The 69,285-nt window shown below is 50.9% G+C and overlaps 2 protein-coding genes and 1 pseudogene across 12 annotated transcripts; 1 reads left to right on the forward strand and 2 right to left on the reverse strand.

Annotated features, from left to right (window-relative positions):
* Positions 1-4,795: 4,795 nt before the first annotated feature.
* PCIF1 (phosphorylated CTD interacting factor 1) lies at positions 4,796-18,807 on the forward strand. Of its 2 annotated transcripts, none has more exons than XM_004062291.5 (17): positions 4,796-5,576; positions 8,193-8,360; positions 9,754-9,896; positions 9,988-10,112; positions 11,246-11,383; positions 11,580-11,710; positions 11,824-11,978; positions 13,880-14,027; positions 14,123-14,206; positions 14,449-14,548; positions 15,651-15,813; positions 16,498-16,670; positions 16,816-16,902; positions 16,987-17,171; positions 17,860-17,953; positions 18,050-18,225; positions 18,311-18,807. In XM_004062291.5, exons 3-17 carry the CDS (start codon positions 9,773-9,775, stop codon positions 18,540-18,542), a joined length of 2,115 nt encoding a protein of 704 aa, XP_004062339.1. In that variant the 5' UTR covers positions 4,796-5,576; positions 8,193-8,360; positions 9,754-9,772; the 3' UTR covers positions 18,543-18,807. The 2 variants fall into 2 exon arrangements, with proteins under 2 accessions (XP_004062339.1, XP_055229069.1); XM_055373094.2 differs by lacking the exon at positions 4,796-5,576 and adding an exon at positions 6,073-6,196.
* Positions 18,808-19,433: 626 nt separating this feature from the next.
* ZNF335 (zinc finger protein 335) lies at positions 19,434-43,160 on the reverse strand. 10 transcript variants are annotated; one of them, XM_004062289.4, is made up of 28 exons: positions 42,883-43,160; positions 41,970-42,220; positions 40,206-40,446; positions 39,040-39,117; positions 38,489-38,782; positions 38,249-38,389; positions 36,380-36,526; positions 34,486-34,738; positions 34,221-34,398; positions 32,827-32,939; positions 31,622-31,640; positions 31,374-31,490; positions 31,206-31,282; positions 30,965-31,125; positions 29,958-30,190; positions 28,593-28,686; positions 28,344-28,438; positions 24,500-24,759; positions 23,408-23,519; positions 22,957-23,331; positions 21,247-21,389; positions 21,015-21,169; positions 20,762-20,865; positions 20,596-20,673; positions 20,266-20,349; positions 20,114-20,179; positions 19,951-20,032; positions 19,434-19,861 (listed from the first exon to the last, which is right to left on the reverse strand). In XM_004062289.4, the coding sequence occupies exons 2-28, from the start codon at positions 42,168-42,170 to the stop codon at positions 19,734-19,736; spliced, it is 4,029 nt and encodes a 1,342-aa protein (XP_004062337.1). In that variant the 5' UTR covers positions 42,171-42,220; positions 42,883-43,160; the 3' UTR covers positions 19,434-19,733. The 10 variants fall into 10 exon arrangements, 9 of the variants coding, with proteins under 9 accessions (XP_004062337.1, XP_018872481.1, XP_055229067.1 ...); XM_019016936.3 differs by lacking the exon at positions 42,883-43,160 and having other exon boundaries at positions 41,970-42,728; XM_055373092.2 differs by lacking the exon at positions 42,883-43,160 and having other exon boundaries at positions 20,266-20,328; positions 38,249-38,386; positions 41,970-42,701.
* LOC101137979 (ferritin light chain-like) lies at positions 42,435-46,840 on the reverse strand (annotated as a pseudogene).
* Positions 46,841-69,285: the final 22,445 nt, after the last annotated feature.

Below are 69,285 nucleotides of genomic sequence, written 5' to 3' on the forward strand. Positions count from 1 at the left end.
TATGGCAGGTGGGAGGCTTCACTTATATCCCTTAACAATAGAGTAGATAAACATACAGTGGAAAACAAAAAAACAGCAATGAAAATGAACTCAACACAGCTATATGAAACAACATAAAGGAGTTTTGCAAGTGTATTCTTGTGCAAAAGAAGGCAGGCACAAAATAATACTGTATAATTCAATTTACATAAAGTTCAAGGAACAGACAAAATGAAACTATAGTGTTTAGGGACACATTCTCAGGTGGTACAACTCCAAAAGCAAGGAAGCGATTATCACAAAAGTAGTTGGAACACCAATTACCCTGCAGGGGTCTTCTGCTTGACTGTTCAGCACCATGGCATGGGTGATGCTAACCCAGGCTCACTTTTTGATAAATCATTAGGTTTTACATTTATGTTTTGTGCACTTTTCCATGTGTGCTATTCTTTTTTTTTTTTTTCTTGAGACAGAGTCTCGCTCTGTTGCCCAGGCTGGAGTGCAGTGGTCTGATCTCGGCTCATCGAACCTCCGCCTCCCAGGTTCAAGCGATTCTCCTGCCTCAGCCTTCTGAGTAGCTGGGACTATAGGCATGCACCACCACACCCAGCTAATTTTTTGTATTTTTAGTAGAGACGACGTTTCACTATGTTGGCCAGGCTGGTCTCAAACTCCTGACCTTGTGATCTACCCGCCTCGGCCTCCCAAAGTACTGGGATTACAGGCGTGAGCCACCATGCCCAGCCTATTTTGTATACATTTTTTTGAGACAGGGTCTTGCTCTGTTGCCCAGGCTGGAGTGCAGTGGCATGATCATGGCTCTCTGCAGTTTTGACCGCCTGGGCTCAAGTGATCCTCCCACCTCAGCTCCCTAAGTAGCTGGGACTACAGGTGTGTGCTTCCACACCTGGCTAATTTTTGTATTTTTTGTAGAGACGCAGGTTTCACCATGTTGCCCAGGCTGGTCTTAAACTCCTGGACTCAAGCAATCCACCCACCTCCACCTCCCAAAGTGCTAGAATTACAGGAAGGAGCCACTGCGTCCAGCTATTTTTAACACATGGTCTCTGTCGCCCAGGCTGGAGTGCAGCTCACTGCAGCTTCGACGTCCAGGGCTCAAGAGATCCTCCCACCTCAGACTCCCAAGTGGCTGGAATTACAGGCCCATGCCACCATGCCCGGCTAATTTTATTTAAAACATTTTTCAGAGACAGGGTCTTGCTACATTGCCCAGGCTGGTCTCTAACTCCTGACCTCAAGGTATCCTCCCATTTTGGCCTCCCAAAGTGTTGGTGATTACAGGCATGAGCTACTATGCCAGTCTATCATACACTATTTTTTTTTTTTTTTTTTTTTTGAGATGGAGTCTTGCTGTCACCAGGCTAGAGTGCAGTGGTGCGATCTTGGCTCACTGCAGCTTCTGCCTCCCAGGTTCAAGTGGTGTCCCTGCCTCAGCCTCCGGAGTAGCTGGAACTACAGGCGCATGCCACCGTGCCCGGCTAATTTTTTGTATTTTAGTAGAGATGGGGTTTCACCATGTTGGTCAGGATGGACTCGATCTCCTGACCTCATGATCTGCCCGCTTAGGCCTCCTGGGATAAAGTGCTGGGATTACAGGTGTGAGCCACCACACCCAGCCCCATATGCTATTCTTAACAATAAAAAGGTTTTAAAAATTTGTCTTTGGGAGGCTGAGGTGGGTGGATCACCTGAGGTCAGGAGTTCGAGACCAGCCTGGCCAACGTGGTGAAATCCCGTCTCTACTAAAAATACAAAAAAAAACAAACAAAACAAAACTAGTCGGGCATGGTGGCAGGCACCTGTAATCTCAGCTACTCGGGAGGCTGAGGCAGAAGAATCACTTGAACCTGGGAGGCAGAGGTTGCAGTGAGCCGAGATCGCGCCACTGCACTCCAGCCTGGGCGACAGAGCGAGACTCCTTTTCAAAAAACAAAACAAAATTGGGCTGTGTGTGGTGGCTCATGCCTGTAATCCCAGCACTTTGGAAGGCTGAAGCAGGAGGATTGCTTAAGGCAAGGAGTTCAAGGTTACGATGAGCTATGAGTGCACATCAGTCTGGGAGATAGACTCTGCTTCTAAAAAAAAAGGGGGGGTAGGGGTGGGAAATGCCAGCTCTTAAGGTAGTCATTAGAATGGTGAGAAGAGGTTGGGTTTTGTTTTGTTTGAGATGGAGTTTTGCTCCTGTCACCTAGGCTAGAGTGCAATGGTGTGATTTCGGCTCATTGCAACCTCTTCCTCCCGGGTTCAAGCGATTCTCCTGCCTCAGCCTCCTGAGTAGCTGGAATTACAGGCGCTTGCCACCATGCCCAGCTAATTTTTGTATTTTTAGTACAGATGGGGTTTCACCCTGTTGGCCAGGCTGGTCTCAAACTGCTGACCTCAGGTGATCCACCCGCTTTGGCCTCCCAACGTGCTGGGATTACAGGCGTGAGCCACCGCACCCAGCTGAGAAGAGGCTGGTTTTGACATGTGGAAAGTGAGCAAAGGGAGAAGATGAGGCATGTATCAGGTGAAAAGCAGTGCTGAACACTGTGAGGTAGAGAAACCTTTAAGATACTTAACTATCCAGGCCGTACGCGGTGGCTCACGTCTGTAATCCCAGCACTTTGGGAAGCCGAGGTGGGCGGATCACCTGAGGTCGGGAGTTCGAGACCAGCCTGACCAACAGGGAGAAACCCCGTCTCTACTAAAAATACAAAATTAGCCAGGCGTGGTGGCGCATGCCTGTAATCCCAGCTACTCAGGAGGCTGAGGCAGGAGAATCGCCTGAACCCTAGAGGCGGAGGTTGCAGTGAGCCGATATTGCACCACTGCACTCCAGCCTGGGCAACAAGAGCGAAACTCCGTCTCAAAAAAAAAAAAAAAGATTGAACTATCCAGGGCCACTGTGTCCACTCAGACCAGTCACATCACCTGAATCTAGATCCCTTCTTCACAAAACAGGGAGGCCAGAGTGGTTTAATGGAACCAGCCCTGCATTTTGGTGTTGAGAACTCCGGGCTTAAAATCCCAGTTTTGTTACTTGTTGATGGCTGTGTGAACCTGGACAATGACTTCGCCCCTGCCCCTCGCTCCAACCTGTTTGCTCATGTGCAGATTTAGGTAATAATTCACAGAATTCCATGATAAAACAGAAGACTAGGCACTTGGGACGTTTGGTATCTTGGTTATCAATTAAGAGAATCTGCACAATGAATGAGAAAATACTTTGAAAACAAAAGAATAGATAAAAGGCCGGGCGCGGTGGCTCACGCCTGTAATCCCAGCACTTTGGGGGGCTGAGGCGGGCGGATCATGAGGTCAGGAGTTTGAGACCAGCCTGGCCAACATCGTGAAACACCGTCTCTACTAAAAACACAAATAAAATTAGCTGGGCGTGGTGGCCCATGCCTATAATCCCAGCTACTTGGGAGGCTGAGGCAGGAGAATTGCTTGAACCCGGGAGGCAGAGGTTGTAGTGAGCCGAGATCGCGCCACTGGAATCCAGCCCGGGCGACAGTGCGAGATTTCGTCTCAAAAAAAAAAAAAAAAAGGGTAACAATCACTACATGGTTTTTAAACTTTAGTGAAAGCGCGGGCTAGCTGGGGGGCATGAGCATGGAAAACTGGTTATCCCTTAGGTCAAGAGCGACCACGTAGTTTATTGCCCAAAGCAGTACTTTTTTTTGAGACAGGAGTCTCACTCTGTCGCCCAGGCTGGAGTGCAGTGGCGCGATCTCGACTCACTGCAACCTCTGCCTCCCGGGATCATGTGATTCTCCTGCCTCAGCCTCCCGAGTAGCTGGGATTACAGGCACGCGCCACCAGGCCTGGCTCATGTTTGTATTTTTAGTAGAGACGGGGTTTCGCCCTGTTGGCCAGGCTGGTCTTGAATTCCTGACCTCAGGTGGTCCACCTGCGCTGGCCTCCCAAAGTGCTGGGATTACCGGGGTGAGCCACCACGCCCGGCCCAAAGCAGGGCACTTCTGAAAAAGGAGGCAATATTAGTAATTATGCCAGGGCAGCAGGCATAAATCAAAGCTGGCCCCCCCACCCTTCCAGAACTGAGACAGGGCCCAGGAGTCTGGTTTCCCATCAGCCCTCTTATCTGAACGGGAAGCTCTGCGAGGGCAGAACTGCTGTGCCTATATAGAGCTGGCTTATTTCTGGAGGGCTCAAATCTACTTGGAGCAATGCTCATGCCACTGTGAGATGATCACGGCTAACCGATTCAGCACTTAGGAAGCGCCAGGTATTGCGCTGAGGACTTCACATGCATCACCTGAGTTAATTCTCACCAAACCTTTATGAGGTAGGCGGATTTATTATCTTCCACTGAGGAAACTAAAATTTAAATTGGTTAACTCCTTCAAGGCCACACATTCTGGGTGGAGGAGCAGGGATTGAAATCAGATGAGGATCTGAACCCTCGTTCTCAATTACTACTCATACCGGTGCCTCCGTTTTTCTTGAGCGTCCGCCTGCCCGCCCCCACGCTGGCGTGCAGCCGGGACCATGGACATCTGAGCGGCTACTCAGCCGGGGTACCTACAGCCCCTGGCTCCACACAAGCGCCGGTCTGACAGCAGGTGGCAAGCTTTTCCTCTTCTCAAGCTAGCACTGGAAGGGCTGCTTGCTGGGGAGACCGGAGATGGGTGGAGCTACCACTCGGACGCCTGCAGGCTCCTACCAAAAAGAATCCTGCAGGGAGCCGGATGAGGAGCACCTCACAGCTGCCAGTTCCCTGCCAGGCTACCCGCTGTAGCTGGATTGAGGGCTCAGTGAGGCTTTGAACTGCAACTAATGGCCACAGATGTCAATGTTGGAAAGGCCCTCCAATGCATTTAGTTGATTTCCCAACTCTGCCGAAAGCCATCTCTATTACTTGCCCCCGAAGGCTAGTTTAAGTTACTTCTACTCAAGAGCATTTACAGCTTGGGTTCGATGTACATGTAGCCCGGGCATGGGGCAGGGCTTCATAACATTGGGACACCACGCAGCACAGAGGCCCAGAGAGGAAAAGAGACTGGCTGGAAGAGGCAGAGCCGCGCGGGTGCCAGGACCCAGGTCCCTGCTACGTCCGGAGCCTACGTCACCACGATGCCTCCCCTGGACCGGCGGCAGAGCCCCAGACCCCCGCAGGTTCTAAGACAGCCCCCACGCCCCCCAGTGCGCACGCTCAGTCCAACCCCGCCGCGCACCGCCCACCGCGAACATCCGGCTCCTGCGTGTATGCTCGAGGGGGAAACTGAGGCGGGGGCGTGCCAGTGAATTCATTCCTTCCTCAGTCCACCCGCAGGCCTACAAAGCTGTCTCCCCTTCCTCAGCGCCACAAGGAACAGCCGGGACGGATGGGAAGAAGGGGAGGGGGCCGAAAGCAAGCTGGGTGCGAGGAGCCAGCCGACCCTGCCACACTCAAGATGGCGGCGCGGCCGCGGCGAGGTCCCTCAGAGGCGGTACCAGCGCATGCGCAGCGCGGAGTCCCGGCCCGGGACACAAGATGGCGGCAGCGGCGCTGGGGAGGGCGAGGCGGAGGCGGCAAAACGGGCGGTCGAGCAGAACGTGTAGCCGCGTCCCCTCCAGTCCGCTCCGGGCAGGTAAGAGTCCCAGGAAGCCATGGTCCCGCAGCGAGCCGCGCCAGGGTCTGGGGATCCGAAGCTGGGGGGCGGCGGCCCCTCCGGCGCTTTCTGCTCGGGACTGCCGCTTGCCCCGTCTCTGTTGCCGCCGCCATCTTAGACCCGCGGGTGGGCAGCCGCGCCGGTGGCCGAAGTGAGGGAGGTGGGCCCGGAGAGCCCGAGCGGAGCGGCCTCTAGGGCCCCTCCGCTGCTGCCGCCGCCACCGCCTTTGTGTCGGGCTCCGACTCTGAGTCGCCTCAGCCCGGGGGCGGGAGCGCGCGGCGGGGCGGGGGGCGGAGCCCGGGAGATGGGCCGGCGCGCGCGCGCGCCAAACAGCCCACCCTCGCTGGGGTAGGGGGAGGGGAAGGTGCGCGCGCGCACGCTGGAGCTCGCCTCTCGCCTTCGTGTTCCGTCGCGCCTGCGTACTTTGTTCGCCCTTTGACTCCTCCCTACTGGGCCGGAGAATTCTGATTGGTACATTGCGGAGATGGTCCCGCCCCACCTGCCTCCAATCCCGGACTCGGACTCTGGCTTCTGGTGGGTTCTTCTGGTTGCGCAGATACAGTTGTTTATCCTTGAGCAGCGGTAATTCTCAAACTGCGGTATGCGTGGGGGTCGGGAAGCCACAGGATAAATAAAAACGTTATCTTAAGAGCAGTTATGTCTTACCGGGAGCGTACAATGCTGGACTCTACATAGAACGGTCGAGTGATTCCGCTTTATAAGCCGGAAAGCAGAAGGGCCCGGAATCCGGGTCTGTCCAACCCAGGGGCTGGTACTTCGGCCACAGACCTGCTGCACTCAAGTCACATAGGAAATTAAAAATGGTTTTAATTACAAAAAATGGGTACATTTTTTCAAATAGTGTGAAAAAATGAGTCATCCTGTCTCCCAGTCACTCTTAGGGTGCGTTTTAAAAATACAAATTCTTGTGTGCCTCACCTCCGTATTTCTGGCTTCTGAGATGCGCAGTGAGGCACAGGAATCTGATTTTGTTTTTTTGTTTTTTTTTTTTTTTTTTTTTTTTACAAACTCCAAGATGATTCTGATGCACAGCTGGCTTTGGAAATACTGCAGTGTCCCCACTTAGCCTCACACTAAGCTGTGCCGCTTGTGCGTATTCTGCAAAGTTCATCTACCCGGTGCATGAATATCACAGGATGTTTCTTGGGGAAAATATTTTTCAATAAAGGCGAACAAGATGTGTCACATAATGTGTTTGCATGTTTTTATTTTTGCAAGACATTATTCAGAGCGTGTCTTTGACTTGCTGTGGGAGGCTTGGGATTGTGCCCTCCCCAGATCAGTGATAGGTATGTTTGTTGATTTTTCTCTGGTCTAAGGGTACTTTATTTTATTTTTTATTTTTATTTATTTATTTTGAGACGGAGTCTTGCTCTGTCGCCTGGGCTGGAGTGCAGTGGCGCGATCTCACCTCACTGCAACCTCCGCCTCCCGGGTTCATGCCATTCTTCTGCCTCAGCCTCCCGAGTAGCTGGGACTACAGGCTCCCGCCACCACGCCCGGCTAATTTTTTTTTTTTGTATTTTTAGTAGAGACGAGGTTTCACCGTGTTAGCCAGGATGCTCTTGATCTCCTGACCTCATGATCCGCCCACCTGGGCCTCCCAAAGTGCTGGGATTACAGGCGTGAGCCACCGCGTCCGGCCTCTTTTATTTTTTAAGAGATGAGGTCTTGCCCTGTCACCCAGGCTGGAGGACAGTGGCATGATCATACTTCACTGCAGCCTCGAACTCCTGGGCTCAAGTGACCCTTCCACCTCAGCCTCCTGAGTAGCTGGGACTGCAGGTGCAATTTTTTTTATTTGGGCCCTGCGCAGTGGCTCACACCTGTAATCCCAGCACTTTCGGAGGCCCAGGTGGGTGGATCTCTTGAGGTCAGGAGTTCGAGACCAGCCTGGCCAACATAGTGAAATCCCGTCTCTACTAAAAGTACAGAAAATTAGCCAGCTGTGGCTCATGCCTGTAATCCCAGCTACTGAGAGGCTGACACAGGAGAATCGCTTGAACCCAGGAGTTGGAGGTTGCAGTGAGTCGAGATCGTGCAATGCACTCCAGCCTGGGTGACGGAGTCTCACTCCATCTCAAAGAAAACCAAAACCAAACAAACAAAAAGCTTTATTTGTTGTAGAGCTGGGGGCTCACTATGTTGCCGAGGCTGGTTTTGAACTCCTAGCCCAGCTCCAAAGTTACCAAAGCCACCGTGCCCAGCCTAAGGGTACTTCAGTTGGCAGGACTGGCTACAGAGTTTGTGGGGCCCAGTGTGCAAAATGAAAATGTGAGCTCCTTGTTAAAAAGTTATTAAAAATTTTAAGACAGTGACGGCAGAGCCTTACACCAAGCTCAGGGCTTTCCTGAATGTGGATCCCTGTGCAGCCGCGCAGGTCACATGCCCATGAAAGCAAACCTATTGGTGAGAAAGCTTAAGAGGTATCATTTTCATCCCCTGTATTCCCTCTTCCCCTCTCCCGGTGTGTCCTGCCCTGGAGGCCCCCAACTTGCTCTTTGTTTTTGTCCCTCTTGTCCCTGCCCTGCAGCATCCCACAGGTCTGTGACTGTTTTCCTGTTTGCTTTCCAGCTGCTGATGCAAGGAATCCCCTGGGCCCCCGTCCACTCCACTGCTGACCAGCCCATTCGCCTGTGCTGAGTCTTCCTGCAGGCCTTTCCTTGCCTCTGTGGGACCCTGTGGGGGTCCATCCGGCTGGAGAAGAAAAGCCTCTCATGCTAGCGTTGCAGACCCCAGAGGGTGAGAGAAAGGGGGACTTCATTCAGTCTTGAAACCTGTGGGCTCAGCCCCCAAGCCATCAGGAATTCTTCCTGCCCAGAGAATCAAGGCAGCTTCATTTTTTTCGTACCTTGGTCAGTGGTTCTCAGCCTTTTTCTTATCAAGGCACTTTTTGTTGTACATATGTCCTGTTGCCCCCTGCATTTTTATCTGCCAAACTGTACTGATGGAGTAACCATTGACTTTTCCCTTCCTAAATTAAGGAAGACATCTATGATGGAGCGTACAATAAAATCAGTGTCCCAATGATTCGTATGATGTCGTCAACAACCAATCAGAGCTTCTGATCAGCATGAGATAATCAGTGTGACTACAATGAGTTGATAAAATTTCAGCATGAAAAGATAACTGATGTTTAAGCCTGCCTTTGTGGTCTTGTTGTGGGCAAAAGTTTGATTTGTTTTGGGTGGTGTGACCTACTGAAGACAACTTTAGCATCACCAGTTCTATCTCAGTTAGCTCCCAGTTGTCTGACAGCCCCAGGCCAGAAGCACTTTGGCTCCTGAGGCTGTTGCTGGGTGTGCTTTGGGTGGGGGAGTAGGGAATACAGATCTGAAGGAACTGGCCTCCTTGCTGGTACTTACAGTAAATATTCACCTGGGGATTATGAAGGAGTCAATTAGATAGTCCTTCTCGGTTGCATTGGTTATTTTAGCAATAGCTGCTTCCTGCCATGTAGTGTAAAATAAGGTGACCAATTAGATTCCATGCCCATCCCTAGTGTGCTTTGTTCCTTTTAGATTTTACTGGATGAGAGAGCAGTAAAATCCCATCTCCTTCTGGGAGTTGTTACTATTCCTTCTTGTAGGAATCGCTTCTCAAGGGCAGACCCTGTTCTGTCTTTTTTGCTGCTCTTGGTGCTTTGTAAATATTTGCAGAATCAATAGTGCTCCTGTTGGGTCCAGGTCCTAGGCCTGAGCTCAGGAGAGAGCTGAATTGGACGCAGTTCCTATTCCTGGAAGTTCTGACAGTTTAATGGGGAGACAAACCCAGCTGATAGATGAGACCATCTGAGTGCTATGACAGAGGTGTTCACGGCCCTGAGGAGGAGCTCTGACCACCTGGCCTGGGGAGGGGAGAGTCAAGGAAGGCTTCCTGGAGGATGTGAACCCAGTAGCAAGCCAGGCAGAGAAGAGGGGGAGGGGCATTTCAGGCAGAGGAAGCAGCAGGAGTGCACCCATTGAACAGCTGGAATTGCAGCTTAGATCCCAGGGCTGCTGTGTGGCACCATGCTGGCCCTCCAGGATAGGACCTGATTGGATTTCTCCACATCGGTGGGTGGTCACTGGGGCCCTGGGTGGATTGTAATTGGCGGGTGAGGGGGTGGAGCTGACACTCTTTGGTCCTCTGGCAGGTCCTGTGTGGGTGCGGAGATGGCCAATGAGAATCACGGCAGCCCCCGGGAGGAAGCGTCCCTGCTGAGTCACTCCCCAGGTACCTCCAATCAGAGCCAGCCCTGTTCTCCAAAGCCAATCCGCCTGGTTCAGGACCTCCCAGGTACTGAGGGGGAGCAGTAGTGGGGTGGTGGGGTAGGAAGGGCACCCTGGGAGCAGTCCTGACCCTGGCTGGGCTCCGTGCCTGTTTGCAGAGGAGCTGGTGCATGCAGGCTGGGAGAAGTGCTGGAGCCGGAGGGAGAATCGTCCCTACTACTTCAACCGATTCACCAACCAGTCCCTGTGGGAGATGCCCGTGCTGGGGCAGCACGACGTGATTGTGAGTGCCAGCCTAGGGTGGGGGGTCTCAGAGTGGCCTCTGGCACCTGGGCCTTCCCCAAATGTACCCTGAGCAGCCGTTCAGTGCCCAGCCCTGTGCTGGCACCTGCAGATACAATGACAAGCAAGACAGACACAGCCCCTGCCCTCATGGAACCTACACTCAAATGGGGTAGACTGACAAGTAAACAGATGATTGCATGGCTGCTGCACGGTGGGTGCTGTGCTGCGAGGCAGGAATGAACAAGGCAGACTTGCTCCCTACGGTCGCAGAGCACCCATGGGCTGCCAGGAGACAGCAGGATTACACTTGTGGTCCGTGTATGAGGAATAGTGTTAGAATACATCTAGATCCTGACATACTCTGGGGAAGTCAAGGAGATGGGAAAAGCTCTGAGAATGAGTGTTTAAGGTGAGAGAGTGAGTGAGTGTGGGGAGGAAAACATTCTAGGATCTGACATGTCAGTACGACAGGGGAAGTACAGGCATGGGCTGTCTGGTGGGAACATGGGCTTTTGGGTTCTTCTCAGCTGGGGCAGCATTTCTTTACTGGGCACAGTTGAGACATTTGGCATCTTCATTTTGCATGTGAAGACACTGAGGTTCAAAGATGGAGAACAACTGGCACGAGACCTCACAGTAATAGGCAGAGCAGGACACACACCTGATGTGAGTTCAGGGCCACACTACTCACCACCATGCATTCTCTCAGTGTTACCAAGAGTCCCATCTATAGGGCCTTGCTTTTTACAACAATAAGCAGTTTTTGAGCTTTTCCTTTATTCCTCACATTCATTCTGTTCTTGAGGAAAATAATGTGTAATGAGTACTGATCTCATGCCAGATGCCATGTTAAACAGGTCATATTCACTGACTCATTTAATAATCTCAGTGGTGATGTAGGGATTAGCATGGCCATTCTGAAGGTGAGAGAACTGGAAGGGAAGTAACACACCCTGTCGCACAGTTGCAAGTTGCAGGCAGGACTGGAGCCCAGTGTTCTCTGCCTGTATCCCAGCTCCTCTGCTCTTCCCTAAGGAGTAGGAGCAGGGGTGGGAGGGCGTGAGGATTCAAAGTCCTGTGGCTCCTAAGCCGCTGGCCCTGGTTGCAACTCTGCTGGTCTCCCTCCACCAGTCGGACCCTTTGGGGCTGAATGCGACCCCACTGCCCCAAGACTCAAGCTTGGTGGAAACCCCCCCGGCTGAGAACAAGCCCAGAAAGCGGCAGCTCTCGGAAGAGCAGCCAAGCGGCAATGGTGTGAAGAAGCCCAAGGTGAGTGTCTGCGGCCAGGAGCCGGCTGCCAAGCAGCCGGCTCAGACGGGCAGCCCACAGGCTCCCTGCAGGGGCTGGGCATTGGCAGGCCAGCCAGGAGGGGGGCCTGGGACACAGTTCACCAGGTGTGCACTGTATTGGATGGAGCCTCTCTAGTGAATCTCCTGACTTGACACCTTTGTGACTTTCACTACAGATTGAAATCCCAGTGACACCCACAGGCCAGTCGGTGCCCAGCTCCCCCAGTATCCCAGGAACCCCAACGCTGAAGATGTGGGGTACGTCCCCTGAAGATAAACAGCAGGCAGCTCTCCTACGACCCACTGAGTGAGTCCCTGCTGATTGGCTTGGGGGCACCCATTGCTAATGTCAGCCTGTCTGGGACTGTGGGGTGGTGTGGGTGGGCAGGACATCCTCATCACTCCTCTCTGTGCCCCAAGGGTCTACTGGGACCTGGACATCCAGACCAATGCTGTCATCAAGCACCGGGGGCCTTCAGAGGTGCTGCCCCCGCACCCCGAAGTGGAACTGCTCCGCTCTCAGCTCATCCTGAAGCTTCGGCAGCACTATCGGGAGCTGTGCCAGCAGCGAGAGGGTACCTGCCTCTGGGCTGCAGCCTCCTTTATTTCCACCCACCTTTAGCAAGAGCCAGGTTTGGCCAGGCCAGTTTGGGGATGGAGGAGTGGGGCCCAGTGGTGAGCCATGATCACACCAGTGCACTCCAGCCTGAGTGACAGAGCAAGACCCTCTTTCAAAAAAACCAAAAAAACAAGAGTATCTATACCTTAGGATTCTATGATAACCATTAAGTAAAATGAATAAGTATTAAATGAACTGTAGTTTTTAATTTTTTTTTTTTTTTTGAGATGGAGTCTTGTTCTGTAGCCCCTGCTGGAGTGCAGTGGTACCATCTGCGCTCACTGCATCCTCCTCCTCCTGGGTCCCAGTTCAAGCAATTCTCCTGCCTCAGCCTCCCGAGTAGCGGGATTACAGGTGTACACCACCATGGCCAGCTCATTTTTGTATTTTTAATAGAGACGGGGGTGTCACGATGTTGGCCAGGCTGGTCTTGAACGCCTGACCTTGTGATCCGCCCGCCTCAGCCTCCCACAGTGCTGGGATTACAGGCATGAGCCACCACACCTGGCCAATTTTTTTTTTAAGAGACAGGATCTGGCTATGTTGCCCAGGCTGGTCTTGTACTCCTGGGCTCAAGCCTTCTGCTTGCTTTGGCCTTCCACAGTGCTGGGATTACAGATGTGAGCCACCATGCCTGGCTTAGTGTTTTAATTTTTATGATTAGTAATAAACCTGTTTAACCTTGCTCAAATATAGAATTCTCTGGCCTTTCACCTTTTTTTTTTTTTTTTTTAATTTTTTTTTTTCTTGAGACGGCGTCTCGCTCTGTCGCCCAGGCTGGAGTGCAATGGCGTGATCTCGGCTCACTGCAACCTCCACCTCCCAGGTTCAAGCGATTCTCCTGCCTCAGCCTCCTGAGTAGCTGGGACTACAGGTGCCCGCCACCACGCCCAGCTAATTTTTATACTTTTAGTAGAGATGGGGTTTCACCATGTTGGCCAGGATGGTCTCGATCTCTTGACCTTGTGATCCACCCGCCTTGGCCTCCCAAAGTGCTGGGATTACAGGCGTGAGCCACCGCACCCGGCCCACCCTTTTTTTTTTTTTTTTTTTTTTTTTTACATTATGTCATACTTTTTTTTTTTTTTCTTTTTCTAAGATGGAGTTTTGTTCTTGTTGCCCTGGCTGGAGTGCAATGGCATGGTCTCGGCTCACTGCAACCTCTGCCTCCCAGGTTCAAGCGATTCTCCTGCCTCAGCCTCCTGAGTAGCTGGGAATACAGGCACATGCCACCACACCCAGCTGATTTTTGTATTTTTAGTAGAGATGGGTTTTTTCCATGTTGGCAAGGCTGGTCTCGAACTCCTGACCTCAGGTGATCCACCCATCTCGGCCTCCTGAAGTGCTGGGATTACAGGCGTGAGCCACTGCGCCCGGCCTTTTTATTCTTTTCTTTTGAAACAAGGTCTCGCTCTGTCACCCGGGTTGGGGTGCAGTGGCACGACCACAGCTCACAGCAGCTTCAGCCACCCGGGTTCAAGCGATCCTCCCACCTCAGCCTCCCGAGGAGCTGGGACACCCAGCTAATTTCTTTTTTTTTTTTTTTTTTTTTTTGTAGAGACAGGCTCTTACTGTGTTGCCCAGGCTGGTCTTGAACTCTTGGGCTCAAGCTGTCCTTCCACCTTAGCCTTCCAAAGTGCTGAGATTACAGATGTGAGCCACTACACCTGGCTAGATACTTATCAACACTATAAAACTAGTGATTCTTAGAATATATTTTGGGAAATGCAGCCTAGAAGCTTCTGAAGTGGGACTGTGTCTTGCTTACTGCTGAATGCGATGCTTCCTATATGTGCCAAGCTCCAAGTGGGACTGCTTGATTAAATCCAGGCCTTCAGCAGCTCTCCTGTCCTGCAGGCATTGAGCCTCCACGGGAGTCTTTCAACCGCTGGATGCTGGAGCGCAAGGTGGTAGACAAAGGATCTGACCCCCTGTTGCCCAGCAACTGTGAACCAGTCGTGTCACCTTCCATGTTTCGTGAAATCATGAACGACATTCCCATCAGGTACAGCTCCACAGCTGGGGATGACCCTGGGCCATTTGGTTTCTGTGCCCAGTCATGTATAGAAGGCCTCTAACTCTGCCCACTCTGTAACGCAGGTTATCCCGAATCAAGTTCCGGGAGGAAGCCAAGCGCCTGCTCTTTAAATATGCGGAGGCTGCCAGGCGGCTCATCGAGTCCAGGTTTGCCTGTCTTCTGCCCCAGGCAAGATGGGTCTGTGATTAAAGTGGGAGGTCATAGGCCATCTTGCCCAGTCTCATGCAGGGCTGTCATTGCTCTCGGTGGCAGAAGTGGGGCCAGCTCCCAAAGGCAGAACAAGGGCTGTGCTGGAAGCTAGGGGTTGATGCCCAGCGAGCCCATGGAATTGGGATGAGGAGGGTGGAGCCAAGCCATTCCTTTCTTCTGCCCTCCCCTTGACTGGCAGGAGTGCATCCCCTGACAGTAGGAAGGTGGTCAAATGGAATGTGGAAGACACCTTTAGCTGGCTTCGGAAGGACCACTCAGCCTCCAAGGAGGACTACATGGTGAGTGGGTCCCTGGGTGAGAAGGCCAGTTTTAGGGCTCTGTGGCCACTTCCTCCAGGAAGCCTACTCTGCCTGTCCAGGCTGGGCAAGGCCTCCCCCAGCAGCCTATTCTTGTGCAGTATGGCAGACGTTCGACATTCGTCAGTCCCCAAACTCATGACTGTGGAGATGTTTCTCTGGGCTCCTGGCTTTCTCCCACAGAACATTTCCATTAACAATCTTAATGGAGTCTTATGCTTGGCCACACACCACAGATAGCTGCCTTTCAGCCTAATGAATGTTTAGCATCTCCCTTGTAGATTTTTGGAAACAGATTGACAGCCTGCTTTTTTGGGGTGTGTGTGTTCATATCATGGTTAAGAGCTACCATCAGATTCAATTCCCTACTCTTAATGTGTCCAAAACAATTCTGTTTTCTGGCCAAAACCTATCACTTCTTAAACCTCTCCACCAGCACTAGCAATGGGCTTTCTTTTCAGGACCATATTTCACAAGAGACAAGGTTTCGCACTTCACGATAGTAACTGTGTACTTGACACGTAGAGAGTGACAAAGGTAGGTGTACTCACTAGCCAGAGTGACTCATTCTCACTCTTCAGTTTTACACGTGTGATTCAGCAAAATTACAAATCCCGACAGTCATCTTTGCAAGTAGCTAAAAGCTCAAATCTCAAGTCTGCAGCAACCAAGCACCCTGTTTTGTAATTGTGTCTTTCCCCAACAGACTGCAAACACCATAAGCTGGGACTGTGCTGGTTTGTCTGTTTCTCCAGTAATTATCATGGGATCTAGCAGTGTAACCCCAACAAAAGCTACTGGCATTTATTGTACACTTACTGTATGCCAGGCATTTGGCAAGCCCTTAAGGGAAATGATCACATTTAATATTCAAACTGCCCTGTTAGGTATCTCGTGTCCCCTTGACACTTGAGGAATGAGATTGAGAGAAGCCAGGGGATTTGTCCAAGTGACACAGCTAGTCAGCAGCAGAGCTGGTTTCAAAACAAGGACTGCTGGACTCCAACAGCCCTGTGGTTACCTGCCAGCCCAGCTGAGCCCCTCTGGCCTCCACTAGCGCCCTGATCCAGAATGTGTCCTCTAGGATCGCCTGGAGCATCTGCGGAGGCAGTGTGGCCCCCACGTCTCAGCCGCAGCCAAGGACTCCGTGGAAGGCATCTGCAGTAAGATCTACCACATCTCCCTGGAGTACGTCAAACGGATCCGAGAGAAGCACCTTGCCATCCTCAAGGAAAACAACATCTCAGGTAGGGGAAAGGTGAAGGAGGAGCCAGCTGTGATGCCGTCAGCTCTATACCCTGATGGAAGGGACAAGTGAGACTGAGCCTCAAGGCCAGGGACTGGTTTGGGGCAGAACCTGCTGTGTCCTTTGGCTGTACTTCTCTGGGAAACAGGGAGAAGTGATAAAGGGAGAGCCAGATGGTGGTGGTGGTGAAAGATAAGCTGGGAGTCGTAGTTAGGTGTACCTGAATTTACATCCATTCTCTGCAAGCCTTACTTTCCCCAGACTGAAGTGTAGCACCTGGTGGTAGGATTGTGTTGAGTACTCATAGGTAACTCAAGTAAACCATGTGGCCCCAAAAGATCCCCAAATAAAGGACCGTCGCTATTACGATGACGGCGATGCAGTTCTTGTTCTTCTGCCTGGCAGCACGACCCACAGGCCTGAGCCTTCTTGCCTGCCAGCCCAAGGCACGGCATACGGGGGCCTGCTTTGGTACTGTGTGTTGACACAGGTCACCAGTTTCTGCCCCGGCCAGTTGCCTGGCTGGTTTCTTTTTATGGCTTTTCATTCCCTTTCTACTGAACTGGGCCAGAGTATACTGATCTGTGGAATGGGACTTCCCTCTCTTGGTACAAAGCATGTGGCCCACAGTGGCTGCAGCGTGAGAATGAGGAGTGTGGTCCCTCACTGCTCTCCCTGCCCACAGAGGAGGTGGAGGCCCCTGAGGTGGAGCCCCGCCTAGTGTACTGCTACCCGGTCCGGCTGGCTGTGTCTGCACCCCCCATGCCCAGCGTGGAGATGCACATGGAGAACAACGTGGTCTGCATCCGGTATAAGGGAGAGATGGTCAAGGTCAGCCGCAACTACTTCAGCAAGCTGGTAAGAGCTGCGGGGAGGAAGGCCCTAGCTGATGGCATGAGTCAGGGCCTAGGATCTTTCCTGAGCAGAGTCCCCAGCAGGAGGCTAGTGATGAGGACATGAGGGAGCACTGCTGAAGGCTACTCCTCTCTGTCCTGCTCCACAGTGGCTCCTTTACCGCTACAGCTGCATTGATGACTCTGCCTTTGAGAGGTTCCTGCCCCGGGTCTGGTGTCTTCTCCGACGGTACCAGGTACAGGCCTGGGGCAGCAGGGAGGTCTCCCCAGGAGGGAACAGGGAGGGTGAGCCCCAGGTGCTGACTGTGGCCACTCCGCAGATGATGTTCGGCGTGGGCCTCTACGAGGGGACTGGCCTGCAGGGATCGCTGCCTGTGCATGTCTTTGAGGCCCTCCACCGACTCTTTGGCGTCAGTTTCGAGTGCTTCGCCTCACCCCTCAACTGCTACTTCCGCCAGTACTGTTCTGCCTTCCCCGACACAGACGGCTACTTTGGCTCCCGCGGGTGAGGGCCAAGGGCTCTGCCCTCTACCCAGGCCAGGGAAGAGGTCCTCCAGAGCACAGGGCCCGCCTCTGCTGGCTGTAGTGTCAGGCAGGCTTGGGTGGAGTCCCTGCCTCCCCCTCTTACCGGCTATGTGACCTTGGACATGTTGCTTAACTTCTGGGAGCCTGAGCTTTTCTGGTTCTGTGGGCAGGCACGTGACACCCCTAAGCTGGCCTGTGGGTTTCCCAGTGAGTCAGTTCAGGGTGGAATAGGAACACGTGGTCCCAGGCCCTGAGAGGAGTGAGAAGTGGGGCCACAGACCTCAGAGGCCTTACAAACTAGGGGTTGAGGTGACCACAGATGAGAGAAGGTAATGCTGTCTCCAGAAGGAAGAATGGTCAGGACCTCCAGAGGTCCAGAGCTCAGCAGCTGGGGATCCTGGGTGTAGCTTCTGCTGTGGTGGTGGTGGGCTTAGAACTGGATTTGAATTCCAGCTTGGTGAACATGGGCATCCCAGCCTGAGCCTCACTCACTGTCCTCATTCATTCAGTGGAGACGGTCATGCCTTGTGCCCCAATGAATTAGGGCGAATGCTGGCTTCTGGACAGGCCATCTCTTCAGTATGGCTGCCTAGGGTTGGGGGTGGCACCTATTTCTGGTTGAGGGACTGGGTCCTGATGGGACTTAGAATGCTCACTCCTGTCCCCAGGCCCTGCCTAGACTTTGCTCCACTGAGTGGTTCATTTGAGGCCAACCCTCCCTTCTGCGAGGAGCTCATGGATGCCATGGTCTCTCACTTTGAGGTGGGTGCACTGCCAGGGTGAGAGGTGGGCAACAGGCAGGATTGCCAGCCACCTGGGAGGTAGTCCCTGACATCCACCCTGTGTCCCCTTCCACAGAGACTGCTTGAGAGCTCACCGGAGCCCCTGTCCTTCATTGTGTTCATCCCTGAGTGGCGGGAACCCCCAACACCAGCGCTCACCCGCATGGAGCAGAGCCGCTTCAAACGCCACCAGTTGATCCTGCCTGCCTTTGAGCATGAGTACCGCAGTGGCTCCCAGCACATCTGCAAGAAGTGGGTGCCAGGGAGGGCAGGGGAAGGAGGCTGGGCTGGCCAGGCCAGGCCCAGCCCCACCCTGAGCCATTGCCTTTGCCCGCAGGGAGGAAATGCACTACAAGGCCGTCCACAACACGGCTGTGCTCTTCCTACAGAACGACCCTGGCTTTGCCAAGTGGGCGCCGACGCCTGAACGGCTGCAGGAGCTGAGTGCTGCCTACCGGCAGTCAGGCCGCAGCCACAGCTCTGGTTCTTCCTCATCGTCCTCCTCGGACGCCAAGGACCGGGACTCGGGCCGTGAGCAGGGTCCTAGCCGCGAGCCTCACCCCACTTAACATATCCTGCGGGGAGGAGGAGCCCCAGGGGTGCTGGTCTGGACTGCTGGGACTCGGGCCCCTGGGGCCTCAGAGGGACCCCGGCTGCCACTGACATAGGAAGATTATGGTTCTGCCAGGGCTCCCCTCCCTGCCTGTCCCCAAGTCCTCACCTCAAACTCCCTCCAAGTCCCATGTATATAGGTCCTGATGCCTTCCCAACCCCGCCCCTCACCCTGTTGCCACCTTGTTTCATTTGTAAAAGGAAATACAGAAACCCCCCCAAGAATGTGTGAGGGTCTTGAGGGCAGAGAAGGCTGAGGCAGCTGGAGCTACTTCTGGGACCACACTCCCCTCCCTCCAGTAGCTCCTTCTCATGGCCCCTGGGCTTTCACTCCCCCGTCTGGGGTCCCACACAGCTGGGTCCCTGGTGGCCTCTGCCTGGGCTCAGGAGGTCCGAAGAGTCCAAGGCCCTGCATCCCTTATCTCCAAACTCCCCCAGCAGGGCCTGTATGGATACCCTTGGGGATCAGAGGACTGGGAGCTGTGCCTGTCCCCAACCCAAAAGCCAGACTCTTGCTGGCCCTGGATCCCCACAGTGAGCGAAGAGCTGGGTGTGCCTCACAGTCAAGGCTCAGGAGAGCAGCCTCAGAGGATCTGTAGGCACAGAGCGTGTGCTCCCTAGGGCCCAGGGAGGAAGCAGGTCTGAAGGTGCTTGCTGGGGCTCTCGCTGGTTCAGCCGTCTCTGAACCAGCCACCTCTCATTGCCAGGCCTCTGCAGCAAGGGTCTGCCCTGCTGGTGGATCACCAGACTTAACAGGGGCAGGGCAGGGCAGGTCACGCTGTGGAGCCAGGCAGCCTCCACCTCACAAGACCTGGCCTGGTACAGGCCACAGCAGCAAGCAGACAAAGTAAGCTGTTCAGGACTGGACTCCAGTCCCTTTATTGAGACTGACAGGCCAGTGGGTCCACCCAAACAAAAATAAATTTCTCTCCCAAAGCCTGCCTGCAGGCTGGGGCACCCAGCACGTCCTGGCTGGGGCCCATGGCCGCCCCTAACCCCAACAGCACAGGCCTGGCTCCCTAGGAATGAGAGGATGCTGGCTATCCAGTATCTGGAGATCCTAAATGAAGAGGGAGGTGAGTCCTGGTGGCCCCCTACCCCCAGGAGAGCTGGCTGCAAATCCATGATCTGTGTTGGGCCCTCGGGGCTCAGTCATCGGCCAGGGTGATGACGTCGTACTCGATGCCCTGGTGCTGCAGCTGTTGAATGTGTTCAGGCACTGTCTCCTCTGTGCCAAACAGGCCCTGGGCTTGGGCCATGGCAGCATCAGCCACTGCTGCCAGGGGAGGGGAAAGTATGGTGAGCTGGAGGCTCAAGAGCTGGGTCCATACGCAGCCCCATGCTCCTCAGGATCCAGCTCCATACCTGTGACAGCTGAGTGTGCTGCAGCCTCAAGTTGAGCCTGTGTGACAAGCTGCTGGCCTGGGGACACAGGCACATACTGGATCTGGAGGGGAGAAGCCGATAAGATGCTGGCCTGGAGAAACCTGCCTGTGCCCCAGGTCTCCCTGTCCCCCCACGGCCCTACCTGGGACTCCTGAAGGAACGGGGCTCCTTGTTCATACTGGATGTGTGTGATCTGGCCCTCCTGTACCTGCAGAGAGGAAGCCAAGCTGTGATCCTAGGGAGAGGTCATGCAGCCCTTCACCACATGGCACCCTCCTCCCAGGTCTGGCCTACCTGGATGTGATGGCCTTCAGGAACCACAACATATTCCTGGGGGAGCAGGTGCTGGACACCATCCTGGGAGATGATATACTGCACCTGTTGGTGGGGTGGGGGGGGGGGCGGCGGGCATGGCGAGGCAGGTGCTGAGGCCCCACTCGCCAGGAGCTTAGCTAAGAAGGCAGAGTGGAAGACTAGGAACAGCCACCAGCAACAATGCAGTTGTTGGCAAGCATGGACCCCAGGAGGGGTGGTTTGGAAAGTATCATTCCTCCCCGAGGTAGGTCTTTGGTTGGGAGGGTAGGAGGTCACAGCTGAGGGGATTAACAATAGCTAGTAGCTCACCTGGTTGTCGGAGGTCACCAGGTGCTGTACGGTCTGGCCATCTGCCGTGGTGATCTCTTGGATGTAGGCGGCTTCCTCCTGCCAGGACCAAGACAGCTCTAGCCTCATTTCTCTACCCCAACCCCTGCCTGTCGCTGGCCAGAGGGCCCGCAGTCCTGACTCTTACCTGATTGGTCACTGTCTGTTCCTGGGCAACGATGATGTGTTCCTGGCCCAGTGCCTGCTGTAGCCGCTCTGGGCCCAGGACCCCGTGACTGGATTGGAGTGCAGCTGGGCAGAGAGGAGAGGATGCTCACCTGGGGTCCAGGAAAACCTGCAATGCCCCAGCCTCTACTGTGCCCAGTGGTGCCTTTTGGGGCAGTGGCCCAAGTCTCTGGATCTACCCTGGTGCCCACCCTGTGGCCCCAAGGGCAGCTCACTGTGCAGGGTGGCCAGTGTTTCGTCATCACTGTTCAGGATGATGGTCTGGGTTGGGGTCTGGGTAGGGGCCCGGGCTGTAGGGGTTCCTGACTTCCTCCCATCAGGACTGTGCAGCCGCTGGATGTGGAACTTGAGGTGCCCGTTACGGTTGAAACTGGGGGATGAAAGGTGGCTCAGGTTAGCTCCACCATACATGCCCAGCAGTCCCCACCCACCAGTATCTGGCCTCACCGCTGCCCGCAGAGGTGGCATGCAAAAGGCTTCTCCTTTGTGTGAGTCAGCATGTGCCGACGCAGGTCCTTCTTGTTCTTGGAGGCAAAGCTGCACTGGCTACACTGGTGGGGCCGTAGGCTTGAGTGCTGTGCCATGTGCGCCTGCAGAGAAGGCAGAGTTGGGGGCATTGGCTGGGTCAGGACAGATGGCAACAAATCCCCGGATCCCTGCTGACAGCTGGTCAGGGAACCAGACAAAGTGGACCTGGGAAAACCAAAATCCTGTGCACTAACAAGAAGCTGGGTAGAAAGGCCAAGCTGGATCCATATCTGGTGCTGCTGTGTCCTAAGAATGAAAGGCCATAGATTCCATCATTATTAGGTAAATTGGAAAATCTCACTTTACCCATATGTAACACAGGTGTTAGATGAGGGGACCTGTGCAGGTCCCATCGGGCCCTGAATTTTTTTTTTTTTGTTTTTTTGTTTTTTTGAGACAGAGTTTTGCTCTTGTTGCCCAGAGGCTGGAGTGCAATGGCGTGATGTCGGCTCACGGCAACCTCCACCTCCTGGGTTCAAGCGATTCTCCTGCCTCAGCCTCCCAAGTTGCAGGGATTACTGGCATGCGCCACCACACCTGGCTAATTTTGTATTTTCAGTAGAGATGGGTTTTCTCCATGTTGGTCAGGCTGGTCTCAAACTCCCGACCTCAGGTGATCCGCCTGCCTCGGCCTCCCAAAGTGCTGGGATTACAGGTGTGAGCCACTGTGCCCGGCCCTGGCCCTGATTTTCTAGGGCTGAGGCCTGATAGGGCGTTCACCTCTGCACTGTAGGGTGGGGCTCTAGGCCCTGCTTCCCCTCTCCAACCTCTGGAGAGGGTGCAGTGCATGACTGGATCTGAAAACGAAATCCTCAGGCAAACAGGGAGGCCCCAAGCTAGGCTGTGAACCTGCCCCAGAACTGGCCCACTCACCTTCTCCATGGTGGCTCCCCAACCGCCTCGAACCTCTGTGCCCTCAGTATTCTAGACCAGTGGTCCCCACCCTTTTTGGCACCAGGGACTGGTTTTATGGGAGATAACTGTTTCATGGCATGTGCAGGGTGATAGTTTTGGGATGAAGTTGTTGCACCTCAGTTCATCAGGTATTAGCTTCTTATAAGGAGTGTGTGACCTAGATTACTTGTATGCACAGTTCACAATGGGGCTGTGCTCCTGAGACTAATGCAGCTGCTGTGACAGGAAGTGGAGCTCAGGCAGTAATGCTTGCCCACCTGCCGCTCACCTGCTGTGTGGCCTGGTTCCTAACAGGCCATGGATGACTACCAGTCTATGGCCCAGGGGTTGGGCACCCCTGTTCTAGACGTTCAAGTCTCCCTAGCCATGCCTCTATCACACACCTCTGTGCCTTTGCTCCTGGAGGCCCAGCTTGGCCATCCCTTCTGTGGCATTTTCCCCAGCACACTCAAGTTCAAATGACCTGCTCTGTGTCCTGCACCCTTGGTTCACACTCGGAACGCTGTGTCTGGCATTAGTCACGTTGCGTGTGGTTTGCCTCCCCACCAGACCAACTCCCTGAGAGCTGGGACCTTGCGGAGTCATCTCTGACCCATCTCATCCACTCAGAGGGGAGCAGAGGATCTGGCTTGAAAGGGTACTCATTAAAGGTTTGTTATACAAATGAGTGGCCCAATGAATGACAGCAGAGACACAGGAGCGACCAGCACCTACCCGGACCTCGGGCCACTGGCGGGCACTGAAGGGGCAGTCGGGGCACTTGAAGGCACCAGGCCCAGCGTGGGCCCGCTTGTGACTCTCCATCTCAGCTCGGCCAGGGAAGGCCTCGGCACAGATCTTGCAGGAAAACTTCTTTGATGCAGCAGTGACTGCAGATGGCGGTGACGGGGGCACTGCCAGGCCCAGGGCTTTGCTGGTTGCAGGAGGTGAGGAGGCAGAGCTCTGGGAGTCCCCTACGCAGTGGGTCTTGGCTGGAGATGGGGGCTCAGGGCCGTCTCTGGGCAGCCCCCCACACTGCAGCAGGGGCCATTTGGCACCAGAGGCCAGAGCATCTGGACTTGGGAAGGAGATGGAGCCATCTGCGGTGAGCTGTAGAGAGACAGGAAGCATGAGGTGCTGAGAAGGGGAGGGAGGTGGGGGAGTGGTTGGCATCCCCAAGCCTCACCTCAATGTGGTGCAACTGGGTACCATCAGTAGCCATGATGTAGTGGGTGCCAGCTTCTTTTAGGGTGTCACTCACAACCACAGCCTGGGCTGCCTCTCCTGGGGGCTCCTCGCTGTGGGCATGGAGAAGGTTCTAGGAGAAGATGGAGGGCCACAGGAGCCCCCTTCCCCAAGCAACAGGCATCAACTGAGGAGTGACTGTCACCACAGATGGACTCAAGTCAGAAGGGCCCAGGGTTCAACTGTGGCTCTGCCCTGTTACCAAATGACCCTCTACCATCTCTCTTGTAAATGATTACAACTCAAGCATGGGTCCTTCTCAAAAACTGGTAATTCTTGTCCTCGGTAAACATGGCGAGGTGGGGGGGCACACGGTGAGGCAGAGGGGTCTAACCCAACCAGTAGCAAACGGTGAATCCACCACCAGGAGCTAGTGGAGGAGGCAGGGCTAACGAGGACCTGCTGCCTAAGAGCAGACAGCAAATGCTGAGACTGGCCACCCAGGTGCTGGCCAAGGGCATGGGCCTAGGGATCCTGACTCCCTGCTCAGCTCAACAATTTGCCACTTGGATTCAGGGCTTCCTCAGATGGCCTAAGAGTTTGGTGAACATAAACATGCCTGCCCAAGCTCATTCACTGTAGGGAAGCCAAGTGCAGGTGCCAGGCCTCAATGCTGGTAAAGAGGCCTGAGCTTGCTTGGAGTGTCAGAACTGAAGAACACCTGGGATCACCCAAGAAGAGCACTTGGGCATGGGAACCAAAGGGACCAGGGTTCAAATCTCACCTACTGCATGTGTGGTTTCAGGCTGGTCACTTAACCTCCCTGGCCCATTTCCTCATTTGTAAAACAAGGGAAATCTGGGTCTCATGGGAATGGCTTAGGTCCCATCATGAATGCCAAGTGCTTAGAATATCTAAGTGGCTAAAAAATGGTAGCTCTTGACCTCCTGAGAAGGGTAGACTCCACCACTAATCACTTGATGTGTATTGGGATTTTTGCCTCCTGCCAACTAGGCTTGGGTGGGGCCCAAATCGGACTGACCGACCACACCTACAAAAAGCTGAAAGGGGCCTTGCAGGCAGCAGGTCTCACCTGTAAGGTGTGCCAGGAGCTGATGTCCCCTCCTCCATAGGGGGTGCTGTGATGACACTGTAGCCAGTCCCACCAAATGGACCAGGTGCCAGGGTGATCTGCGGTAGGTCAGGAGGGCCTAGCTGGCTCTCGGCTGCTGCACCACCCCCTGGCTCTGCCACGTGGAGGGTGACCACCTGTGGAGTGGCACCTTCAGGGGAGGGCTGCCCACCAGGGGATGCTAACCCTGCTTCCACATCTTCCGACTTCACCACGGCCACCTGCAACGGCACCAGGGGGCGGGATGGGAGGCATTGGTGGCAAAGGAGCGGGTATGCAAGATGCCTCCCCCATCTCAGTGTCCCAGATGCACCCACACACTCTAGTCAGACCAGTGTTGCCACCACTCATTTGAATAGCCCAAGTTCTTTCTAAAATATACTCTGGCTTTCCAAATCCCACTCAGCAACTGGAAATAGACCAACAGGAATAGGGCAGAGCAGTTGTGCCCCCCACAAAGATTTGGCAATGTCTGGAGACATTTCTTATCACAGCAGGAGGGGGATGGTACTGGCATATAGTCGGGAGAGGCCAGGGAGGCTGCTGAACACCCCATAATGCACAGGACCGCCCCACCACGCAATAGAATCTGCCTCAACGTGCCAACAGCGCTGCAGACAAGAAATACTGGGGACAACTGACAAATCACTTAGAAAAAAGCTCCAGCGTACATGTTATTCCACAGTTGGCTTCAAATGGTTTAAAGATTAAAATGTAATAAAACTCTAAATATATTAAAATAAAACATAGGTAAGTATTTTAGAATTGGGACAGGGAGATTTTTCTAATCATGACAGAGAAAGATAAAACCTAGAGCGAAATTAACCATAAAATGAAGCCAAAAAACAAAGAAATTGGGGTTGGGGGATATTTAACAACTCATAAAAAGTGGACTTCCCTCATATATGGAGCTCCTGCAAAGCAATAACTAAAAGCTAACAACAGAAAAACAGATACAGGACACAAACAGGTACTTTAGAAAGGAATAAAATGGTCTCTGAACACACAGAGAGTAGTTCAACCTCATTTACGGTCATACAATTACTTTTTTTTTTTTTTTTTTTTGAGACTGGGTATTGCTCAGGCTGGAGTGCAGTGGTACGATTACAGCTCACTGCAGCCTCAACCTCCTGGGCTCAAGCGATCCTCCCACCTCAGCCTCTCAAGTAGCTGGTACTACAGGCATGCATTGCCACACCCGGCTAATTTTTTAAGAGACAGGGTTTCACCATGTTGTCCAGGCTGGTCTCAAACTCCTGGACTCAAGCAATTCTCCTGCCTTGGCCTCCCAAAGTGCTGGGATTACAAGTGTGAGATTGGTAAAGATTTATAACGACTGAGGCCGGGCGTGGTGGCTCACGCCTGTAATTCCAACACTCTGGAAGGCCGAGGCGGGCAGATCATGAGGTCAGGAAATCGAGACCATCCTGCCTAACACGGTGAAACCCCATCTCTACTAAAAATAAATAAATAAATAAATAAAGAAGCCGGTCGTGGTGGTGGGTGTCTGTAGTCCCAGCTACTTGGGAGGCTGAGGCAGGAGAATGGTGTGAACCCGGGAGGCAGAGGTTGCAGTGAGCCGAGATCGCGCCACTGCACTCCAGCTTGGGCAACAGAGCAAGACTCCGTCTCAAAAAAAAAAAAAAAAAAAAAAAAGATTTATAAAGACTGATAATACCCAGTGTATTGGCATGAATGCAGGGAAATATACCCTACTGGTGGCCACGTATACTGGCGTATCTTTTTACAAGGCTTCTCACCATACCCTCTGACCCACTAATTCTTCTTGTAGGAGGCTTTTTAAAAATACTACAAAAATGTTGGTTGGGTACGGTGGCTCACACCTGTAATCCTGGCACTTTGGGAGGCCAAGGCAGGCAGATCACTTGAGGTCAGGAGTTCGAAACTAGCCTGGCCAATATGGTGAAACCCTATCCCTACTAAAAATACAAAAAAGTAGCCAGGTGTGGTGACGTGCACCTGTAATCCCAGCAACTCAGGAGGCCGAGGCAGGAGAATCATTTGAACCCAGGAGGCGGAGGTTGCAGGGAGCCAACATCACGTCACTGCACTCCAGCCTGGGTGACAAAATGAGACTCCATCTCAAAAAAAAAAAAAAAAAATTTATGAGCACTGAAAATATATGTACAGTGAAGCACTGCTTGAATTAATATAAAACGAAAGAACCCAGCCAATAAAGGACAGCCTAACTATAGCTGAGAACATCCATGTGATTGAATGATACAGAGATGCAAGATGGAGATCTTAGGAGAATGAGGGTAACTGCAGGTGCTGGCCAGGCCGTGCATCACATGCTGTTAAGTAAAAGATGACGCTGAGGAGCAGCCAATAATGTGATCCCATTTTTTAAGGAACAAAGGTCTAGGTGTTAGTATGAGCATGAAGAAATTCTTCTGAACCCATTTACTGGGTATCTGATGGGAGGGGAGAAATGCCAAGGACTTTCACCTTCTACTGAAACATTTCCTAATGTTCATTTTGTTCTTTTTTTTTTTTTTTTAAGATGGAGTTTTGCTCTTGTTGGCCAGGCTGGAGTGCAATGGCGCAATCTCGGCCATTACAGACGTGTGCCACCACGCCCAGCTAATTTTGTATTTTTAGTAGCGATGGGGTTTCTCCATGTTGGTCAGGCTGGTCTTGAACTCCTGACCTCAGGTGATCCAGCCACCTTGGCGTCCCAAAGTGCTGGGATTACAGGCGTAAGCCACCACGCCAGGCCCATTTTGTTTCTTTTACAAGCATGTGCTTTTGTAAGAAGAAAAACTCTACCACATGAGATTGGCATGGGAACAGGAGACAAATCAACAGAACAGAACTCAAGTCTAGAAACAGACTCCTACATATATGGGAATCTAGTATATGAGAAGGAGGACACTTCAAACCACAGGGGAAGATACCACGTCGGATGACTTCTGGAAAAAAAAAAAATCGATCCCCACCTTTCTGCATACACCAGAAATAAATTCCAGGTGGAGTAAGATTTAAGTGTAAAAAATAAAACCCTAAGAAAAAAATATAAATGAATGTTTATATAACCTTGGGATACAAGTTGGGGGAGTCTTTCTAGGGATGATACCAAAGGGAAAACTATAAAAGACTGATAAATTTTCCTATCTAAAAATGTAAAACTTCTATACACCCCTAAGTGCCATGAACTAAATTATTATGATTTCTGGAATTCATCATCTTAAAAACACACTCTCCATCTTCTCATGAGGTTGGGAAACAGGAGGGGCTAATAAACTTCCCTCTGCCTTGGAGACCAGGCCACATGTGAACGGGGAGGGCAGGGAGGGGCAAAGGTGTTGAACTTCAGGGAGGTGCATGAACCAAGACCCCTGGAACGCGAGAGAGTGGTCTGATCTAGAGGAAGCCCTGGGGTCTGCAGGCTGTAGGTGGTGTCCCGGAATGAGGGCGCTCTTGTGGATGGAAAAGCTAGTTCAAGCTGTGGGGGCACCCACAGGCACATGGTGGTTGCAGAGGTGGGAGGAAGACAAAACAAGAACAGGGCCCCAGATGCCGCAGGGGCAGTGTGTACTGCTCCACCTGGCAGAGGTCACCAGTGATTCTGGAGAATGGACGGGATACCCTGCGGCCTCCATGGCAAAGCCTGTTCCTCTCTGTGTTTGCCCACCAGACTTCAGCAGATCTGTCTCCTCCACTGCCTGGGAGCTCCCAAGGGCGGAGAAGCTCTGATACACTGTTTTCCTCTAGTCCTAGTGTCCAGTGCAGGGCTGGGTACCTGCGGTAGCTGGGAAGGGGAGCAGGTTCCCAGGCAGCTCACCTGCAGGGCTGTGCCCCCCAGTTCCCGCTGAGCACTCATGTTCAGCAGAAGATCCAAGGCTGTCTGCGTGGCCATCGCTGTCGACTCCTCAGCTCCTGGGTGGGGTGGGACCTAAGCCTGACAAAGTGCTAGAAAACTGGCACCCAATACCACCCCCTCCCCATCTTCCAGCCCCCACCAGCACGACCTGCCCCTGCCCAACTCAGAGCTCCTACCCTCCATGAGCTCCTATCCTCCTACAGAGCTCACCTTGCTGGTAGATGATGGTGGCGCCGCCCAGGGTGTCAGGACAGAGCAGTGAGGGAGCCTCAGATGACTGGAAAGTTGTCGCCTCTGGGGGTATCTATGGGGTGGAGATATGGCCACGCCTGAGAGGGGCCAGCCCAGATTCAAGTGCCATTTGCCAAGCACCTCTGATCTGCCAGACATTTTACATCTGTTGGCTTGTTTCATCTTCATAACCACTTTTCATTTTTTTTTTTGAGATGGAGTCTCTCTGTCATGCAGGCTGGAGTACAATGGCTCAATCTGGGCTCACTACAACCTCTGCCCCTGGGTTCAAGTGATTCTTGTGTCTCAGCCTCCTGAACAGCTGGGATTACAAGTGGCTGCCACCACGCCCAGCTAATTTTTATATTTTTAGTAGAGATGGGGTTTCTCCATGTTGGTCGGCTGGTTTCAAACTCCTGACTTCAAGTGATCCACCCACCTCGGCCTCCCAAAGTGCTGGGATTACAGGCATGGGCCACCATGCCCAGCCCATAACCAGTTTTCAAAATATACGAGCTCAGTGCTACAGATGAACCCACTAAGGCTCAGAGAGGTGAAGTGGCTGGCCAAGAATCCCACTCCTAATACATAGTAGGGTGAGGGCTTGAACCCATGACTGTGTGATTCCAGGGCCTGTGATCTACCAGCAAGTCATGTGGTCCATCTTTCCGGGGATAGTGTGTCAGCTCATGTGGCAGAGACTGCTAGCTACCTATCCTGAGTCCATCCTCCTCTTCCTTCTTGCTAACAGAACTCTGATTTTCACCAGGGTGGCAATGTACCCAGCTCCAAGACATTTCTCAGCCTCCCTTGCAGCTAGGTAAAGTGTGGCCACATGACTAAGCAACGATCTTCAGGTGAAGTTCATGAGGAATGATGGATAGATGGTAGGTATCCTTTTTGCCTCTCCCCCATCCCTTCCTCCTGCTTCCTGCCTGGGATGTGGCTGGGAAGGCTGGTGCTCCTGCAGCTATACTGGACCATGAGGCAACTACAAAGATGAAAGTCATATGCCTGAGATGACTGGGCAAAGATACTGAGAACTTATTCCCTTATGACTGTATAATCACCGCACCAGCCCTAGACTGCCGACCTGTGGAATTCTTCTATAAGAGAGAATAAAAACTATGATCACAGTTAAGTTACTGGTGTTTCCATTCTCTATTACCAGCACTAGAAAGCCACCCTTACTCTAAGCTTAGGGCTGGCATATGTGTGACTCAGTGAGTTTTTACCACAGTCTCAAGAGGCAGGGATTATTTTGTTGCACCTCAATGTGCAAATGACGCTGGGGCTGGGAGAAGCGGCCTCACTCTGTCATCCTGACCCATGCCCCGACCTTACCTCAGGAGGTCCTGGGGAACTGGGAGGTGGTCCAGGGGCTGCACTGTGCTGCTGCTTCAGCTCCTCAATCTGCTGCAGAGAGAAGAAGGGGCGACGGCGGGAGGGGGGCTCCTCAGGGTGGCGCCTCCCCCATTCCTCGAAGCTGCTTGCGTGTCGGCACCGTACGTGCAGGCGCAGGTTCTTCTTGTGCCGTGTGCTGAAGTGGCAGTACTCACAGGCGAAGGGCTTGGCCCCTGGAGGCACATGTTGGGGCATGCTTAAGTCTGCCCATCCCTAGCCTATCCCCTCCAGGAATCCTTTCTTGACCCTAAGGATCTCTCCAACTGACTCACTTCCAGCGATTCATTCCCGTATGTAGGCAAACACATGCCGCTGTCCATTCTGCTGGCCCAGGACAGAAATGAATCAGGGCCGCCCTCTTTACTCAAGAGCCTTCCTGTGCGTGCCTATTTGCAAGGTCATGTGACTACAAGCTCCTGTGGGTCATCACAGGACTCTGGCTAAGGGAACCCCTGGCTCCTTTTCTGTAATCGCCCCTAGTGTGCTGACCAGGGAGCTAGGCACCAAAGAAACAATGTTTGCAGTGCAGCTTCTGTGAGCCAAGCCAATGGCGTTGCTTCTGCAGCTTCATCTGCCAAGGCAGGGTCTGGAAGAGCCTCCTCTCCAGCCCCAGTGCCAGCACACACACGGCTCAAGGAACAAATGGAACTTACTTTCATCATAGCCATATGGCAGGCACTCTGATTCCCCCATTTCATAAATATGGAAGGCTCGGAGACGGCAAGCGACCGGCCCAGAGCCATCCAGAGAACAACCAACCAAGCGGGAACCCAGGCTCAGGTTAGGGTGAATACGCCTATGGGAAATTCTCTTTACACTTGAAGGACTTGGGCTGTTCTGTGGCTGGGGCTACCGAGGGGGAAGGAAGAGGATGGGAGCTAAGCCTCTGATCAGGGGTACAGGGCACTGAGGGCTGGTGAGTGGGGCTGGGGTGTGTCCAGCCTGACCTGTGTGCTTGACAGCCACATGGGACAGCAAGAAGTCCTCTCGGAAGGTGCGGTAGGGACAAAAGCTGCATTTGAAGGGCTTGTCACTGACGTGGGACAACTGGTGGTTCAGCAGTGCCTTCTTGTCTTCACAAACAAACTCACAGAACTCACACTTGAACCTGGAGGCGGTTAGAGGGAGGGAAGCTCAGTGATGAGCTGGGGACTGCTCCCGTCCCCAGGGGCCTCCAAGGGGATGTACCTGCGGTTGGCAACAGCCTGGATGTGCGTGAGCAGGTGCATTTTGAAGGTGTAGCGCTTCTTAAAGGACTTTCCACACTGTGAGGGGTGGAGAGCAGTGAGATGGCGATCACCCTCCCATCACCCAGGGAAGGCCTTCCTCTCAGCCCCAGCCCTGGCTCCCACCCACCTTGTCACACATGTGGGGCTTCTCAGTGCTGTGCGTCTTCATGTGCTGCGTGAGTCTTTTCTGCATGGGGTACACACGGCCACACACAGGGCAGGGGAAAGAGCTCAGCTTTGGAGTCTAGGAAGGCATAAGAAGGGGCCAGATGGAGAAAGAAGTGGAGGAGGGAGGATAAAACCTCCCCTCTTGTCCCCGCCCCCATAAACAACCCCCAGGCAGGTTCCCTTCCCAGGCCAGCACGCCAGACTCACCGGATCTGGCCTCTTCTTCCTGTGGGGAAAAGACCGAGGAATTAGACCAGAGCTTCCCCAAGCCCACTCTAGACCCTCTCACACTGAACAGACCCAGCCTCAGCTATGAGCCGACTCCCTGCCAAGGCCCCTTTCTCTTAGAATAGTGCTTCCCCAGCTGGAGTTCACTGGGGAAAACGCTAAGGCGCACACTGTAAATAACATATTCTGCACTCGAATATATTTGTGAAATGGTACATTCTGTCTATCAATCACAAAATGTTATTTGCATATTAAAAGCTCTAAGGATCAGTTGAGGCCCGGAGTTTGAGACCAGCCTGGGCAACATAACAAGACATCGTCTCTACAAAAAAAATTAGTAAATAATAAAAAATTAGCCGGGTGTGCTGGTTAGCACCTGTAGTCCCAGCTACTCGGAAGGCTGAAGCAGGAAGATCGCTTAAGCCTGGGAGGTTGAGGCTGCAGTGAGCTGTAATTGTGCCACTCTATTCCAGACTGGGTGACAGAGTGAGACCCTGTCAATCAGTCAATAAAAGCTCTAAGAAATCCTGCAGGAAAGAGGTGTTGAACAGCTCTGCAAGCTGGTGAACCTACACTAATCTTACTTAGCCACAGAACCCTTTTTTTTTTTTTTTTTCATTTAAAAAAAAAGAAACCTTAAAGTATCTTGGGCTGGCTTTTCCACACACACAGCTGAAGCTACTGTCCCAGGGGATCTGTCTCCAACCTCTGCTCACACACCACCTCTCTCATGAAGCGAACTCCTTCCTGAAGCTCAGGATCGAATTATAATCCTGTGAGCAATCATTAGGTGCATAAGAACTTGTGTTTCTCTGTCTCAGGTGCTCTCTCAGCCCTGTGAGAGATGAGTAGGATCTGGAGTCCAGAAGATCTTGGATCATTTACTGAACTCCTTTAGGTACACAATTTCCTTCAATCCCCTCAACAATTGTCCCCGTTTGATGAGAAACTAAAGCTCACAAGAGGTAAGAGGCTGAGCTGGGGACCTCAAGGTCCTGGTACTGTCTTGTTCTAAGCCAATTGAACTGGGGTGAACTGCCTTTCTGCTCATGCCTGTAGTGTGCAGCAAATGGGGCTGGCTCAGAGCAGGAGCGCGGTAAGTGGGAACCATGGTTATCCTGGGCCTCCACTTCCCCACCCAACCTGGCCTCTCTTGCCCAGGTCCCTCCCACCCCCACACTGACCGGTCCCGGCTGTGCACAGCCGCGTGCCGAATGACGTCCTTCCGGTAGACACTGGTGTAGCTGCACTCGTCACACTTGTAGGGCTTGCTGCCCACGTGGTTGAACATGTGCTCCTGGGAGACAGACAAAAGGATGGTGGGCTGGGGCTTGGCCTCCTCTCCCATCCCCGTCCCCACCATGCCTGTGGCCACAGCCTTAGGGTTGCTGCGGGAGCAGCTCACAGAACACAGGCGTGTGGACAACACACCCCGACGCAAGGGTCAAAACCTAGGAAGGCCGGGGAACTGTCCCCAGCGAGAGCACCCACTCTGTGCCAGGCTCTGTGCTGGCTCACAACTTGACAAAGAAGGAACCTGAGTCTCAGGGTGGAGGGACCTTGCGATGGCAGAGCTTGGAGCTGAAGCCAGGCAGCATGGCGCCACAGCCTCCACCTCTCCCACTGCGTCATGAGACATCTTCTCTGCAGAACCCACAGAACAGCCCACAGCACATCGTGCACAGAGCACAGGGGCTCACTCTGACCACCGTGCCTGGAAGTACCCTCTCCCACAGCTGCCAACTTGCACATTGGCCAGGCCGAGCCACAGTTTCCTGGGGGTCAGTAGAATGGGACTATGGACACCTACGAGCTCATTGGGCTGCAATAAGGATTTAATTATCCAGTTACTGCATAAAAGGCTCAGGGCTGCTGCAGGCCACATGGTAGCTTGGGTTAGGGAGAAAAAGGAACCGTTTTTGTTTTGTTTTGTTTTGAGACAGAGTTTCGCTCTTGTTGCCCAGGCTGGAGTGCAATGGTGTGATCTTGGCTCACTGCAAACTCTGCCTCCCGGGTTCAAGTGATTCTCCTGCCTCAGCATCCCGAGTAGTTGGGATTACAGGCATGCACCACCATGCCCAGCTAATTTTGTATTTTTAGTAGAGATGGGGTTTCTCCATGTTGGCCAAGCTGGTCTCAAACTCCTGACCTCAGGTGATCCACCTGCCTCAGCCTCGCAAAGTGCTGGGATTACAGGAGCAAGCCACTGCACCTGGCCTAAAAGGAACCCTTTTCTTGAGACACATGACTGCCACCTGCTGGAAATCTTTCTAACACATGGAATCAGATGAAAACAGTTTTATGGCATCTGTGGTGGCGAAGATATGCTGCCACTGTGCACTGTGCCGCCTGCAAAACCGCCTGTGGCAGCCCTTCCCAGCCCCTCCCCACATTCCCGCAAGCTCTGAGGAGCTGAGCGTTCTTCGGTATGCCAGTGAGCCAGACACGCGTCCTGAAGAGCAGCAGGAGAGCGTGACCCAGAATGCTCTGTGACTCCATTCTCCCTCAGTGGCACCAGCTGGCCTCTGCTTGCCTTCTTCACCCTCCCATGAGCCCCAAGCCTCTTTGGCTCCTGCACCTTGAGCGAGGACCAGCGGCGGGAACGATAGCTGCACTGCAGGCACTTGAAGAGCTGGGGATCGCCAGCCTCATGGGAGTTGACGTGGAAGCGCAGGTCCTCGTGGGACAGAAAGCGAGAACCACAGATGCGGCACAGGAAGGGCCTCAAAAGCGGTTTGGGAGACTTGTAATAGTACCTGCAGGATGAGAGTGTGGGGGAAAGGTCTGGTGGGGTTGGTGGCTTAACCACATGCCTGCCCCACCCTCACCTCTGCTCCACATACTTGCGGTATTTCTTGCCTAGGAAGCGCCTGGAAGGTCGACCTCGGCGCCGGGGCAGAGTGTCATGCTCATCCGGGCAGGAGGGGGCTGCGTTCTCTGCATCTGACTGGCTCACACCAGCTTCCACAGGGGTCCTGCTCACCTTGCCCATGGCCACCAGGTGTCCTGGGCCTGAGGAGCTGGGAGCCTCGGGATCCTGTGGCTCTGGAGGGCTCTGTCCACTCTGGGAACTCACTAGAGGCTCTCCTTCCACACCTGCCATGGACATGCCAGGTCACAAGCCAGCCACTGACACACCAGGACAGATGTGGACAAGTGGGCCAGAGGCCAGCCAAAATATCCTCCCACCCACTCATCACAGACCACTGATGGGTGCATTGAGTCACATGACACAGACAGCCTGTGGTTAGAGGGCAGCATGGATACTACCGCCCAACAGCCGACATTCTGTCAGCACAGTAGGACCTGGCCTGGATTAGAGCAACGGCGAGAGCTGGGACCTCCCAGTCAGGAGACCTGGGTTCCAGGCACGGCTCTGTCACTGACATGCTGTGCACCTACAGACAAAGCCATTCCTCTCCCGGAGTCTCATTTGCCCCATTTATCCAAGGGAGGCCAGAATGGCGGCTTTGGTGACTTCACAGAACAATCTAAGGCTCGGGAAGCAATAGGAGTGCTTTAACACTGGTATTCCCCAGGGAGGTCGGGCAGCTGGAGGGCTGATGGGAGGGAAGGAGGGAGATGTGACTTCCATGCTTGCAAACCATTTGGACAATCTAAATCTGTTACCTCTTCAAAAACATTGATAGTATTTAAATATTAAGTATGTACTAGAAAAATTAACAATACAGACAATGCAGGTAATGTTCTGTTTCTCGACTGGGTTATACAGGTGCTTGGTTACACAGGTGTGTGCACCTTGTGAAAACTCATTGACCTGGGCAGAATATGTGTAACTTTCCATACATATGTGCCTCGGTAAAAAGGCCTTTTTGAAATAGAGACTAAAGAATACAATAGGCCAGGTGTGGTGGCTCACGCCTGTAATCCCAGCACTCTGGGAGGCTGAGGTGGGCAGATCACCTGAGGTCAGGAGTTTGAGACCAGCCTGGCCAACATGGTGAAACCCTGTCTCTACTAAAAAATTAGTCGGTGTGGTGGTGGGCACCTGTGATCCCAGCTACTCAGAAGGCTGAGGCACGAGAATTGCTTGAACCTGGGAGGCGGGGGTTGCAGTGAGCCGAGACCATGACACTGCGCTCCAGCCTGGGCAAGAGTGAAACTCTGTCTCAAAATAATAATAATAATAATAATAATAATAATAATAATAATAATAATACAACAACTCTCCAACCATAAACAGCTGCCACTGTACTCTTGTGTGTGTATTTAACCCTTAAGCAATCCTAAAAGGCATGCTGCTATAACCTCCATGCATAAATAAAGGGACTGGAGATTTAAGCTCCAAGTCACACAGACTGCAGGCGGCAGAGCTGGTGCTCACACCACGGCTGGGTCCTTCCTGTCCCCAGCCAGTAATGCTCCAAACCAGGGCTCCTCTGGTAGTCCCAGGCCTCAGACTTATTCCTCTCTTCTCATTTCAGTAATATTTAAAACTTATCTTACGCATTCAGTGATAAAGTCCCAAATTTCTCTTTTGCTATGACAAATTGTGGTGAAAGGCATTTCCATAAAGCTGAGAGAGTTTCCTGAGTCAGGGTTTCTTGAGCTTGAGTCTTTGAGGGCTTTCCCCTTTCCCAGGAGGCCTGCAGGTGACCCGGTTTGAGACAGCTGCCCTGCAGGGCACACTCAGTCCTCAGAACTCCACACAGACAAGCAGGGAGAGAGGCCACTCCTGACCCACCCACACGAGCCCCTCCCAAGACCAAGTCTCACCATCTGGGAGGTCTGAGATCTCCAGGCGGGGCAGCTTCCGGGGCCGGCCAGGTCTCCTTCGGGGCCTTGGGGTACTGGGGGTGGGGCGCTGGAGCCGAAGCTGCCGGCCTCGGGGCTCATCCTCAGCTGGATTATAGTCGCTATCCTCTGTGGGGGACAGTAAAGTTGGTGAACAGTGAGTGGCGGGACCTGCCCTTTCAGCCCTGACCCCTTGCCCAGCTCACTTCCCTACCCCTGCACACTCCTCCTCCAAGCCCACAGAGATGCCTCCTCCAGAAAGCCCTCCTGATCTCCTCTGGCTGACTTGGCGTTCCTGCCCTGAGCCCCTGAAGTTCTTTCTCTACCCTTCCTGGCACCTACCACTAGCTCATAAAGCACCTTCATGTGAATAGGGAAAAGGCACCCCTTCCTCCAGACACTGTACAGCCAGTTAGAAAAAAGTTTAAATATACATTGAAGTCCACAAACTCTACGGCTGCCCTATCCAAAACAGCTGCCACCAGCCATATATAGCTATTGAGCCCTTGAAATATGCCTAGTCCAAACTGAGATATAATTAAGTGTAAAATAATGAATTTCAAAAAATTGGTATTAAAAAACTTACCAATAATTTTTTTTTTTTTTTTGGTATTTTAGTAGAGACAGGATTTCACCGTGTTAGCCAGGATGGTCTCGATCTCCTGACCTTGTGATCCATCTGCCTCAGCCTCCCAAAGTGCTGAGATTACAGGCGTGAGCCACTGTGCCCGGCCAAAACTCACCAGTAATTGTTATAATGACTGCATACTGAAATATTTTAGGGCCAGGCACAGCCGCTCACACCTGTAATCCCAGTGCTTTGGAAGGCTGAGGTGGGAGGATTGTTTGAGGACAGGAGTTTGAGACCAGCCTGGGCAACTCAGCAAGACTCTGTTTCTTTTTCTTTCTTTTTTTTTTTTTTTCTGAGACAGAGTCTCGCTCTGTCGCCCAGGCTGGAGTACAGTGGCATGATCTCAACTCACTGCAACCTCTACCTCCCGGGTTCAAGCGAATTCTCCTGCCTCGGCTTCCCAAGTAGCTGGGATTGCAGGTGCCCACCACCACACCCAGCTAATTTTTTGTATTTTTAGTAGAGACGGGGTTTCACCATGTTGGCTAGGCTGGTCTCAAACTCCTGACCTCAAGTGATCTGCCCGCCTCAGCCTCCCAAAGTGCTGGGATTACAGGAGTGAGCCACCATGCCCGGCATTTCTTGTTTTTTTTTTTTTTTCTTTTTTTTGAGACAGGGTCTCGCTCTGTTGCCCAGGCTGGAGTGCAATGGCACAATTACAGTTCACTGCAGCCTTGACCTTCTGGGCTCAAGTGATCCTCCCAAGTAGTTGAGATTACAGACACATATCACAACAGGCTAATTTTTGTATTTTTCATAGAGATGGGGTTTCGCCATGTTGTCCAGGCTGGGAGAACCCGTTTCTACAAAAATTTAAAAATTAGCCAGGCATGCTGGCAGGCACCTGTAGCCCTAGCTACTCGGGAGGCTGAGATGGGAAGATGGCTTGAACTCAGGAATTCAAGGTAACAATGAGCAACGATCATGATGCTACACTCCAGTCTGAGCAACAGGGCGAGGACCTCCTCTCATACCTTTACTTGTATTCTGTTTCTGTGGGGCAAATGTGAACAGGGCCCCCTGTGCTCTTTTCCAGTGTGTACCCTGCACAACTGCACACAGAAGTCCTGGTCCCAGAGCGCAACCTCCTCTGTCTTATACTGGAGGGACCTGTGGATGTGTCTGTGCCAATTCCTCTTTACTGGCCCTCCAAGTGAAAGCTCAGTGAGTATGTCTAGATGGGCATAGGGATGGCAGGCCTAGAAACCATGGTGGCCTACCCTCCAGGTCATCAATGGCTCCAGCGTCTACAATGTCATCATCGTCCTCCTCCTCTGGTCCCTCTTCCTCTTGGGTCTTGGTGGAGGTGCTCCACTTCCGTAGACGTCCTTTTTTACCAGCTGCTGCTGCGGCTGCTGCTACTGGAAGTGGAGGGAGGGTAAGACAAGCTTGCCATGTCTGCCTCCCAGCACCCCACCCCTACCCATGCAGTCCAAGCAGGTAGGCTGCTACTGACGCACCTGGACGGAAGTGGCGCTCCCGCATGTGGCGCAGCAGCGTGGCCTTGGTGCTGCTCCGGTACTGGCACATCTTGCATTTGAACTGCTGCACCACCACCACCTCCATCATGGCCTCCAGGCTCTGCAGGTCCGGTTCTTCGGCACCGGAGGCTGGGGGCAGCTGCACCGGGGAGCTGGGCCCACCCTGTGCCTCCAGGCATGTGGATGTGGATGTGGGGCCATCTGCCAGGGCCTCAATGGCTGCTAGGCTGTGGGCCAAGGTGGAACTGGACATTGGTGATGTCATGGGGGCTCCTGGGGATGGGTGAGGCAATTGGAGGGTGGTTAAATGGAGGACAGCACTGGCCATGAGCTATAGCTACCCCTCCCAGGCAGGCCCAGGGAGTGCAGAACCAAATTCCCCACCAGAGGCCACCCCATCAGTAGGAAAACTGAGACCCAGAGCAGTGGATACCCAGCCAGGGCAACAGAGGGAATCCGCGGCAGAACCTGTCCTCACCTATCCCCCTACCCACTGCAGGCCTCCCCGATTCTGGCACCTGGGGTCTTACCATCATCTGGGCCCTGCAGGATCAGGTACCGTGTGGTCTCGGCCCCGCCATCCTCAGCACTGGTCACAGTGATGCAGTCTGGGCAGAGATGGGGAAGGGTCACACCTCCTGGGGAGGGGGTCCCAGCAACAGGCCCACCCCCATGGGCCCCACTTTGGCCTGTGAGCAGGGCTGGTCCACACTCATTCTGGCTCCCATGTGCGACTGCAAACCAGCTGTGTCACCCCTGAGCCTCAGTTGACTCCCTTGGCAGGGCTGTCTGGAGGTCTAGTGTGACATGCTGACTCAGCAGCTGGCCCACACTTACACAAGATGCCACAGCTACACCAGCTGCCCAGGCTTTGACCACCAAACCTGGGAAGTCCTCCTTCCTCTCCAAACTTCTCAAAGTAAAGGACCAGCTCCTGCACCACTTTCTTAGGGTTGGCTTCTCAGACTATCCCAGGGCTTTTTGAGGTGCTATAGCCTCTATAAATATCATTAACAAAAAGTGGGTACAGCACCATGTGTCACGGCTCATGCCTGTAATCCCAATACTTTGGGAGGATGAGGCAGGATAACTGCTTGAACTCATGAGTTCAAGAATAGCTTGGTCAACCCAGCAAAAAGGTGGTGTGCACCTGTAATCCCAGCTACCCTGGAGGCTGAGGCAGAGAATCCCTTGAGCCCAAGAGTCTGAGGTTACAGTGCACTATGATTGCACCACTGCACTCCAGCCTGGGTGACACAGCTCTGGAGTCAGACTGTCTGAGCTCATGGCCCGACACCCCACACTGCTTGCTGGTGACAGTGGGTAAGTTATGTATGTCCTTGGTGCCTCATATTTTTCATCTGGACTGTGAACATTAACATCCTCTACCTTTTGGGGTTATTGGGAGGATTAAATGAGCTACTGTATGTAAAGTTTAGAACAGTCCTGGGCACAAGGTAAGCAATAACAGTTTATATTATTTATTGAGAGTCTGTCATGCCAGGCGCTAGGCTGAGAACTTTACCGTGTTGTCTCATTAAATCCTCATTTACCACCATGAGACAGGGGTGACTGTTCCCACTTTGCACATTCCACATGGGAAAGTAATCTGCCTGAGTTCACACAGCTAGGGTGGGCACAGCTGGCTGCTGGACACTGCAGGGAAACCCCTGTGGGGCTCCTCTGCCTGACTCACTCTGGATGAGGTCGGGCCCGATGGTGGACTCGATGATCTTGTCGATGGCCGAGCCCAGGTCCGAGGAGGAAGCTGTGCAGTCGGACACCAGCATGTTGGGGTCTGGGAGTGCACTAGAGTGCACAAGTGCTGGGGGACCGCCTGTCACCTCTGCCACTGGCCCATGAGACACAGACGATGAATCAGGGAGGTAGCCATTAGGCCGGGGGTCTGCGCTCGAGCTGCTCTCAGATACCTCCTCCTGAGGGGCATGAAACAGGGAGGGAAGAAGTTTAGCAGCTGGGTATGGGGCAGGGCAGCCTGCCAGCTCCCACTTGCTAGACAGAGCTCTCAGGCCCAAGGACATGGTCAGTGGAGCCACTCATGCCCTCAGCCCCACGAAGGACCAGTGAGAGAGGCCCTCCAGTCACAGAGTCCCCCAGGAAAAAGTCACAGGGTCCCTGGATCTCATCAGGGAATACACAAAAATAAGGGAAGGGACTCCTAAGCCACAGCCAGGGGGAGCTATTTTCTTTGGGCTTTTGCATAAATCGTTCCCTCTGCCTGAAACTCTTCCCAGCATCACCCTATGGCTAAATCTTACCCAGCCTTCTCACCACCATTTAGCTGGTACCTCTTCTAGGAAGTCAATGCTGGCTTTGAGGCCAACTCACGACTTCTTCATCCTCAGTGCTGCAGCTGCCTGTGTCCCCAGCACCGCACCACTGTGGGGTTCATTGTGCCTTTTAACAGCCTCCATGCCAGACTGTGCCCTCCACAAGGGCCTGGACCAAACTTGTCTTTTCCCCTGCTGTATTTCCAGGGCCCAGCACATGCTGAGCACATGGTAGGCCCCCATCTCTGCTGAACTAATGAAACCCCAGGACCCCAAAGTGATGACCACTGCTGTGTACTTCTATCACGTGATATACTGAATATGACCATTATCTTGCATATAAGAATGGCTAATACTTATTGAGTGCTTACAATGTGCTGAGCACTGTTTTAATTATTAGCTTTGCATATGTTAATTCATTTCATCCTCACAAAAACTCTATGAGGCAGGTATATTTACCATTCCCACTTTACAGACGAGGAAACAGAGCTAGATGTTGGGTAGCTTGCTCAAGATCACACGGCTAGGAAGTGGCACAGCCAGGAGGAGATGGTTTACAAAATGTTTGCAAGAGGATGTCTGGTGGGAGCTCACAATCAAGCACCCTTGAAAGCAAGTATTTCTGCTTTACTTTAGCTGGGATACTGAGGCTCAAAGAGGTCTCCCAGTAAACTGGAAGCAGGACCCAGTCTTAACCCAGGGCACTTGCGTTTTTTGTTGTTTTTTTTTTTTGTAGAGATGAGGTCTCGCTATTTGCCCAAGCTGGTCTCCAACTCCTGGGCTCAAGTGATCCTCCCACCTCAGCCTTCCAAAGTGCTGGGATTACAGGCGATGAGCTACCACTCCTGGCCTAGACATCTGCCTCTCAAAGTGTGAGGACTGTGGGTAGTATAGTAGCTAAGACCACAGCCTAGATTTGAATCCTGGCTCTGTCTGCACTCTGTACCTCGGCATCCTTTTCTATAAGATGTGGGAAAAAATGGTATGTGTCTTAGAAGGTATGAAGCTCAAATGAGAAAATCCATTTTAGGGGCTTGGCTTGGTGCCTGGCTCACAGTAAACCAGAAACACCAAGTATTAGCTACAAACAAGCCTTGTTTCCTCTTGGCTGTCAGGCACTGCTGCTCGCGGTCCTTGCCTCCACCCACGCCGTCCAGCCCGGTCCATACCTGAGAGCGGCTGCCGCGGTCCGAGCTTTGCCCCACGCCAGAGTCATCGGCCTCTGCCTGCCCCGGGGCGGCCGCGGCGTCGCTGCTGTCGGCGGACACGGCTTCTGAGGTGCCCACACCCAGGCCGCTCTCAGAGGGCTCCTCGGGCCGGCCAGGCCCAGGGGCCGCGTCGCTGCTGCTCTCCACCTCGTTCTCCTCCATCGGATCGGCGGGCTGCCTGACAGAGGGGCGTAGGGTCTGGGGACTTCACTCTGCGAAGAGAGGTGACCGTGGCTGGAACAAGTGGGCCATCTCCCCAGCCCCGGCAACCACGGCCCACCCATTTGCACCCCTGCGCCCATTTTGCAGATGCGAAGATTGAGTCTCCGACGGGGCGGAGCTTCCTGGTGTATTGCGAGGGGAGCTCGGGAAAAACTTGACGGAGAAGCTGTGCTTCCCAGGCTAAGGCCCTTCCCGGGAGGGTGGTCAATGGCTGATAATCTTGACCGTTTCCCTCGCCCCCACGATTCTCGTGGAGCGTTCCGCTCTGTGAGCCCCATCCGGGCCCAGTGGTTCAGCTCTTCGGCCCCCACGTCCCCCCGGGTTGCAGGGTCGGTGGTACAGCCCGCTGGCCCCCTGGGTCAGTGGTTCGCTCCCCCCCGGTTCCCCTGCGGAGGGGGCTGACAGCGACGGTCTCGGGGCCTGGCGACTTGGGGCTGTCCCCGGCGCTGCCTGTGCTCCAGGCCCGACGCCATCTTGTGGTGGCGCCGGGTTTCCGCTCAGGCAAGTGCGAGAGCGACTAAAGGGCCTGGGACCCCGGGGCCCTGTTCGGACAGCCCCGCCGGCCTGAGACCTCGTCTCCGGGTATCCCCGCAGTGTGACCTCACTCCACGGCAGGGTACGGTGGGGCCGCCTGACTCTACCCGAAGCTCACCCGAGGCTTTCGTAGCCACTTTCCTCTCTGACTCCGGCATCGACGAGGTCGCCATCCTCTTTCCTCCGCTGCGGAGGAACCCATCGGCCTATTGTAGGCCGGAACTACTTCCCCCGCTGGCCCCGGGAAAGACACATTTTCGGTGTTCCGGAAGGTCGCTCTGAGACCTCAAAACCATAATCGGGTCTGAACAGACTCTGGGACTTTATACGTCGCCCGGTGTTTGGCACTGAGCCCACTATGGTTTGGGGACTACTTTATCTCTTGGCGGAGTGTTACGTAGGAAGTGGTTGTGACGTCATTCTGGGTCCCTTCCCTAGGCCGCAGCGTTGGGCGCGGCGAATGCGCGCCCCGCTCTCTTGGGGCGTGGCTCCCAGTGGGGGGCGTGGCTCCCGATGGCTTGGCCGCGCCCCTCCTACAACAGCCCGGAAGAGCGTGTGGCCGCGGGAGACTTTGGCTTGGCCAAAGAGGAATTCATGTTGTCAGTCATTTTACCTGACTCATTACTTATTACTTAGCGCACTGCTGCAACCCAGTCGAGCTCTGCCCGTTAGGTTTGATGTGTTTTGTTGGGAAGGGAATGTATAATTATTGTACAGATAGGGAAACTGAGGTCTGGGTATGGGAAGGGCTGGTCCAAAATCACATCCAATAAAGGGACTCAGGAGCCAAGTACGGATGGCAGGAGTCGGGGAAATGGAAAGAAGTTAATGCTTGTCCCTTAGGTTTGTATACATATTTGTTAACATTAATAGAGCTGAGGCCGGGCGCTGTGACTCACGCCTGTAATTCCAACACTTTGGGACGCCAAGGCAGGAGAATCGCTTGATCCCAGGAGTTCCAAACCAACCTGGGCAAAAGAGCGAGACCCCATCTCTACAAAAAAAAGAAAAAAAGAAAAATTAGCCAGGCATGGTGGCGCGTGCCTATAATCCCAGTTGCTCGGGAGGCTGAGGTGGGAGGATCGCTTGAGTCTGGGAGGTTGAGGCTGCAGCGAACCGTGATCACACCACTGCACTTCAGCCTCGGCGACAGAGCGAGACCCTCTTTCAAAAAATAAATAAATACAAGTCAACTACCTATCCTTTAAAAGTGGAGAAAGAAAAAAAATTTTAATTAAAAGTCAGCTGCCCTTAAGGTATGTCCTTCCTCCGGAAATGTCACCTTCTGTTTTAAGACTTTTAGCAGTTTGCAGTGGAAGAGCTCAAGAGGGAGTAAGCGCTCTGGTTTTTGTCCCTAAGTCTCTGTAGTTGCATAGGCTATTTTCCTTAATTGAAAGATACAAATTTTTGGGGAAAAAATCTCAAAAAAACTCCTAAGCAGGCTGGGCGCGGTGGCTCACGCATGTAATCTCAGCACTTTGGGAGGCTGAGTCGGGCGGATCACCTGAGGTTGGGAGTTTGAGACCAGCCTGATCAACATGGAGAAACCCCATCTTTACGAAAAATACAAAATTAGCTGGGTGTGGTGGCGCATGCCGTAATCCCAGCTATTCAGGAGGCTGAGCCAGGACAATAGCTTGAACCCGGGAGGCAGAGGTTGCGGTGAGCCGAGATCACGCCATTGCCTTCCAGCCTGGGGAACAACAGCGGAAACTCTGTCTCAAACAAACAAACAAAAAGTCCTAAGGAGAAGACCTATTAATAAGGAGAAAAGGTCCGGGCTGGGTGGGTCACACCTGTAATAACCAGCACTTTGGGAGGCTGAGGCCGGTGGATCACTTGAGGTCAGGAGTTCGAGACCAGCCTGGCCAACATGGTGAAACTCTGTCTCTACTAAAAATACAAAATTTCACTGGGTGTGGTAGCGCGCGCCTGTAGTCCCAGCTACTCGAGAGGCTGAGGCAGGAGAATCGCTTGAACCCCAGAGGCGGAGGTTGCCGAGATTGTGCCATTGCGACAAGAGAGAAACTCCGCTTCAAAAAATAAATAAATAAATAAAAATAAAAAGGACAAAGGGCGCTTTGAGCTGTTATTTGTGTGCACTTGTGTATGAGGGAATTCATCTGGTCCTTTTCTTAGGTAAAGTTTTCTTTCCTAGGTTTCCCTTTTGGGTTGAGGGAATGGAACAGGAGGCCTCTGGATAGGTTAGGACCCTCATCCCCTATCCCTTGCAACCAGCAGGACCAGGCCCCAGAGCAGCTCTGAAGAGCTAGGTCAGCACTGGCATGATGACATGTTGGTTTTACTATCTCCAGGCAGTTTTCCCGTGTGGACCCCATTCCTCAGCCCTACAGAAGCATCTGCCCCCCCATGCCAGTAGGGTAGTAGGGTGCATCCTACATCTGACCAAGTCACCTCTCCCAAGTTTGGGGTACTCCGAAGTAGCCCCACAGTACCCTCATTCCCTTCCCCACTAAGACTGAAGCCTCCTAGGAGGTAGAGTCTGCCGTGAACTATGAGTGCGCCACTGCACTCTGGCTTGGGTGAGAGAGTGAGACCCTGTCTATTAAAAAGAAAAAAAAAGACTCAACCTTAATCTTGGCCTTTGCCACAGCGTCACAAGATTGCAGAATGTCATGGTACAGATGAAACAGCCTCATCATGAAACCGAAGAGGAGCCCAAGGCCCAGAGGGGGAAAGCTAACAGCCCAAGGTCTCGGCTCCTTGGAAACAACATATCAGAACCCTTCCATCACAAAGACAAGCAGGCAAATCCTTGTATTCTGCCTGTGAATCCAGGGTTTGTTCCTCCAGAGAGTGCAGTCTAGTTCTGGTCTCAGCTTTATTTTTTTGTTTTCTCTTTAAAATTTGTTTTATCTTTTAAAAAATTGTTTATAAAGATGGGGACTAGCTATTTTGCCCAGGCTGGTCTCGAACTCCATGGCCCCAGCTTAGACTTATGGAAGCAGTGAAGGGGCTCTGGGTCAGAGGACATTAAAGTGGACCATTGAGAAAAATGTAGAAGAGCCAAGAGGGAAAGAGGAGGGAAGATGCCAGGCAGTGTGTGTGCTTTCTGAGTCATGGTTTTTTTTTGTTTTTTTTTTAATTTGCTTCCACAGAGCTTTATTTCCATTTGGTCCAAGGCTTGGAAGAAGGCTCCAAGGTAATTAAAAAGCTGCCTAGTGGCTGGAGGGAGAGGCTTAGGCAGAAGCCCTGATACTTTGGGAGGGGCCCTTAAGGCTCCCAGTCGTGCTTGAGGGTGGGTGAGCCTTTCCAAGAGAACCTCACCCAGGCCAGCCTGGGGGCCAGCCACCCTGGGAAGGTTGGTCAAGTGGTCGCCCATCTTGATGAGTTTCACTTCCTCATCTAAGAAGTGACTCTCTAGGAAGTCACAGAGATGGAGGTCTGTGCGGGCAGGACTCAGGGCTTGAAGATCCAAAAGCGGCCTGGTTCAGATTTTTCTCCAGGGCCATGGCGGCTTCCGTGGCATTCATGGTTTTTAGAATTTATTTATTTATTTATTTATTTTTATTTTTGTCACCCAGGCTGGAGTGCAGTGGTGTGATCTCAGCTCACTGCAACATCTGCCTCCCAGGTTCAAGCGATCCACCTCAGCCTCCTTAGTAGCTGGGACTACAGGCGTGCGCCACCACACCTGGCTAATTTTTTTTGTATTTTTAGTAGAGATACGATTTCACCACGTTGGCCAGACTGGTCTTGAACTCCTGACCTCAACTGACCCACCTGCCTTGGCTTCCCAAAGTGCTGGGATTACAAGCATGAACCACCACGTCCAGCCGTGTCCAGGGTCTTATCTAACTCAATTTGGGCCAGTTTCTGGATGTCCTGGAAGAGAGTGCAGCCGCCATACTGGTTTTGCATCTTTAAGGCACCCTTGCGCTTCTCCTCGGCCAATTCGTGGAAGAAGTGACCCACGCCCTCCCGAGCCACATCGTCGCAGTGTAAGTAGAAGCCCAGAGAGAGGCAGATGAGGAGGCCTGCAGGTGCAAATTGACCAGGTGGTTCACGGCTGCCTCCACCTCAGTGGAATAATTCTGACGAATCTGGGAGCTCATAGGTTGGTAAGAAGGAGCTAACCACAATCAATGGTGTTGGCTGGACCCAGAAGCAGAAGGTGGCTAAGAAGATGGTCCCTGAGGTTGCAAGTGGAGAGGAGATTGATGGTGAGAGGCTGGAAGAGAGGAAGTCCCAGGATCTCTTCCGTCCAAACACTGTTGAAGCAAGACACAGATCCGTGGGACTGCCAAACGTGACTCTGCTGAGGAGTCATGGTATCTTAAGGAAACAGGAGTTGTTAAATCATCTTCCACTGTAGAGAGGAGGCAGCTGAGGCTCAGAGAGGGGAAGAGACTTTTCCAAGGTCATGCAGCCAGGAGGATGGAGCTGGTATATGGAACCAGGTCTGCCTCATTCCATAGTAATCATACACTTAGGCCGGGTGCGGTAGCTCACGTCTGTAATCCCAACACTTTGGGAGGCCAAGGCGGGAGGATCACTTGAGGTCAGGAGTTCAAGACCAGTCTGACCAACCTGGTGTCTACCACAAAATACAAAAATTAGCCAGGCATGGTGGCACATTGCCTGTAATCCCAACTACTTGGGAGGCTGAGGGAGGAGAATCGCTTTAACCTGGGAGGTGGAGGTTGCAGGGATTTGAGATAGTGCCACTGCACTCTCGCCTGGGCGATAGAGACTCCATCTCAAAAAAACAAAAACAAAAACAAAAGCAAAAAAAGAAATACCTTAAATTACTCTGTGCCGGTCACCATTCTGAGTGGTTTATTTACATTCATTTATTTATCCTCACAACCACCCTATGAACCTATGAAGTGGTTGTCATTATTATCTCCATTTTACATATGAGGAAACTGAGGCACAGAACAATAAAAGAATCTACCTAAGTAAAGGATGGAGCTAGGATTGAAAACTAAGCAATCTGTTAGGCTGGGTGCGGTTGCTCACGCCTGTAATCCCAGCACTTTGGGAGACCGAGGCAGGCGGATCACCAGAGGTTGGGAGTTGGAGACCAGCTTGACCAACATGGAGAAACCCCGTCTCTGCTAAAAATACAAAATTAGCCAGGCATGGTGGCGCATGCCTATAGTCCTGGCTACTTGGGAGGCTGAGGCAGGAGAATTGCTTGAAAACCCAGGAGGCGGAGGTTGTGGTAAGCTGAGATCGCACCATTGCACTCCAGCCTGGGCAACAAGAATGAAACGATGTCTCAAAAAAAAAAAAAAATTATTAATACTTTTAAAGACTGAGCTGTTTAAGAATTTTTGGGGGAATGTTTCTAGCAGTGATTTTTTTTGGCCTTTTTAACATAATGATAGTGTAAAGACAGGAGCCTTACAACTTAGGCAAAGCATTTCATGTGCAGTCCTTCTTCTGTCTCCTTAAAATATGTATTTATTTTACATACAGACTTTTACACTAACTATTGAAAAATAAAGTAGGATCTGCTACAGTTTCCCCTGAAAATTTATAAAAAGTGTTGAGATTTTTAGAAGGCAGTTTTTAATACAGGTGCACTACCCTAAAAGACTTGTCTATTGTCAATAAAGTATTTGTGAAATTATTATTTCTGTTCAGAAATACATTTCTTAAATCTCCTGGGAATTTGTGGCATAATAAAGCACATTCAAAGTTCTAATGTGTTTATGAGCTCATTTTCAAAATAGTAAGTTTGTCATCTTTAAAATGAACATAACTTGCTTCCTTGATTTCTGAAATGAATTAATTGAAGATTGCTATAGTAATCTTTATTTCATCTTTCTAGAGTTGTTGGCAATTTTATTATACAACAGTGACCATTAGAGAAGGGGGGAAGGGCTTTTGGGTGTGTATTTGTAGGTACTAAGGGATTTACTAAATATAGTAGAGCACTGTCACACTTGTTCAAGTAGTTTCAAACGTAGAAAATTAAGTATCAGAGGCAGGTATATGGAGCAATGTAGTCTTTTTTTCTTCTTCAATTTTGAAAATTTTAAATTGTGGTAGAAGCAATGTATTCTTAAGGTGAAAAACCTACCTCAGTTACATGTGGTTTGTGTTTTCTGGATTAATCTGGATTTTATAATTAGAAATAAAAATGTAAGATTTTGAATCCACTTAATAATTTCTTGAAACTAATACAAGTCAGTGTAATACAGAAGCATTCATATATTCAACACTGTAAGACAAAACAGCAGAGACCTTGGATTTGATAATTGATCTGATATCCTGGACAGTATTCATATGTACAGTGATAGGTATGTTTCTTTGGGGTTTTTTTGTGTGCATATGTGTGTAGTTTTATCGTTCTGAGTTGGTGACCAGTAAGTTCCATGTAGTGCTGGCACTTATTTAATAACTATTCATGATTTTGTTAATAACTTATTATAGGATTCAGGCATATATTTTCAGCCTAAGAAGCCAGGCACATGAGCTTGTCATTGGAGAGACTATATTAAGTGAGAAAAACATTCAGGAATCAGAATTTTAACAAGTTAAAGTTAGTGCTAAACATGGTCATATTGGGTCTGAACCTATCCTAATATGTAACCATAAAGCTTGACTTTTGCATTGGAACTATGCTTTCATAAATAAAGGATATCCCATGGGATTGTAATTGTAATCTCATATTATCTGTAATTGTAATTCCCATATTATCTGAGAAGTAGTGTGACACCTTTCTTTTGTTGTTACATTAAGCTGAAAACATAATACTAATAGATGACTAACAGTTTGCTTATCAGGCACATCAACTAAGGCACCTCCCCCCATGCTAAGTTTCTCCTGGATATATGAAAGTTGGTTGTTTCCCAGTGTAAAAACTTGAACTAATATTACCTAAGAAAACCTGAGCCCATATTGTTTTTATTTTACTTAGCTAGAATCTCATAGCATGTTAAAGTCATATCCTTATCCCCACTAAAAATAACTATGTCTATGTGAGAGGAATATTGTGTGTAGGAGCTGTATTAAATACTATTATAGGTGTTACAGAATCTTTAAATAAATGGACATGGACCAACCTTCCATCCAGTAGTGTACGATCTATATAGTGCATGTCAGTAGCACAAAATGCAGCCTTAGTTAGCATTAGCCTGTCTAATCTGAATAGTTTACTCAAAAGTACTTCTTTGTGTTAATTATTCAGCCATTGTTTTTAGATCTAGTTAATAGGTTCTATTTAATTTGCTGCAACATTTATTGAATGGGTGAGTGAAAGAACTGATGCATATTGGGAAATATCTTACCATTTTTTAAAGATAATGTTACATTAGGAAAAGAACACGTTTAAGGAATTTATAGCAGTGATGAAATGAATTCAGTCTATATCAGATACACCAAACTGTTGATGGTATATAAATGTGACTTCAAGTTAGTATTTCTGTATATATTATTGATTACTGGTTTGTTTTTAGATATGTAAGTCTGTCCTAATCTACAGTTCACGTATCGACAGTTGCTCTGGTAATAATAGAATGTTAGTGATGATCACTTGGTGGATGTCGATTAAGTGCCTGTGTTTTGTTTTGTTTCCTCCTCTGGATACCAAATAGGTGTATGCTACTTTTTTGGTGAACTTATTTCTTGGAAGATTTGGCTATGCTATTCAGGGTTTTTATTCTTATGTTTTTCTTCTAAACTTAAGCAGCATCCTGCTGCTACCATATTAAAGCTCAAATTTAACTTTTGTGGAAAAATCAGCTAATTCAGGTAATCCAAATATTTGTGGAAAAACATCTGGGTAATTTATTGACCACATTAGTATTGTGTAGACAGCTTTGATTATTCCCATTGCATAGGTTTTTATTGTAGAATAGTCAACTTAATATAGATTCACTTCTAATTTACATGTATAAAATAATACTCAATAAAATTTTTTTCATTTATTTAAAAAAAAGAAAACTAAGCAATCTGGCTCTAGACTCCATACTTTTAGATTGCTGTACCATTTCTCATCATAATGCCTGACTCTTAGGTGATACTTTATCTTCTCCTGAGTCAGGCCTGGTGGTTACTATTTTCCCATTTTACAGATGAGGAAATTGAAGCCCAGAGAGGGGAATTGACTTGCTCAAGATCACAGAAATTTTCTGGTGTAATGGAACGGGCTGTGAGCCCAGGCCAGATCTCCTGCAGTAGATAATAATCACACTAGCAGTTTTTAATTAATTAATTTATTTTTTTGAGACAGAGCATCGCTCTGTCGCCCAGGTTGGAGTGCAGTGGCGTGAACTCGGCTCACTGCAACCTCCGCCTCCCGGGTTCAAGTGATTCTCCTGCCTCAGCCTCCCAAGTAGCTGGGATTACAGGCACGCACCACCACGCCCAGCTAATTTTTTTGAATTTTTAGTAGAGACGGGGTTTCACCATGTTGGTCAGGCTGGTCTCGAACTCCTGACCTTGTGATTCGCCCACCTCGGCCTCCCAAAGTGCTAGGATTACAGGAGTGAGCCACTGCGCCCGGCCACTAGCAGATTGTTTGTTTGTTTGTTTTTGGCTTTTTTGTTTTTTCTTTGAGACAGGGTCTCGCTCTGTTACCCAGGCTGGAATGCAGTGGTGCAAACATGGGTCGCTGCAACCACTGCCTACCAGGCTTAAACAATCCTCCCACCACAGCCTCCCAGGCAGCTGGGACTACAGGTACGCGCCATTACACCCAGCTAAATTGTTTTGTATTTTTTGTAGAGATGGGTTTTCCCCATATTACCCAGGCTGGGTGAATGTTTACTGGGTACTTACCAAGTATCAGGGGATGCATTCAGTGTTTTGTATGCATTTTTATTTTTATTTTGAGACAGGATCTGGCTCTGTTGCCCAGGCTGGGGTGCAGTGGCAGACCCTGGCTCACTGCAACCAGTCCTCCCAAGCTCAAGTGATCCTCCTACTTCAGCCTCCTGAGCAGCTGGGACTACAGGTGCACACCACCACACCTGGCAAATTTTTGTATATTTTTTTGGTAGAGGTGGGGTTTCACCATGTTGCCCAGGCTGGTCTTTTTCTTTTTTGAGATGGAGTCTCATTCTGTCGCCCAGGCTGGAGTGCAGTGGTGCAGTCTCGGCTCACTGCAGCCTCCGCCTCTCAGGCTCAGGCGATTCTCCTGCCTCAGCCTTCGAGTAGCGGGGATTACAGGCACGCACCACCATGCCCGGCTAATTTGTATTTTTAGTAGAGACGGGATTTTGCCGTGTTGGCCATGCTAGTCTCCTGACCTCAGGTGATCCACCCACCTCAGCCTCCCAAAGTGCTGGGATTACAGATGTGACCTACCTTGCCCGGCCCTATGTGCATTTTTAAACTACAGTCACAACAGCCAGAGATATTAGATACGCTCTGCATTCCCACGTTATAGATGAGGAACCTGAGGCCCCAGAGCAGTGACTGTCTGAGGTCATGTTCTTGATCGTCAGCAGAGGTAGGATTCAAACCCTGGCTTATTGACTCCCAGTCCAGTGCTCCTCATGTCGCACCAGACGCCCCGGAAGGGCAGCGGGGTTGAGAGTAGGCAGCCAGCAGGTGGGTCCGAGGGTTCATCTCTACCTGCTCTCTTCATGTCACTGCTGTCTATGGGTTTAGCTAACCCTGTTTTTAAAAACCTATTTATAGCTTAAGACTGTACCACCACTTGGGATAATGAGTCCCTTAAGTTGACTTCCCATGGTATAAATTAAGATTTCCTTCTATTTGTCCTAAATCTTTCTCTTTCAGTATTGGAGGGGGATGGGGTAGTGGGGAAAGGCCCTAGGGCCACAACACTTGGATTTAGAAAATAGGCTGAATGGGCTGGGTGCGGTGGCTCACACCTGTAACCCCAGCACTTTGGGAGGCCAAGGTGGGTGGATCACCTGAGGTCAGAGTTTAAGACCAGCCTGGCCAACCTGGTGAAACCTCATCTCTACTAAAAATACAAAAATTAGCTGGGCATAATGGCGGACGCCTGTAATCCCAGCTGCTCGGGAGGCTGAGGCAGGAGAATTGCTTGAACTGGGGAGACAGAGGTTGCAGTAAGCCAAGCTTGTGCCACTGCACTCCAGCCTGGGCCACAGAGCAAGACTCTGTCTCAAAATAAATAAATAAAAGAAAAGAAAAAGAAAATAGGCTGAAGTCCAAATAGTATTTGACTGTTTGTATGTGATGGTAATTCCTGACACCAGGCAGCAGGCGACATGTATGGAAACATCTCATCTGATCATTACAAAGACATAAAGCGTAGGCAGGGCCTGGATTTTCGTCTCCTTTAATCTGTCTTGTTTCCTGTGGTATCCTCACCATTGAGCACATTTTGGAGATACAGGTAGATACTAGATAGCTATTTGTTCTATGAATGAACCAATGAACCCTCATTTTATAGACAAGGAAACAAAGACCCAGAATATCAGGGGTCTAGCCAGGAAAACAAGACTTCTACCACTACTAGATGATTCCAAAGAGGGAATTTAGGCCAGATGAAGTGGTTCACGCCTGTAATCTCAGCGCTTTGGGAGACCAGGGTGAGAGGATCACTTGAGGTCAGGGGTTTGAGACCAGCCTAGGCAACATAGTGAGACCCTTGTCTGTACAAAAACATTGTTTTTTTTTTTTAATTAGCTGGGCATGGTGGCATGTGCCTGTAGTCCTAGCTATTGGGGAGGTTGTGGTGGGAGGATAGCTTGAGCCCAGGAGTTTGAGTCTGCAGTGAGCTATGACTGCGCCATTGCACTCCAGCCTGAGCAACAGAGGAAGACCCTGTCTCTGCCTCTAAACACATACACACAAGACACAACACAACACACAGAGGGAACTTAATGTGGAGAATTAGCTACAAAGTTGTTTTATGGGTAGAAATAGCAACCAGGGGAAGTTGAGGCAAACCTGAGATTAGCAACTTCATGAAGCTGCTACCTGGCCCAGGGCTGGAAGTATTCATATCAAGGGAGGAGGTAGCATTACTGGAGACCAGCAACTGGGGCCACCCTGAGAGAAGCTGGAATCACAGCAGGTCTGTCTAGCAGGAGCTGAACCATGAAGGAGTCATTGCAACTGCTAAAGATCCCCCCATCCCATCCTTCCCGCAGACGAGAGAAATGGAGGAGAAAGACCCTGGCTTCTCCCTTCTTTCTCTCCAGTCTCTCACCAGGACTTTCCATTGGCCAATCCTAGCCAAAAGCCAGTTGGCAAGGGAGTCCAGGAAACATGGTTTGCAGGGATTAGCCTCTGCTGCACGGAGCAGAGCAGAAGGGCAGAGAATGGATTTGAGACAAACAGAAAAATTACCTGGCCCAAATTATCCCATACCTAGGAAGGATTGCATTGTGTATGCATTGTCAGGCAGTGCCCCTCCCCCAAGTCCATGTGACCTTTTTAGTCTCTTTATCTTTCTATGTCTGCCTTAAGTATCACCTCTTCCAGGAAGCCTTCTTCCCAGCAGAGCTGGTATTTCCCTTCAGCGCGTTCCCCTAGCATGCTCTGCCTACCTCTGTCACAGAACACACACGACCGTGAGATGCTGCCAGTTACCTGCCAGGCTCCTCGATGGACGGAGCCTCCCAAAGCCAGTCCTGAGTCTGGTTTGTTTCTCTGCTGAGCAGAAAATGATTGTTGAATGAGTCAGCTGTTGGAAGGATAACATGGGGCAAGGAACTCTAGAGTCAGACCAAACTGAGGGTCCACAAGTCTCAGTCTCCTCATCTGTAAAATGGGAACTTTGAGGAGTAAAAGAGAGAATGCGTGGCAGTGCAGTTAAGCTCATAGGCTCTGGAATCAGAACATCTGCAGTCAACCCCCAGCTCCGCTTGGAGTTACTTAACTCTCTACTCCTCTGTTTCTCTCTTATAAACTAGGGATGATATTAATATTTCATATGGTATCTGTGAGGATTAAATTAAACTGTGTGGAAAACAGTGCAAGTGCTTAATAAATGTGCCTAGTATCATTATGTGTGGTGCCTAGTCACATGCCTGAACGTTGCATAGGTAAGAGGATATATATCAAACAGGGATCTTTCTTTCTTTCTTTCTTTTTTTGAGATGGAGTCTTGCCCTTGTCACCCAGGTTGGAGTGCAATGGTGCGAATACAGGCGCGAGCCACTGTGCCCGGCCTTTAATTTTTAATTAAAAAAAAAAATAGAGATGGGGGTTTCACTATGTTACCCAAGCTGGTCTTGAACTCCTGGCCTCAAGCAGTCCTCCAGCCTTGGCCTCTCAAAGTGTTGGGATTACAGGTGTGAGCCACTGCACCTGGCCAGGATCTTGTCTTTCTTGTTGACCACTGTAGCCCCATTACCCAGCATAGTCACTGAAACGTAGTAGGTGCTTAGTCAATCTTTGGGGTTGTTTTTTAGGACAGGGTCTTGGTCTGTCACCCCGGCTAGGGTACAGTGGTACAAACATGGCTCAGTGTAGCCTTGACGTCCTGAGCTCAAGTGATCCTCCCACCTCAGCCGCCCCTGCTCCCAAGTAGCTGAGACCACAGGCCTGCACCACACGAATTTTTTTTTAATTTTTATTTTGTAGAGACGAGGTCTCACCATGTTGCCTAGGCTGGTCCCTAACTTATGGACTCAAGCGATCTGCCTGCCTCAATCCCCCCGAGTGCTGGGATTACATATGTGTGCCACCACCCCTGGCTTCAATCAATCTTTTCTGGGCCATAGAACAATGGCTGAGTTTCATTTGATAACATCAGTCTGCCTGTGAGTCCAGTGTCTAGTTCTGTGACCTTCCCCTCTGTCCCAGGCACCACAGAGGATATTCGGCCTACACCACCAGCCCAACCCTGGCACTGAGGCTTCTCCAACAGGTCAAGGGACCACCCTGGGATTAAAGGTGGGGACTTTGGAGCCTGGGAGGAGGGGGCATGCATGGAAGGAGACAAGGGTCTAGAGCAAAGGACTAGCAAAGGAATCTAACACTTATTGAGCATCTACTGTGTGCCAAGTGCTGTACACACTTTATTGCATTTCATCCTTACAGCAGCCTGCAAAGCACAGATTGTTATGCCCACTTCAGAGGTGATGAAACGTGAGTTCCAGGGGTGAAGACACTCGCCGAAGGTCATACAGAAATGAAGGAGCACAGTTGGATTTGAACTCCAGACTGTCTGACTCAACCCCCTGTTCTTTTTTCTTTCTTTTTTTTTTTCTTTTGAGACAGAGTCTCGCTCTGTCTCCCAGGCAAGATCTTGGCTGTACAGTGGCAAGATCTTGGCTCACTGTAACCTCCACCTCCTGGGTTCAAGCAAGCACATCCAGCTTATTTTTGTATTTTTAGTAGAGACACCACTTTAGCCAGGCTGGTCTCGAACTCTTGACCTCAAGTGGTCCACCTGCCTAGGCCTCCCAAAGTGCTAGGATTGCAGATATGAACCACTATGCCTGGTCCTGCCTGTTCTTTTCACTGTACCCAAGCTGCCTCCCAGAGGAAGGAGGAGGCAGGGGAATGGAAGGCAGGAGGAGGCAGGGGAATGGAAGGCAGGAGGAGGCAGGGGAATGGAAGCTGAGCCTCAAGCCATACGGGAAGCCACGAGAGCCAATGCTGAGGCCAGGCTCAGGCAGAATGACAGCTTGAGACCATGACTTTGACAGCTGTGCTGAGGTTGGCCTGAAAGCAAGTGGCTGGGGAAGACGAGCTGTGATTGTTAAGACAAGGGATAGCCAGGGGCTTCAGCAGGGCGCTGAGGAGGTGCTGGGCCCCGAACAGAATTTCCTTGAGCCCCGAACCCAACAGAACAAGCTCCCTACTTACTTGCTCTGTGACCTTAGCAAGTCACTCAATCATCTCAGTTGGGCGTCCTCACTTGTCACACAGAGTCACCACACATGCTGAGTTGCCAAGGGATGACATGAGACAATGCAAGGAGACAGAACTGGGTCACGTCCAGGTGAGGACTCAATTACCAATTAATCTATGATCTGAGGCAAGTCACTTCACCTCTCTAAGCCTCAGTCTCCCTGCCTAGCAAATGGGCACAGCTCCTGTCACACCAGTTTGCTGTGAAGATGTAGTGATTAAAGTATGGGCTCTGGAGTAGGTTTCCCTGGGTTCAAATCATGTTCCACCACCTTAAGTTGCTTGGTTCTTTTCTTTCTTTCTCTTTCTTTCTTTCTTTCTTTTCTTTCTTTCTTTCCTTCCTTCCTTCCTTCCTTCCTTCCTTCCTTCCTTCCTTTCTTTCTTTCTTTCTTTCTTTCTTTCTTTCTTTCTTTCTTTCTTTCTCTTTCTTTCTTTCTTTTCTTTCCTCCCTCCCTCTCTCTTTCTTTCTTTCCTCTCTCTCTCTTTCTTTTTTTCAGACAGAGTCTCCCTCTGTCTCCTAGGCAGGAGTGCAGTGGTGCGATCTCAGCTCATTGCAACCTCCACCTCCTGGGTTCAAAGGTGATTCTCCTGCCTCAGACTCCCGTGTAGCTGGGATAACAGGCTCTCGCCACCGCGCTCAGCTAATTTTTTGTATTTTTTTTAGTAGAGATGGGTTTTCGCCATGTTGGCCAGGCTGGTTTCGAACTCCTGACCTCAATTGATCCTCCCACCTCGGCCTCTCAAAGTGCTGGGATTATAGGTGTGAGCCATCAAGCCTGGCAGTTCTTTTTTTTTGAGCCCCTTCCTGTCTAGGAATTGCTAGGTTTTTCTGTACCTTGGTTTCCTCCCCTGGAAAGTGGAGGGTGAAGATAAGCACACTTACTTCATGGAGATGTGATATTAAATGATCTCCTCACCAGGAAGAACGCAGAATGGCGTCTGGCACAGGTGAGCTCTCTGTCACTGAAATCATGAGCCCTGGGTCTAGCACCTAATAGTAACTAATGCTTGCTGCTTGATGGGCACCACTTTGGACACTTTACGCTTTGACTGTAATCCTCAAAGCAGTCCTATGAGCTAGGTGATATGACTGTCCCCATTTTATCCAAGAGGAGCTGAGTTATTCTGATGTCCAATGACTTGCCAGAGGTCACACAGCAGTCAGGCCCCAGACCAGGATTTGAGCTCTGGCAGACTCTGTTATTTATTCATCCCTAATGAAGTCTTCACAAGTGGTGCAATTAGGACGTCTACGTTATGTATGAACGTGTTTTGGAACCAGAAGAGATGTAAGTGGAGAATGCCTTCAACGAGCCCTAAAGGCTGGGCGAGGAGGGCGGGGTGAAAGGATGGAGGGACCACTCTGTTCAGCTCCCGTTTGCTGCCAGCAGGGGGCACCCGCTGCCTCCACCAGGTCTCCCAGACCTGAACCAGGAGGCCGGGCTGGAGACCTGTCCAGTGGCCCATCCAGGCGGACCTTGGGGACCACTTGCAGGGGCTGCAGAGAGTGGCGGTGTTAGCCCGTGCAAAGCCAGGGGCATGCCAAGAGAGGTTTATCTCCCCAAGCAGGCTGCGGAGCTGCCTCAAACAGACCTTCCAAAAGATGCAGATGCTTCAGCCTCATCTGGCCCCTCCTCCCAGCAGAACCTTCTGGGTGGCCAGGCGCCATGGCTCAGGCCTCTAATCCCAGCACTTTGGGAGGCCAGGAGTTCGAGACCAGCCTGAGCAACACAGGGAGACCCCCCCGTCTCTAAAAAAAAGTTAAAAAATATTGCCGAGTATGGTGACGCGTGCCTGTAGTCCCGACTACTCCGGAGGCTGAGGTGGGAGGATTGCTTGAGCCTAGGAGGTCGAGGCTGCAGTGAGCTGTGATTGTGCCATTGCACGATCCAGCCGGGTGACAAAATGAGACAATGCCTCAAAAACAAAAAAATACATACATATATATATATGTATATGGGCTGGGCACACGTGGCTCACGACTGTAATCCCAGCACTTTGGGAGGCCGAGGAGGGCAGATCACTTGAGGTCAGGAGTTCGAGACCAGCCTGGCTAACATGATTATCTGTTCCTTGTGTACCCTCCAGAAATGTTTTTTGTTTGTTTTTTGAAACAGAGTCTTATTCTGTCACCCAGGCTGGAGTGCAGTGGTGCAGCCTCGGCTCACTGCAGCCTCTGCCTCCTGGGTTCGAGGGATTCTCGTGCCTCAGCCTCCCTAGTAGCTGGGATTACAGGCGTGTGCCACCACGCCCGGTTAATTTTTGTATTTTTTAGAAGTGATGGGGTTTCACTGTGTTGCCCAAGCTGGTCTCAAAATCCTAGCCTCAAGTGAACCACCCTTCTCAGCCTCCCAAAGTGCTGGGATTACAGGGGTGAGCCACCACACCTGGCCTAGAAATGTTTTAGGAATACACACAACTAATTTTGATTATCACTACTTTGAAAACATTTTGATCACCACAGAAGAAAACCTTGTATCAATTAAGCAATCTATCTTTATTTCCCCTCACACCAGGGTCATTTATTTTGTTTTGTTGGCCTTTTTTTTTTTTTTTTTTTGAGATGGAGTCTCACTCTGTCACCCAGGCTGGAATGCCATGATGCCATCTCAGCTCACTGCAACCTACACCTCCCAGATTTAAGCGCTTCTCTCACCTCAGCCTCCCGAGTAGCTGGGATTATAGGCACCCGCCATCAAACCTGGCAAATTTTTGTATTTTGAGTACAGACAGGGTTTCATGATGTTTGCCAGGCTGATCTTGAACTCCTGACCTCAGGTGATCTGCCTGCCTCAGCCTCCCAAAGTTCTGGGATTACAGACGTGAGCCACCGTGCCCGGCCAACCATTTGTTTTTATGGAGCCAAATTTATTGATTTTTTTTTTTTTTTTGAGACAGAGATCTTGCTCTGTCACTCAGGCTGGAGTGCAGTGTTGTGATCATAGCTCACTGCAGCCTGGAACTCCTGGGCTCATGCTATCCTCCTGCCTCAGCCTCCTGAGTAGCTAGGACTACAGGTGCACACCACCACAACCAGTTTATTGATCTTTTTCATAATGGCCCGAAGATTTTGTGCCGTGCATGGGAATGCTTTTCTCACTTGATTATTAAAAGGCAAAGGAGGCCAGGCATGGTGGCTCATGCCTGTAATCTCAGCACTTTGGGAGGCTGAAGTGGGTGGATCACTTGAGGTCAGGAGTTCGAGACCAGCCTGACCACATGGTGAAATCTCATCTCTACTAAAAATACAAAATAGCCAGGCATGGTGGCACACGCCTGTTATCCCAGTTACTCGAGAGGCTGAAGCAGGAGAATCATTTGATCCCAGGAGACGGAGTTTGCAGTGAGCCGAGATCATGCCACTGCACTCCAGCCTGGGCAACAGAGTGAGACTCTGTCTCAAAAAAAAGCAATGGATTTGCAAATTATTATTAATGGTCAGTGAAATCTTAAAACCTGGGAACCACTGTTGTAGATCACCCTCCCTAGAATAGGAGTTCCTGGAAGTGTAGGGACCTCCCATTTGTCCCCATCTATAGCCTCCAGAACAAAGTTGGATAGTGAGTAAGTATGCAGTAAATGGTGGTTAAAGGCAGTTTCTACCTCCAGATTATAAAAGGAAAACATCTCATATTCTCTTCTAGTCCTTTTAGGGTGTGTTTTTTTAAATTATGTTTTTTATCCATCTGGGGTTTATTTCAGTGATGAGAATGAGGTAGAGATACAGCTTTATTTTTTTCCAAACAGCTTTATTTTTTTCCAAGTGGCTAGCCAGTTGAACCAACACCATATTGAATAATCTATCTTCCCCCTACTGATTTGAAATGCCACCTTTAGTTAGCATATACTCAATCCCACATGTATTTGGGTCTATTTCTGGACTCCCTATCCTGTCCTGGTGATGGCTCTGTCTGGGATTCTATATTTTTTTAAAGCTCCCCAGGTGATTCTGATGCAGCCAGTCTGCAGATGGTGCTTATCTATGATGAGATATTTTTGTGGATTCTTAGCAATGAAGGAAAAAAGAGTATCACAAACTTAAATTTCTTTCTGAGGGTCCTTCTTTTATTTTGTGATTATGTACTTACTATACTTTTGATTTTAAGATTTTTAAATAAATTAACATTGATAGTAGATTAGTAGATGGTCATTCTGGCTTATTTATTTCTAAGTACTTTTTTTTTTTTTTTGAGACAGAGTTTTGCTCTTGTTGCCCAGGCTGGAGTGCAATGGCATGATCTCAGCTCACCGCAACCTCCGCCTCCCGGATTCAAGTGATTCTCCTGCTTCAGCCTCCCGAATAGCTGGGATTACATGCACATGCCACCACACACAGCTCATTTTGTATTTTTAGTAGAGACAGGGTTTCTCCATGTTGGCCAGGCTGGTCTCGAACTCCCGACCTCAGGTGATCTGCCTGCCTCTGTCTCCTAAAATGCTGGGATTACAGTCGTGATAGAATTGTATACTTAAAATAGGTGAGTCTTATAGGCGTGAGCCACTGCACCCGGCCTTCTAAGTACATTTTTAAAGGAGTATAACATAGAGAACATAGAGAAATGTGCACAAACTGTAAGTGTACAGCTTGATGAATTCTCACTAATTGTACACACCTGTATTAGTATCATACGGCTGCTATCATAGATTAACACAAACCTCGTGGCTTAAAACAGCAGAAATGTATTATCCTACAGTTTGGAGGCCAAAAGTCCAAAATCAAGGTGTTGGCAGCTCTAGAGGAGAATCCTTCCTTGACTCTTCCAGCTTCTAGTAGCTCCAGGAGTTCCTTGGCTTGTGGCAGCATCACACCAACCTCTCTGCCTCCATGGCCTTCTTCTCTTCATCTCTGTTTCAAATCTCCTTCAGCCTTTCTCTCTCTCTCTCTCTTTTTTTTTTTGTTGTTGTTGTTGAGACTGAGTCTTGCTCTGTTGCCAAGGCTGGAGTGCAGTGGCACGATCTCCACTCACTGCAACCTCTGCCTCCTGGGTTTAAGCGATTCTCTTGCCTCAGCTTCCCGAGTAGCTGTGATTACAGGCATGCACCACCACACCCGGCTAATTTTTGTATTTTTGGTAGAAACGGGGTTTCACCATGCTGGCCAGGCTGGTCTCGAACTCCTGACCTCAGGTGATCCACCTGCCTTGGCCTTCCAAAGTGCTGGGATTACAGGCGCGAGCCATCTTGCCTGGCCAGCTTTTATCTTATAAGGACAGCCAGTCATTGGATTCATGGCCCACACTAATCCAGAATGATCTCATCTCAAGATCTTTAATTCCACCTGCAAAGACCCTTTTTTCCAAATAAGGTCACATTCAGGGGTTCTAGGCTAATATATCTTATTACCGATGGGGAGCACAATTCAACCCATGACATCACCCATGCCACCAACAATCCCATATCAAGAAGTAGGATGGGCCAGGCGCGGTGGCTCATGTCTGTAATCCCAGCACTTTGGGAGGCTGAGGCAGGAGGATCGCTTGAACCCAGGAGTATGAGGTTGCAGGGAGCTCTGATCAAGCCATTACACTCCAACCTGGGAGACAGTGAGACCCTGTCTCAAAAAAAAAAAAAAAAAAAAAAAAAAGAAAGGAAAATAAATAGGATATCATACAATGCCAGAAGACTCCTCCATACTTTGCCTGGCAGTGGAGTGACCACTATCTTATCTTAATTTTCTTCTTCTGTTTTTTTTTTTTTTTTTTTTTTTTTGAGGCAGGGACTCAGCCTAGCCCAGTCTGGAGTGCAGTGGTGCAATCACAGTTCACTGTAACCTCAAGCTGGGCTCAAGTGATCCTCCCATCTCAGTCTCCTGAGTAGCTGAGACTACACAGACACACACCACCAAGCCCAGTGAATTTTTTGACTGTGGAGACGAGGTCTCATTATGTTACCCAGGCTGGTCTTGAACCCCTGGACTCAAACAATCTTCCCGCTGTGGCTTCCCAAAGTGCTGGGATTACAGGTATGGGCCATTGCACCTGGCCCAACTTTTTATTTTGAAAAATTCTCAAACCTTCACAGAAGTTGCAGGAGTAGTACAATGACCTTCACTCATAACCTTCATCTAGAGTCACCAGTTGTTAATATATTTCTATATTTATAATACTTCCTCTTCTCTCTCTCTGTATTTATTTATATTTATACATGTAATACTTTTTTTTTCTGAACCACAAGGGAGTTAGTTGCACACATCTTCACATTTCACCCTTAAACCTCCAAAGAATAACGGCAGTTTCTTACATAACCACAGTATAATTATCCAATATATAATCTACATTCAAATTTCTCAGCCGGGCATGGTGGCTGACGCCTGTGACCCCAGCACTTTGGGAGGCGGAGGTAGGTGGATCACCTGAGGTCAGGAGGTTGAGATCAGCCTGGTCAACGTGGTGAAACCCCATCTCTACTAAAAATACAAAAATTAGTGGAGTGTGGTGGTGCATGCTTGTAGTCCCAGCTACTTAGGAGGCTGAGGCAGGAGACTGCTTGAATCTGGGAGGTGGAGGTTGCAGTGAGCCAAGATCGCGCCACTGCATTCCAGCCTGGGCAACAGAGTGAGACTCTGTCTCAAAAAACAAACAAACAAACCAAAAAACAAAAAAACCCCGTAAATGTCTCCAGTTGTCCCACAGACATCCCTCAATGTGGGCAATTTAAAACATTAAAAACCCAGGGTCCAATCAAGAACTTCACATTACTTTCAGTGTTCATGTTCTCTTTCTTTTGGTCGTTATTTGACTGATTTATTTATTTATTTATTTGACAGTCTCACCCTGTTGCCCAGGCTGGAGTGCGGTGGTGTCATCTTGGCTCACTGCAACCTCCACCTCCCAGGTTCAAATGATTCTCCTCCTTCAACCTCTCGAGTAGCTGAGACTACAGGCACACGCCACCATGCCCGGCTCATTTTTGTATTTCTAGTAGAGACAGAGTTTCGCTGTGTTGGCCAGCTGGTCTTGAACTCCTGACCTCAGGTGATCTGCCTGCCTCGGCCTCCCAAACTGTTGGGATTACAGGTGTGAGCCACCGCTCCTGGCTGAGATCCAGTTTCTTAAATAGGTTCTAGGGCTTTAGAAGTTGGAGGACTAGCTGGGCACGGTGGCTCGTGCCTGTAATCCCAGATAATTGGGAGGCTGAGGTGGGAGGATCACTTGAACGGAGACGTTCAAGTACAGCCTGGGCAACAAAGTGAGACCTCCTGTCTTTCTATTTAAAAAAAAAAAGGAAGAAGGAAGGAAGGAAAAAGAAAGGAGAGGAGAGGAGAGGGGAGGAGAGGAGAGGGGAGGGGAGGGGAGGGGAGGGGAGGGGAGGGGAGGGGAGGGGAGAGGAGGAAATTAGAGGACCCCTGAGTCAGGGGAAGCTGCTCTAGTCTCTAAGGTCAGCCTGAGTGGGGTTTTGGGGTGCTTTGCAGGGAAGAGAGGAACCTTGCCTGCTCTCTTCGCAGGCTCCAGTTCTGCTCTGAGCCCACATCTGCCCGAAGGCATGCCTGCTGGGGTGTTCCTTGCTGAGCGAGTGAGGCAATCCCTGCAAGGGAGGTGTGGTGGTTCTGGAGTGAGCCTGAACCTTGGGGCAAGAGGGAAGGACAACGTACTTCTCAGCCATTGCAGGGTGTGTGTAACCTGCCCTGCCAGTGGGTGACTCAGGCTGAAACCAGACCCAGCATTCACCCTGTCTAAGCCTAGTTGGTTAGTGTCTGGAGTGCTGTCAATTGCTTTACATTTGCCCTTCAGGGAAATGCTTTTGCACTGACAGACGGGGCCCAGGTTGGAGGTTGTCAAATCTGCAAAGCCCTACTCCTCCATTTCCACATGGCAGACTCCTATTCACACTCCAAAACCCGGCCCAGGTAGTGCTCCTGCTGAACTCTTTCCTGACCTCTGACCCCTCCCCCATGGAGTGAATAATGTTGTCTTCCAATATGCACTCTGGAGCCAGCCTGCCTGGGTGTGAATCCTTTCTCTGCCACTTACTAGCTGTGTAAACTTGGTCAAGTTACTTAACTTCTCTGTACTTCTTCTACATCTGCGGAATGGGAAAAATTATAGCACCCATTTCACTGGGTAGTTGTGGGGGTTAAATGAGTTATTATACATAAATACTTAGGACAGTGCTTGGCACACAATATGAGCTCAAAAAGAGCTGACTAGTATTACTCTTATTATTATTATTATTTAGGCAGAGTCTTGCTCTGTTGCCCAGGCTGGAGTACAGTGGCTTGATCTTGGCTCACTGTAACCTCTGCGTCCCAGGTTCAAGCAGTTCTCGTGCCTCAGCCTCCTGAGTAACTGGGATTACAGGCGAGTGCCACCACACTCCACTAATTTTTTTTTTTAGGTTTTTTTTTTTTGTTTGTTTTGTTTTTTTTGTATTTTTAGTAGAGACGGGGTATTTTTTTTTTTTTTTTAGATGGAGTTTTCGCTCTTTTCGCCCAGGCTGGAGTGCAATGGCGCAATCTCGGCTCACCACAACCTCCGCCTCCTGAGTTCAAGCGATTCTCCTGCCTCAGCCTCCCGAGTAACTGGGATTACAGGCATGTGCCTCCACGCCCGGCTAATTTTGTATTTTTAGTAGAGATGGGGTTTCTCCATGTTGGTCAGGCTGGTCTCGAACTCCTGACCTCAGGTGATCCGCCCGCCTCGGCCTCCCAAAGTGCTAGGATTACAGGCGTGAGCCACCGCGCCCAGCTGAGATGGGGTATTTTGTATTTTTAGTAGAGATGGGGGTTTCACCATGTTGGCCAGGCTGGTCTCGAATTCCTGGCCTCAAGTGATCCTCTCACCTTGGCCTCCCAAAATATTGGGATTACATGTGTAAGCCACTGTGTCCGGCCACTCTTATGTTTGTATTTAAGAAATACCTAAGGCTGAGCGTGGTGGCTCATGCCTGAAGTCTCAGCTACTCCAGAGGCTGAGGCAGGAGGATTGCCTCAGCCTAGGAGTTTAAGGTTACAATGAGACATGATCGTGCCACTGCACTCCAGCCTGGGCAATACAGCAGGATCCTGTCTGTCAAAGAAAGAGAAGAAATACCTGAGAATATAGTGAACACAGCACGTAAGTTTCCTGCACCCATGATATGTTCTCAGCCTGTGTGGACAGATAGACAAATAAACAGGAAATTCACTATGAATGATGAAAAATGTCTCAGTAAGGGAAGTGGTGGACTGAGGGGAGTCATGGGAGCACAGAAAAAGCCCCCTTCCCAGGTTGGGGTGGTCAGCAGCATTTTCCTGGAATAAATGACAACTCAGCTGAAATATAAAAGATGAATAAGATTTAGCCAGGCAAAGAGGGAGGGCAGAGAGGGGAAGCGTGGGAAGGGTTTGAGGCAGGAGGGATGGATAGTGCAAAGGCTCAGAAGCCAGAGTTCTTGACGTATTTCAAGAACCGAAGCTCAGGATGGAGCGTGGATCCCGGAGCGTGGGTGGGTGGGTGCCCTTGGCATGTACACCAGTTATTCACTGCGTCTCTTTGTGATCTGTCTTCCTTCCTAGTGTGTGAGCTCCTGCAGGACAAAGCTCACATCTCCTTGAATTCCCTGCGCCCAGCACCCAGCTCAGCACTCAGCAGGGATTCAATAAATGTTTGCTGTATGGAAAGGAGAAATTTGAGAACCCGTCAGGGAGCCATCTTGGGCAACCTTTTCATTTGCTTAACCTGTGAATTTGGAATTCGTGTTAGCCTTGGGCTATTCTTAATAGCCAAGTTTATTTGTTTGTTCAGAATTGTCATCTGCTGTGCGTCCCAGACTCCTGTGAATGAGGTGGTTCTGTCTGGGCAAAGTCAAGTTTCTGGCCCAACAAGGTGAAACCTGATCCTTTGAGTCCCTCTCTGGATGCCATTCTGTAAACTTTCTTTCTTACCATCTGTAAACTTTCTTTCTTACCATCTGTAAACTTTCTTTCTTTCTTTCTTTCTTTTTGAGACAGTCTCACTCTGTCACCCAGACTGGAGTGCAATGGCGCGATCTTGGCTCACTGCAGCCTCCACCTCCTGGTTTCAAGCGATTCTCCTGTCTCAGCCTCCCGAGTAGTTGGGATTACAGGTGCACACTACCATGCCTGCCTAATTTTTGTATTTTTATTAGAGACGGGGTTTCACCATGTTGGTGAGGCTGGTTTTGAACTCCTGACCTCAGGTGATCCACCCACCTCGGCCTCCCAAAGTTCTGGGATTACAGGTGTGAGCCACCGCGCCCAGCAATTTTTTTTTTTTTTTTTTTTTTTTTTTTTTGGGGATGAAGTCTTGCTCTGTCGCCCAGGCTGGAGAGCAGTGGTGCCATCTAGGCTCACTGCAACCTCTGCCTCCCAGGTTCAAGTGATTCTCCTGCCTCAGCCTCCCCAGTAGCTGGTATTACAAGCGCCCACCACCACGCCCAGCTAATTTGTGTGTGTGTGTGTATTTTTAGTAGAGATGGGGTTTCACCATGTTGGCCAGGCTGGTCTCGACCTCAGGTGGTCAGCCTGCCTCGGCCTCCCAAAGTGCTAGGATTACAGGCATGAGCCACCGCACCTGGCCAAACCTTCTTTTTTTTTTTGAGACAAGGGCTCGCTCTGTCACCCAGGCTGGAGTGCAGTGGTGTGATCACGGTTCGCTGCAGCCTCGACCTCCTAGGCTCAAGTTATCCTCCCACCTCAGCCTCCTGAGTAGCTAGGACCACAGGTGCATGCCACCACATGTGGCTAATTTTTTTACTGTTGTGGAGAAAGGAGGAGGGAGAGGGGAGTCTCATTATCTTGCCCAGGCTAGTCTTAAGCTCCTGGACTCAAGCAGACCTCCCACCTTGGCCTCCCAAAGTGCTGGGATTACAGGCATGAGCCATGATGCCTGGTCATCTATAAACTTTCAAACTTTGCCTTGTATCAGGTCACCTGGGGATCTTATGCAGGTGAGGCAGATTCTGATTCAGTATGTCTGTGGTCTGGCCCGAGATTCTGCATTTCTGACTGGCTCCCAGGTGATGCCAATGCTGCCGGTCCGTGAATTACACTTTGAGTAGCAAGCCGTTAGACAACATTCACATCTTTCCTGGCCCTCACTGCAATGATGACTTTAAAAGCAGGTTGGAGTCAGGCTCAGCAGGGCCTTGGATGCCAGGCTAAGGAGTTCAGCGTTTATTCTGGAGGCAATAAGGAGCTGGGTGCTGGGTGCTAGAGGGGCTGAGCTATTGCAAAAACAGAAGAGAGGTGGCAAGGCTGAAGCTCAGGCAGAGGCAGTGGGAATGCAGAGGATGGTGGTGTCCTGGGCTGAACTGTGTTCCCCTCAAAAAATTCAGTGTTGAAACCTTAACCCCTAGCACTTCAGAAGGTGACTGTATTTGGAGATAGGGTATTTAAAGAGGTAATTAAGTTAAAATGAGGTCATGGGAATGGGCCTTAATCCAATATGACTGGCGTCCTTAAGAAGAGGAAATTAGGACACAGACATGCACAGAGGGGAGGCCATGCAAAGACAAGGAAAGTAGACGGCCATCTACAGACCCAGGAAGGGGGGCTCAGAAGAAACCAGCCCTGCCAGCACCTTGATCTAGGACTTCTGCCTCCAGAACTATGAGAAAATACATTTCTGTCGTTTAAGCCACCCATCTGTGGGACTTTGTTATGGCAGCCCATGCAAGCAAATAAATACAGAGGGGCTGGATTAAAGAGGACTGTCCAGGTTGTCAGTTACTTGAATGTCATTGTGGGGGGCTATCGGATGCCATACAGGTGATTTGGAAATTGGGAAGGCCTGGGAATGAATAGGAAGCTGGAGGAGGGGCCCAGAGGGAGGAGCAGGGCTGGGGAGGACTGGATTTGGACCAGGTTACATTGGAGGTGCCACTGGGACCTTGGCAGGTGCTACCCAGGGGACTTTAGGAAATGAGGCCAGTGGTGCTTTCTGTTAAAGCCAGGCACTCAGGGAGTGAGGAGAAGGAAGAGAACGGTCCTGTATTAGTGGGGGCCCTGGGTTTTAAATAAGCAAAACTGGCTCAGGCTAACTTAAGCAAAAAGGAATGTACTAAACAGATTTCTGGAGGCTCACAGCAGCGATGTGAAGGCTCAAGGCCAAGCTTGGAAGGTGAGCTGGTGTCAAGGGAGACTGGCCCACAGTGGGCATGATCAGGAATGCGTAGCAGGGTCAGCCTGGACTGACCCTGGAGGACCCTCAGGACTGCTGGGCTCTGCTCATACATCAATCCAGCAGTCTCCTAAGATTCAGAGATCTGGGGGGAGCATCCTATGGCCCAAACCCAGTCACATGTCTGCATCCCTGATGCCCGGGGGAGGTTTCCAGTGGGAGGATACCTCTCCATCCCTGGAATATTAAAGATGGCTGCACGCTCTGTGATACTCCTTTCATATCACAGGAGATAGAGAATTGGGCTCTATCTTCCTCTCCTGGCCTGTGACTGCTTTGGCCAATAGAATACAGTGGATGTGACACTATGCCAGCTTCAGGCCCAGACTTTAAGGGAACTGGCAGCTTCTGCCTTGGTCTCTGGGAGCCCTGAGTCACTCCGTAAGAAGACTGACTGGAGAGACCACATGGAGATTACATGGGGAAGGGAGAAGGGCACACTACAGCCCAGCCTTCCAGCTAGCTCTGCCAAGACCCCAGTGTTTTATATATATTTTTTTCTTTTTTCTTTTAGAGATGGCGGTCTTGCTATGTTGCCCAGGCTGGTCTCAAACTCCTGGGCTCAAACGATCCTCCCACCTCACCCTCCCAAAGTGCTGGGATCACAGGCATGAGTCACCGCA

The sequence above is a fragment of the Gorilla gorilla genome, chromosome 21 (genome assembly GCF_029281585.2).
Source record: "Gorilla gorilla gorilla isolate KB3781 chromosome 21, NHGRI_mGorGor1-v2.1_pri, whole genome shotgun sequence".
Lineage (NCBI taxonomy): Eukaryota > Metazoa > Chordata > Mammalia > Primates > Hominidae > Gorilla > Gorilla gorilla.

What these genes read in the sequence shown, in the direction of transcription:
- PCIF1 (XM_004062291.5), top strand. Translation starts at nt 9,773, where the DNA reads ATGGCCAATGAGAATCACGGCAGCCCCCGGGAGGAAGCGTCCCTGCTG. An exon ending in CCTCCAAGGAGGACTACATG is followed by an intron (nt 14,549 to 15,650) that starts GTGAGTGGGTCC and finishes TGTGTCCTCTAG; the next exon opens with GATCGCCTGGAGCATCTGCG. An exon ending in GTCTTCTCCGACGGTACCAG is followed by an intron (nt 16,903 to 16,986) that starts GTACAGGCCTGG and finishes GCCACTCCGCAG; the next exon opens with ATGATGTTCGGCGTGGGCCT.
- ZNF335 (XM_004062289.4), bottom strand. Translation starts at nt 42,170, where the DNA reads ATGGAGGAGAACGAGGTGGAGAGCAGCAGCGACGCGGCCCCTGGGCCT. An exon ending in GCTCCTGGCACACCTTACAG is followed by an intron (nt 23,520 to 24,499) that starts GTGAGACCTGCT and finishes CCATGCCCACAG; the next exon opens with CGAGGAGCCCCCAGGAGAGG. An exon ending in CCCAGTTGCACCACATTGAG is followed by an intron (nt 23,332 to 23,407) that starts GTGAGGCTTGGG and finishes GTCTCTCTACAG; the next exon opens with CTCACCGCAGATGGCTCCAT.